This window comes from Vigna umbellata, chromosome 1 (assembly GCF_029865625.1).
Source record: "Vigna umbellata cultivar VRB3 chromosome 1, Vumbellata_1.0, whole genome shotgun sequence".
Lineage (NCBI taxonomy): Eukaryota > Viridiplantae > Streptophyta > Magnoliopsida > Fabales > Fabaceae > Vigna > Vigna umbellata.
Window position 1 is genome coordinate 26,668,640 of NC_142165.1, and position 72,089 is coordinate 26,740,728.

General features: G+C 34.8%; 2 protein-coding genes across 9 annotated transcripts; both read left to right on the forward strand.

Annotated features, from left to right (window-relative positions):
- Positions 1-19,171: 19,171 nt before the first annotated feature.
- Positions 19,172-55,309, forward strand: LOC124821496 (ARM repeat superfamily protein). 8 transcript variants are annotated; one of them, XM_047293381.2, is made up of 28 exons: positions 19,176-19,352; positions 19,737-19,970; positions 20,096-20,277; positions 20,627-20,747; positions 21,176-21,403; positions 21,561-21,777; positions 21,872-22,017; positions 22,102-22,259; positions 22,344-22,493; positions 22,565-22,613; positions 28,064-28,255; positions 28,807-28,980; positions 32,142-32,281; positions 38,307-38,427; positions 41,382-41,519; positions 41,645-41,722; positions 43,528-43,670; positions 44,308-44,425; positions 49,116-49,250; positions 50,351-50,544; positions 50,646-50,793; positions 50,875-51,009; positions 51,135-51,236; positions 51,360-51,812; positions 53,908-53,951; positions 54,327-54,424; positions 54,804-54,874; positions 54,959-55,309. In XM_047293381.2, the coding sequence occupies exons 1-28, from the start codon at positions 19,257-19,259 to the stop codon at positions 54,983-54,985; spliced, it is 4,092 nt and encodes a 1,363-aa protein (XP_047149337.1). In that variant the 5' UTR covers positions 19,176-19,256; the 3' UTR covers positions 54,986-55,309. The 8 variants fall into 8 exon arrangements, 5 of the variants coding, with proteins under 5 accessions (XP_047149340.1, XP_087958283.1, XP_087958272.1 ...); XM_047293382.2 differs by having other exon boundaries at positions 50,875-50,988; XM_088102146.1 differs by lacking the exon at positions 54,804-54,874 and having other exon boundaries at positions 19,175-19,352.
- Positions 55,310-62,778: 7,469 nt separating this feature from the next.
- On the forward strand, positions 62,779-71,733 carry TPR8 (Tetratricopeptide repeat (TPR)-like superfamily protein). The gene is made up of 10 exons (XM_047293389.2): positions 62,779-63,021; positions 63,314-63,585; positions 64,930-64,963; positions 66,165-66,298; positions 68,892-68,958; positions 69,524-69,623; positions 69,806-69,969; positions 70,412-70,458; positions 70,535-70,585; positions 71,229-71,733. The coding sequence occupies exons 1-10, from the start codon at positions 62,943-62,945 to the stop codon at positions 71,562-71,564; spliced, it is 1,284 nt and encodes a 427-aa protein (XP_047149345.1). The 5' UTR covers positions 62,779-62,942; the 3' UTR covers positions 71,565-71,733.
- Positions 71,734-72,089: the final 356 nt, after the last annotated feature.

A 72,089-nucleotide genomic window follows, 5' to 3' on the forward strand; every position in this document is an offset into this window, starting at 1 on the left:
ACCAAATTTCCTTCAGAAGAACAACTTAGTACTTTTTTTTTAGAGTATAACAGGCTTGTTTTGTAAAAGAATTTACATTATTTATAAGCAGTTTGGAATTCTATAATTGAATGTTGAAGAAAAATAACCAACATTTTATTTATTACAAGTTATGACCTTTATTTAAAATACCCAACCTATTGCCAATGAAGTTGTTGGGGTTTAATTAATGAAAGATACTGCGATTAAGTGGTTAGTGATGTTGAAATTTAATATTCATTGTTACCTTTATACCAACATAATTCAATGCTAGTATATGTGTTTTTTTTTTCTTATTTTATGTTCTGTGAACCGTATGTATCAAACACATAAACGCATTATTAGTGTTTAACCAAGTAACTCTATATTATAATGAAACAGTAGTATTGTTAGTTTTGTTTTGGTTTAATACATTATTTGGTTCTTATTTCTGGGAGTTTGGTTCAAATTGATCATACCTTTTGAAAAAGTTCAGTAAGACTCCATATTTCGTTTAAAAATGTTCATTAAGGTCCTTTGCGTTGACGCCGTTAAAAACATAATGGTGCAGATGCCACCGTGGCCAAACTTGAGTGAGTTGTTTTGTTTGATGATTAGGTGGCACTGTGAAGTGAAGTGAGTTGGTTGAAATGTTTAAAGTTGAAGTTATTGTCTCTAATAAAAGGGGTTTCTGTTTGCATGTGAACTCACTAACACTCTCTACTTTCACTGTCGGCGCTTTCATCGCACACATACTCTTCCTCTTCCCTCCAAATCGCTCTTTTTCTCTCTTACTATGTTCCTTTCTCCAAACTTTGCTTTCAAGTTTTCACCCCGTGACTCCCTCTCTACCACCTCTACATATAAATAACACCCACTTCTCACCGTTAACCAACCACGGCAACCTACAATGGCACCTCCCAACCTTTTTGCGTTTCTTCTTCTCCTTCTTCTCTCTGTCACTGCTCACAATTACCAGCATGCATTGTCCAAGGCAATCCTCTTCTTCGAGGGCCAACGCTCTGGATTCCTGCAGCAGGACTAGAGAATGCAGTGACGCGCTAATTCGGTCTCGGCGACGGCTAGACCTATAACATCGACCTCACCGGCGGCTATTAATTTAACCAACAAATTTATACCCCCAAAATCATCGTCAATCGAAAAAAATATAATTAAACCCTAACCCCCAAATACAATAACAACAACATCAAGTAATTAGGCTTAGATTAGGACCACTTACCTCACGTGCGTACGCTGTTCCAATTTCACCTTCAAGGAATCAGCAGCCAACCGTCATTACAACACCACTTGAAGCACAATGTTGAACCCAGAAATGGGAAAATCAGTCTTAGATAAGGGTAATTTTCTTTGACCCAGACTTAAACCTACCACCTACCTTATGTCATTTTATTTATTTTTTAAATATTTCCACCAGCTCACTTCACTTCACATTGCCACGTAATCATTAAACAAAACAGGTCATTCAGGTTTTGCCACGGTGACATCTCCGTTATGTTTTTAACGGAGTAAGCGAAAAGGATCGTATTGAACATTTTTAAATGAAATATGGGACCTTACTGAACCTTTTCAAAAGTAGGATCAATTTGAACGAAACTCCTAAAAATAGGGACCAAATGATGTATTAAATCTTTTTTTTTTCTTTCATTTCTACCCTTCCTCTCTTCTCATTCAATTCATTAGAACTTGCAAAAATAATCAAAATTATGTTAACCACTAATAAAATTTTATCAAGGATCTATCTATATTATAAAAGAATATTGAGTAAGGAATTAAAAAATATTTTTAACTATTTGAATTAAAAAGTATCAAATTACAGTTATATTCTAACACAATAAATAGTTGACATAATTCAGTTTTACTCCCCTTATTGACTTCATTTGGCAAATTTGTTCCTCTATTTTTTATTTTGTTTAGCTTCATTAATTTCGTGGTGTGATTGTAGGCTTTTCATTAATTTGACATTTGAATATTTAGTCATGACACAGAATCATATTCAAAATTATTTGTTACTGGACTGCGCTCAACAACAATTCTGATAGATATTGAAAGGTCGAGTTAATAAATTAAGGTTTATTGTAACTTTAGTCCTGAAATTTAGAATAATTCCAATTTTGATCTCTCAAATCCAAAAATGTTTAAGTTAGCCTCTCAGTATTAAAAGAAAATTATTCTAATTTTTAAACATTCAATTTGAAAATATAAAATAAACTCTCTTTTAATTTGAAGTACTTAAAAAATTTATTTCACATTTTAGAAACTAAAAATATAATTAAATCATAAATTAATCAAAATTGCAAGGATCAAATTCTTCCCATCAAAAATAAATTATCAAAAATATAATTAAACCAAAATAATTTGCATTTTAACGAATCAAAGTAATTTCAACCAACTATTAATTATCATCAAAGGTATACTACAATCACATCATATCTCAAGCGGAAAAATATAAAACTGGTTACAAAAATTACATTGAAATGGAGCCATCAAAAGCCAGAAATGGCTTCAAAAAGAACTAACTTATGGATCACCCATTCTTCAGTTCATTGGGCCTTCAGTCAGAAGTTAACATGTTTAGAAAGAGTGATGATAAGGGTAGAATGAAATGGATGGAAAAGATGGGAGGGTTAAGGAATTTGTTAAAATAAATAGTTGGTGGAGTTGAATGAAGAAGTTGGTTTATCCTCAAAATAGAAAAAGTTCTATAAACTGTGATTTGTTTTTTCATCGTTGATAATGTAAGAGAGGTTTATACCTTCTTATATCTTTGTAATAGTTTCAATGTTATTTTAGTTTTACCTTCTTAATTATGGTTCTAGTCTAAGAATAAATAACTGAAGTCACTTGAATATTATAACCATCACTTATGAGTATACCTTTCCGCCTCAACCAAAATAATTATACCTTAAAGTAAGAATATCATGACATATATTAACATTAATTTGACATATCTAACAAAAATAAAATTATCTTAAAAAAAAGTGAATTTACGTAGCTTTTTGAAAAAAAAAAGTAAAAATAAAAAATAAGAAAAGGTAATATTAAATTAATGTAAAAAAATTAAGTATAGCAAGTATATTTTTCTATATCTTATCTTGTAATTTGTCATTTACAAGTGGAAGCAACTCCATCTTACTCCTAGGTGTTCGAGGTGTCCGAGGAGTATATGCCTAAAGTGGTTCCTGGAAGTGGTTGCTGTTGGGAGAGCATATGCCTGACATAACCGTAGAGTGTACATCCGGTAAGAGTCACGGCGCATCCAACACTATTTAAGTATGATATTGGGTTCCTAAAAATTAGCCATGAAACAAGAACAGCAACAGCAACCTGCACAAAAACGATAATTGTTGTCTATTGTTAATGCAGATGAATAGGGGTTAAGACATGGTGGTCTGGTTTAACCAGTCACACAGCACAGCCTCATCACTTATAATTCCCATGTGAAATTTAGATGGAGGGAAGCATAAAGAACAAAGAGAAAAGGGAAGGAAAATAAAAGACCCCCCAAAAGGTACTTCGTTCTATTTTCACCACCTATCAATTGGTATGGACAGAAGAAAAAAACCTCCAAATTTATGCACTATAGGCTAACAAAATTTTGAATGGTTAGAAATTAATTCCTAAGTATTTATTGAAGTGAATTAGATATTATATTAATGTTTATACTAATTATGTACATTTTGATAAATTTAATGTAAGTGAATAAATTTAGTGAGCTTTTTAGACTGTTAAATGGATTGTGATTTGATTTTAATAGTATAATTTAGTTTGGTTCATTAAAGAAAAATGGAAACCTAAATAAGTTAAAATTTGAAGTATGATTGTATTATCGATTGTAATTGTATTTTCACATTGCACTCATTGAAATATTAACTAAACGTTATTGTATTGGAATCAAATGATACTGTAAGTTCTATATACTTCTTGATCTATATATGTAATTATATTGTGTTTTTCATTTTGATTTGGTTTTGTGCTTAATGCTTGATAGAAGAGGAATCACTACCTTGATTATAGAATCTGAATGATATTGAAATATACTTTCTTTTCTTGAATCAAACTAAATCAACCAAAAAGAACAGCGGCCGGAAATAGAATTATATCTTTGGCTATCATAGTTCTAATCTTAATGTAAGGATTAATTTTTTTGACGAAAGAATTGAATAAGAGAGTTATAGAATATTAGATAATTAAGATTAAGGATTTAACTTGGTTTGGCCAAATAAAACAGGAAAAACTATGATATGAATGTGTGTATGAATAAGAAGTGCATATTAGTTTGCAAACGCCATTTAGTTCCAACACTTAGATAACTATTCAATCAATACTCATGCAATCATAAGCTTATGTGAACATTTACTATTTTTATGTCTATACACTTATGTGAGAAGAGTGTTTATAACTAGTAATAGATTTCATAGTCCTAGAGAATTCAACAACCCTTTTTTCAGTTGTACAATAGGTGATTCAGTCAACTTGTCAAGAGACAAAAAGAAAAAGTCCGTTTTTAGAAACTAGCTTATAACATAATGTTTATACTCTCGTGTTAATGCTTATTAAACTAGCTTGGATTAACCATATGGTAATTTTGAGGATGTGATAATTTATGTTTTAAACGCATGTTTTGTAAGTCAAATTGTGTAGTTACGATGTTCTTTCCTTTGCTGATTGTTTTGTTCATAATATTTTTCAACAATTAATCAATTGAGCTAAAATTGTATTGTTGATTTAAAAAGCTTTAATTGAATCACATATGATTTTTGGACAACTGAGTTGCTTGAGTTAGACAAAATTAAATATTTTGTCCAATATGTTATTATTTATGATTTTTTATTTTGACGATTTACAATATTAATTTTCTTTTATGGTGTAATATTACAATAATTATTCTAACTATTCATCAACATCTTATTTAGGAAAGTATTTGTTTGTATTACCATAATTATAGGATCTTGATGACACATTACTACTTGTATTTAAACAATACATGATCAATGCAAATTATTATATTCAATATCATTTTCTATCTTGGTATCAAAGTTAGAAAGCAAAACAATTTTTGATCCATAACCACAGTCATCATGTCCTCTACTGCCAATCAGAAAAATGACCTATACCTTCTACAATCTTTGTCATGTTGGACAGAGACAATTATCCACAATAGAAATCTCTAGTCTTACCTGTGATTAGAGGATATAAACTTGATGACTATATACTAGGGACAATAGAATGTCTAGACCAATTCATTGTTGCGGAAAATAGGACAACAAAAGTCAATCCTAGCTATGAGGATTGACAAACCCAAGATCAAGGCATTCTAGGATGGCTGATGAATTCAATGTCAGTTGACATTGCAACTCAATTGCTTCATTATGAAACATCCAAACATCTTTAGGATGAAGCTCAAAGCCTTGATGGTTCACATACTAGATCCAGAATCATCTTATCTTAAATTTGAATTTCACAACACACGTAAAGGAGACCTGAAGATGGAGCAATATCTTGGCAAGATGAAAAATCTTGTTGACAAGTTAAAGCTGACAGGTTCACCAATCTCTAACTCTGATTTAGTGATTCAAACACTAAATGGTTGGGATTTTGAATACATTCTAGTGGTTGCCAAGGAGTCTGACTAGAATAATATTAGTTGGGTTGAATTGCAAACTCAATTGTTAACCTTTGCAAGCATGTTAGATCAACTCAATAATATAATTTCAGCAGCCTTAACCTGAATGTCTCTACAAACTTTGTTGCTAAGAAGGAATCTAGAGACAACAAATTTGGATCCCAAGGTGATTGGAGAGAGTCTAATTTCACAGGCACGAGAGGTGGCTGAGGAAGAGGTAGGATGTCAAAACCAATATGCCAAGTACGCAGAAGGATTGGCCACACTGTTATAAATGTTATTATCGATTTAATAAGTCCTATACAATGAAAACTCAATCTGTTGAAAGTGAAAAATAAGAAACACATAGTGCATTCATAACTTCACCTTATCAAAGTCAAGATTATGAATGGTATTTTGACAATGGAGTTAACAACCATATGACTCACCAAAGTCACAAAATTTAGGAACTTGGTGAAAATAATGGTACAAATTCTTTACTTGTTGGTAATGGTGAAAGACTCAAAGTAATGGCCTCAAGATCAACCAAATTGAATAATCTTCATTTGCATGATGTTCTTTATATTCCAAAAATCGCTAAATTTGCCGAGTATTTCAAAATTGACTGTTGACAACAATATTCTTGTTGAGTTTAATGAAAATTTTTGTTTTGTTAATGACAAAATGACAAGGAAGGCTCTTCTAAAGGGGAAACTTAAAAACGGCCTGTATCAACTAGTTCACAATAAAGACTCTTATATCTTCATGCCTCTTAAAAAAATGGCATAGAAAAGTTGTACATCCCAACAATAATGTTTTGGAAAAGGTCTTGAAAGAATGCAATGTGAAAATATCATCTAGTGACTCATTCACATTTTGTGAAGCTTGTCAAATTGGAAAATTCCATATGTTGCCTTTCAAAAGTTCTTTCTCACATGCTAATGAAATTTTAGATTTAATTCATACTGATGTTTGGGATTTTCCCCCAATTTTGTCTTTGTTAGATATATTATGTTTATCTTATCTTTATCTTTTATCTTTATTTAGTTTGTTATTATTTGGCTTAATAGTCTATTTTATCCCCAATTTTGCTTAATAATGTCAATTCAGTCCCTCGTTTTAAAAGTGCTTGAAATTGGTCCTCACTTGGTAAATTTTGCGTTAACGTCGTCCATTCCGTTAAATACACACAAACGGCGTTAACTTTTTTTTCTCTCTCCTCTGCTCTCTGTAACACAACAAACTTTTCTCTTTCTTTTGTTAGTGCATCAAACTGATTGCTAGCTTTTTAATGTCACATCACGATCCAGTCACTGTTCCTACTAAAGGTACTACCTAACCAAACATTTTTCTTCTTCTTCTTATATGCAAAGTGGGACCCACACTTTTAATTTCACCCGAATAAGAACCACTTTTCCGTAATAACCCTGTATGAACCTTCCTTCATGCAACCTTCATTCTTCTTTTCTTATTTACCAATCATTCTACTCTTCTTTTATTTTCTTCCCTTTATTTTCCTTTTATTCTTCTTAAATTCTCTCTCCCCTATCTACTAATTACGTAACAAAAGAACACTCCCATGGAGTAACAATTTTCACCCAATTCCAATTTAAAACCCAACCACATCTCACACCACCCTCCACTCCACTAATGTAACCATTTCAGTACTCTCAAAGTCTTTCTTTCTCCCACATACTAAACCACTCTCTTCTTATTCTCACACATTCTCTCTGCTCCAACTAAAACCCCGAGACGACTTCTTCCATGCAAACCTTACTCTTTCATTGCCACCAATCCTTTCTTTCACCTTCCCTCTCGCACTTACATATACACATCCCAAGCCAAACCGAGGAGAACTTACATCTTTATGCATGCAAGGATTCATCACGCCACACTAATGAAAGTCACTACTCCCCCTAACCATTCCCATAGTAACTTACCAAGCCTTCTTTCTTTCCACTTGAACATCAAACCTCTCCACCTATCCACGTGATCACATAGAAAGGACACCCCCAACGTCTACATACTCCCTACATATTACTCACTAAGTTTCAACCCTAACACTCCATATTCCAACTCAACCCTCATGCATTCATGCATATAAGTTCCCAGAAAAGAGAAAACTCGAGCAAGATACCAAGTACCCATTTTAACGTATAACAACAACCTTCCAGACCATTTACACCAAAAATTGATTTCAAGTTACTCTTTTACTACTCTTTCCTCCATGCTTCTCTTTCTTCTGATACATAATCCAATGTCTAAGCCACCCCCATGACCACCTATGTTAGGTCTCACCCACTGCTTTCCATCCTTACCATGCATACTCCCATGTAAACACTAACTCATACTTATTCTCTTCCGCCCTCTTAATTCATTTTACCCAATAACTTGGATTAAATCCCCTCCCTCCTACCTCTGATATACTCCAAAATCCTCTTCTCCTGCAAAAATCAAAACCCTCAACACTCATACTACTACCCCAACTCTCACATTCTACACTTTCTTCTTTTATCTTCCAACTAAAAACTCAACTACTCATCCGACACAGTGAAACCTACCCCTTCCAACTCATGTACTCACACTTCAAACCCTATTGCCCACGGTACACTACTCTCACCTCACAAGACCACCGAAACTCTCACGTGTAACATACTTATTCTTCAACTTCCCAACGTGCCCAACCTCCAATATTTATTCTCATATCCTGGACGTGAACCCAAACATTCGAAATCCTCCTCCCTTTCCTCTTTCACTCATGGTTTCCAACCCCCAACCTTAACTTTCTTATTCTCACACAAAAACTTTTATGTATTGTTGACTACACTATTTTCAATTAATGAGAAAGAAAAAGAAAGTTTATTTGTTTTGACTTAGTCCAACACTTTATTTTTCTTTTTATTCACAATTTCTCTACCTCTACCACAGTATATAAAAAAGATCTAATGGCTAGATCTTAATTTAATGCAAATTGGGCTCTAGAACAAGGTGTCAATTGAAATTAAAAAGATGTTGAATTGGTAACAGTTAACACACCTAAAAGATTCCATGGATTTGGTGAGTGGAATAGTTGTAAAGGAAAAGGGGCACCCTAGAGTAATGGCCTGAACAAAATCTCTGTGTCGTGGTGGCAGACCTAAAAGCACAAAGTATTTCATTTTGGGTATTCCAAAAGACGAAAAGGTTTTTAAAAGTAGAAAAAAAATATCGATGTAGCTGTGAAAAAGGTTTTCTCCCATTTTGGTTATTGCAAAAGATGAAAAGATAGTACTGACAAAAAGAAGAAAAAGGTTTGTTGAGTTGTAGAGGAGAAGAAAAAGGTTTGTTGAGTTGTAGAGGAGTAGAAGAGGGAGAAAAAAAAGTTAACGTGGTTTATGTGTATTTAACGAAAGGGACAACATTGACGCAAAATGTACTAAGTGAGGACTAATTTAACGTACTTTTAAAAGGAGGGACCTAATTGACATAATTCAGCAAAACTAGTGACAAAATAAGTTATTAAGCCTTATTATTTCTTATTTGTATTTTCTACTGAATCCATATTTCTTCTATTATAAATAGAGGACCCTATGTGTATATTTCACACAAGGGAGATTAATCCCAAAAATAGCTTTCACTATATTCAACATAGTATCAGAGTCAGGTTCTTTTGAAGAAAAAGTTTGTGTTGCCTCTACCACTACATTCGTAGCAGTCGACGGTAGAGCCAACTACCGTTGTTGGCGGCACCGTCATCTATTGCTCTTGTCTACGACTACCACTACCAGAGTTCTAGTTTTGACTAACTATCACACGATTTTGATTGTATCGGTCAGATGATCACCATGTCGTCAACGACGCCTTCATCGGAGCTCCTATGTGCTCTTAGCGCCTTTTGAAGTTGTGGATATGCTTCCTTTTTTCGTCATGCGTGTGGCATGTCTCGTTTCCTCTTAGATAATGATTTGAAGCGTCAATGTCACTCTTTTTCCTCTTTCAGGTTCGTTGTGTGTGATCACACATCCTATCTCCTCTCCAGGAGCTATTGAGAACATCGAGGTTGATTTTTTTTTCCTTTTTCAAGTGCCTTGATTGGACAATCATGAATTTTTAAGGTTTCTCTCTCGTTTATCAATGGCTTCTTCCACTGCTATCACTTTTGACTTCCCTTTTGTCACCACTGCGTTTGATCCATCCATATATGTTTTTTCTTCCGTGGCAAAGATGACTTTTGTTAGTTTATTTATAGTCGTGGTGACTCTTCAACAATGACCTCTTTATCCACTAGATGTCAACAATGCATTCTTTAACGACAATTTGCAAGAAGAGATTTACATGGAGCAACCTTTCATATTCGCAAATCATTAACAATTTAGTGTCACTCAAGTGCATAAGTAGATATTTTCACTAAGTCTAGTGGTTATATTAGTAGCAAGCTTGAACCATACGATTTTTATGCACAAGCTTGAGAGAAAGTGTTAGATATATTATGTTTATCTTATCTTTATCTTTTTTCTTTAGTTAGTTTGTTATTATTTCTTATTTGTATTTTGGGCTTAACACATATTTCTTCTATTATAAATAGAGGACCCTATGTGTATATTCAACATAAGAGAGATTAATATCATACATAGTTTTCCCTATATTCAACAATCTTCATTTGGGTTCAAATATTATGTTCATTTTCTTGATGATTTTAATAGGTTCACATTAACTTTCCCTTTAAATAAAAAATTAGAAACTATATGTGCCTTTACTCTTTTCAAAACTATGGTTGAAAATCAGTTTAATAGAAAAATTAAAGCCATTCAATGTGATGGAGATGGTGAATTTAAACGTGTCCAAAGGATTGCCTTATAATTAGGAACTATTTTTAGAATGTCTTGTCCTTACACCTCTCAACAAAATGGAAAGGTTGAGAGAAAACACAAACATGTTATTTAACTTGGCCTAACCTTGTTAGCACAAGCCAAAATACCCATACACTATTAGTGGGAAGCCTTCTCAACTGCTCTTTTTCTAATCAATACCATCATCAATAAATCCAAACAAAAGTCCGTACTCCTTGATTCACAAGAAACAACCTGACTATGGAAACTTGAAACCTTTTGGTTGTGTCTGTTATCCTTGTCTCAAACCATACAATCAAAATAAACTTTAGTTTCATACAACTAAGTGTGTGTTTCTTGGTTACAGTAACACACATAAGGATGCAAATGCATTAACTCTCAAGAAGAAGGTTCAACATTAGTGGAATTAGTAAAGAACAATAGTCAAATTGAAACTGAAAGCAATCAACCTAACACCAACACTCATTGGATGGTGTCCAGAACCAAAGCTAGAATTTACAAGCCTAAGAAACCATACATAGGATTGACAAATGTTCGTGAAGATGACAAAGAATCAAGAAATGTCAAGGAAGCTCTAATAAGCCAGAATGGAAAGAAGCCATGGGTGCAAAATTCAAGGCTTTAGTGTTTGATCAAACTTGGACATTTATACCATTCAAGGGTCAAGAAAACATCATAGGCTCAAAATAAGTCTTCAAAACCAAGTATAAAGAAGATGGTTCAATCGAAAGAAGAAAAGCAAGACTTGTTGCAAGAGGTTTTCAACAAACAACAGACATAAACTTTGATGAATCTTTTAGTCTATGGTCAAGTCCAGCTCTGTCAAAATTATATTAGCCATTGTAGTACATTTCAATTGGTATGATACTTAACTTGACATAAACAATGCCTTCCTAAATGGAAATTTAAAGGAAATAGTTTTTATGCATCAACTTGGAGGCTACGTAGACTTAACCAAGCCAAATTATATATGTAGATTGTCTAAGGCCATATATGGTTTGAAGGAGGCACCAAGGGCTTAGTTTGATAAACTAAGAGACACACTTTTGAATTAGGGTTTTCGAAACACCAAAAGTGATTCTTCTTTATACATTCTTAGAGGTACAAATCATACCACATTCCTTTTCATTTATGTTGATGACATTATTATAACAGGAAGTAACCGCTAGTATTCAAAAGCATTCATCAATCAATTGGATGTTGTTTGCTCACTAAAAGACTTAGGACATATACACTAATTTTTTGGCATTGAAGTACAAAGGAATGATAGTGGAATGTACCTAAGGTAAACTAAGTACATAAAAGATATTATGAAGAAGTTCAACATGGAGACAATTTTTGCTTGTCCACCACCAACGGTGGCAGGTAGATAATTCATTACAGAAGGGGAATCAATGACCAATGATACTTTGTACAGACAAGCCATAGGTGCATTGTAATATTTGACCAATACAAGGCCAGACATTGCTTTTGTTGTCAACAAACTCAATCAATACATGAGCACACCTACCATGGATCACTACAAGGAATAAAAAGAATACTAAGATATCCTCACGACACCATGAACCTATATTTGCATATAAAACCTTTAAATGATTTGGACATAATGAGGTATTTTGACACAGATTGGGCAACTAATACTGATGACAGGAAATCCATGGCAGGACAATGTGTGTTTCTTGGAGAAACTTTCATGGTCTTCCAAAAAACAATAGGTAGTGTCACGATCAAGCATAGAATCAAAATATAGAGCGCTGGTTGATCTTACCGTTGAAGTAGCTTAAGTTATATCTCTAGTGTCAAAACTAAAACTACAAATGCTCAAAAAAGCAATTTTGTGGTGTGATAACCTAAGTGTCAAATCAATTCCTTATAATTTGGTCACACACACACGGTCTAAATACATTGAGATAAGTGTGCACTATATACGTGATTAAGTTCTACAAAATGAAATTGTGACCTATGTACCTATTGTTGATCAAATTACAGACTGTTTGACTAAACTTGTCATTCATACAAGATTCAACTTGCTAAGAGACAAACTTGACATGACCATGTCACCACTAGTTTGAGGGGGGAGTTAGACAAAATCAAATATTTTGTCAAATATCTTATCATTTGACTCTTGATTTTGGCGATTCACAATATTAATTTTCTTTTATGGTGTAATAATATAGTAATTACTGTAATTATTCATCAGCATTTTACTTATGAAAGTATTTGTCTATATTACAATAATTATAGGATCTTGATTGTACACTACTACTTGTATTAAAAACAATACATGATCAATGAAAATTACCACATTCAATACCATTTTCTATCTGCTTGCAATTGACATTTAAAGTCAAAGACAGATTACAAGGTAGAGAAGACTTATTTTAAAACCATTTCTTTGAATTTGGGTGTAATTAGCAAATCCTAGGATTGACTTTATTTCACTCTAACTTGTAAAATGAGCCTAGCTTAAGAGTGACCCGAAAAGAGAAAAGAAAAAATTAGGGCAACAAATCTCACTATGCCAAGTCAGTAGACAAAGAAACAATCAAATAAGTAAGGACAATCTCACACTTAAAAAGCAACTTTTAGCAATTTGGACTAGCTTTTTCAACAGCTTTTTAGTACATTTTCAAAAATTTTGTTAGGAATGTATTTTTTTTCTTTGTTTATACCTCAGTAGAGGAGGGTAATAGACAATTACACTTAACTAATATATTAGATTGTGGCATCCCCCTAATTTGGTTCTTATCAAAGATGAAAATCTTTATGGCGAATCTTTATTGACTCATCAATTTTCTAGCTTATGACATCTCCATCTTTGTCTTAATTATGTGTTTTTCTTTTATTTATCTTTTGTGTGCCTCTTGAGGATTCAAATTCAAAAGCAGTCGTACTCTTTCCTGGATAGGATCGTATCATTTGGCACCAGAGCATCTCGTATGGTATCCGAATTGTATCATTTTGGTATTCAGAGCAATGTTCTAGTTTGGTTTTCTTCTTAGATACTACATATCATACGAAATCTAGAGCAATGTTATGGTTTGAATTTCCTATTCTATCTTAATTTTTCTACCATATAAAGAAAAAAAAAAACTTTTTTTTAATATTTGTGTTGTGTGATTTTTTTTGAAATTTTGTTTGATTCATTGTTATGAGAATTTTGGAAAGAGCTAAATTCCTTAGGTTTTATCAAATTTTGTTGAATTTTTAATTTTTTGTTTATAATTATGAATTTTTTGCATTTGATCCATGTAAATTATCTATTTTTTTCAATTAATTATAGATCCAATTAATTATTTACTTTAACCTTGCGAAATTTTGGTGTTTGAAGGACAATTTGTTTAGCTTTCTTTGTTTGTGTGTTGAACTGCAAAATGAAAAAGAATAATGATCCAAATAAAGAAAACAAATATATATTCAAAGAAAAAAAAAGAAAAAAGTAAGGATGCAAAGCAAAAGAAAATTGAAGGAGTCTATCTCATAATTTGGTAATCAAAGCTTAGGTTATTATTGTTTACCTTTGTGTTTTTCTAACCTTGTCTTGTTGTAGCTATCTTGGAATGGTCCAAATCAACCTCTCTTACATACAAAATAGTTTTGGCAATAAACATCGACGATTTCCAAAAGTAAACTGCTTTTAACTTAGAGGTCCAAAAATTATGTACGTGTAGTCAAATAAAAGACCTAAGTCTATTTTCCAACAAAAATATAATCAAATTATTCAAATTTTTGTGGAGAATGTTATGACTAAAATAGCCAACAAAGGTCAGAGTCGACAAATTGTTGCCATCATTGTTCTTCAGGCTTTGTTTTTGTTGTTTTGGCAATTGTTTTATGCCTTCTAAATACTCCTAAATGTGTTGGATAACATGTTTACATGTGATTAGGTTTTGTTGAGTTTTTTCTTAATTTTTTCTTTTTAGTCATATCATATGTTTGAGCCATTTTTATTTTCAAACCATTCCTTGTTACTAGAGTCATGTCTAGTCCTTTTTATGTCTCTACTTCTTAGTTTAACTGTGAAAAATGAAAAAAAGATTATGTTCATTTTCAAAACTACACCATATTTGTTTTTTTGAGTTATTATTTTACATCTTTGAGTTCATACTTGTTATTAGTTCATTAACAAGTTCATAAAGTTAAATTTCCATTATGTTTTGTTGAGTTTCATAATCTATTTTTTGATTCTAGTAGGTTTCTTTCCATTTTGAGTTGGTTCTTGTTCAAGTGCAATATATATGTTGAAAATATGTTGCAGTAGTTCTATTGTGGTTTTGCAAAATTATAGAGAAAAATAGAAAAGAAGTTCATAAAAAGAATAAAAGAAAAATCACGAAAAATGTAATAAAAACAATTGCACTAGAATCACTACCACTACCTTATTTGAATGTTTATTTTGCTTGCATTTGAAACTGTTTTGGGGCTTTCAAATAGACTTTCCAACAACTATTGGTCTTCGACTTGAGCTAAAAGAATATCTATATGCACCACTAGTTATCAACCAAAAAAAAAAAGAAGCATACACATCTCTATTCTATAGTTGTTTTTGGTTTTGTTCATCCATTCTAGTATCTTTCTTTAGCTGATTCTCTTTGTATGCTTAACCTTGTTTTTTAACTTTTAATTTCTTGCTGATCTTTCTTGGTTGTTCTTGGATTTTTCACATGCAACTTCTCTTGAGTTTAGCTTTTGTTCATTTAAGCCTTTTCTTACTTTCTTTTTTGGACTCATTTCAATTTTTGGTGTATAATTTGGTGTAGGCTCTCTTTAGAAGTGAACTAATCCCTTGAGGTAGCATCTTCGGGGTGGAAACCTAAAGTGTACTTGAAGCCTTGGTGTAAGGGACAATAAAAAGAAGAGAGAAACACTTGAAAAGGAATAACATCTTTGAAGTTGTATTCACAATTTAGCTTCTTTGAGTTGTAATTTCATTTGTTTCTTGTAATCTTAGCCTAATTAGGTGTCTCGGGAGAGCCTTTGGTGTTCAATCTCATCTTCTAATTAGAACCTTATACTTTATAATGAATCATTTTTAGTTTGTGAGAGTTTTGAAGGTTCTAAGTGCCTTCTAACCTTACCATTAGGCCATATATCTTAGCTTTAATTGTTTTCTTTAATTGTTTTTACTTGATTATAGTTTAGTGTGTGTATAACTTTCTTTTCAACATAAATTCTCACTAAGAAGTTTGGTGCAAGATGCTTGAGGTAAAATTTGGTTAAGGAAAGACTTGGTTATTAAGTAATCCAAGTGATTCACCACTTTTTCATGGAAGTGAACTTGAGCATTCTTGCAACCTTAAGTCTCCTTAAGATTTTCTTTATGAAATAAAACGTTTCTTAATCTAAAATCCAAAAATAGGATGCACAAACATGTCTAGGGATTCTTCTTACCAAATTATTAGTGACTCTAGTGAAGAAGCTCTATAAAGTTTAAACCAAATTGCTTAAGAGCTAAAGTCACTAAAAATTTAGGGAAGGCAAGTGGTCATACAAAAAAGAAAATAAGAAAACTAAAAGAGAGACCTAACTTATCGTTTAGAGGAGGAACTTAAAATTTTAAAACAAAAAGATGAAAGGAAAGGATATAGGAGAAGATAAAGAGAAAAAGAGAGGGAGACAAGAAAAGGAAGAAGGAACAAAAAGCGAAAGAGGAGCAAGAAAGAAATGATAAAGATGAGGAGGAAATAAGAGATTATGAAAAGAAAAATATAAGAGAGAGGGATGAGAAAGAAATGAGAGAAAAATAAGAGATTGAGAGAATAGAAAAAAAGAAAGTGTTACTAAAGACACCTATCATTCCTTCAATCATAATTAAAACCAATATGATAAAGGGAGTTTCCAATCTTTGAGTTTCACAATTTATCATTAAACCAGATTTCATATCTCCACTCTTTACTTTTAAAAAGTTTTCAACTTCATTTCCACTTCTCATTATTTTAAACTTTTTGAATTTTTCAAAATCACACTTTAAGTTAACGTTATCTCTTAGGTTATATTTAACTCAAAATGGACAAAAACATTCTTAGAAGTAGCTTTTGAAAACTCTCAAGGAAAATCTTTCAAATTTAATATAAGGCATTTTTCTAGTCTTTCATTAATGAGATATATTTTTTTGTGAAACAAAAATTGATTGAAATTTTGTTTAATGATTATTATGTAGAAATATTTGATCTTGAAAGAATGATATTGAAATTGACTAAAATAAAAAAGTATTGTTATTTTTAATGAATGATAAGTGTGAAAAAGAGTTGTTTTTATACTTATAAATGAACTCAATCTTGTAATTATTCATGTTGTTCCTCATTGAAAAGTTGTAATAGGTAGTAGATTGTTATGTAAAATATTGTACAGGGAATGGTGTATTATTTAGATTCTGTCAGCCAATTTTCGCAAAGCGAAAGCCAAAATTCGCACTGCTAGGAAATGAAAATTCGCATAGCGCACCATTGCTTGTGCGCTGTGCGAATAACATCAGTTGAGAGGCAGCGGTTACACAAAATTCGCATAGCGCACCAATACATGTGCGCTAAGCGAATTAATGAATTTAAGTGGCTTTAAAAGACGTGACAGAGCGACAGAAACATTCTCTTCAAAAAAAGAAGTTCCAGACAAAAGCAAGAAAGGAAAACATCTCAGGATCTTCCGGAGACTACTTCAAGGCATCAAGACACCATTTTTTGCAAGGGATTGCTTCAAATGTGTACGTTTAGATGACTAGGAGTAGTTTTTCTTTCATTGGAATTGGATGTAATGAACTTACTCTGATGTAATTTTCCTGTTCAATATATTGTTCTTCGTTCATATGCTCTTTCTTGAATTTACTATCATTGTATGGAAATATAATGTTATTTGAATGTTTCTGATTACTGGAAAGTAACTTTGAACATGGACGTAGATAGAGCACTTAAGTGATTTGGGATCTAGGAATAGACTCAATAACTTGATCATTCCTAACATCGGACTTAATGCAAATTGTATATTAAATTGACTAAGGGATTAGCATTTTAATATATTAATTTAGAACTAGTTGCTAAGGGATTAGGACTAGTATGCCTCGATGTGAATGTTTGAATGAAGTAATGAAATATTGAACAGAGTTTTATATTCATATGATTCATGAAACCCAATTCCAACGAAGTTTCATTTAAATATAATTCCTTGCACACCAACTGTTTGATAAAAATACCAAAAAGAGTTTCTTGTGTTTTTCTGTACACTTTGATGTCTAATTGAGTTATAAAAGGAAGAATTGTCATGTGTTGCACAAGTCCCTTGGGAGAACGATACTTTTACTTATTCACTGTATTACTTGGAACGATTTGGTATACTTGCCAAAAAGTTATCAAGTTTTAAAAACTTGATAACTTTTTCTTGATAACTTTTTGGCAAGTATACCAAATCGTTCCAAGTAATACAGTGAATAAGTAAAAGTATCGTTCTCCCAAGGGACTTGTGCAACACATGACAATTCTTCCTTTTATAACTCAATTAGACATCAAAGTGTACAGAAAAACACAAGAAACTCTTTTTGGTATTTTTATCAAACAGTTGGTGTGCAAGGAATTATATTTAAATGAAACTTCGTTGGAATTGGGTTTCATGAATCATATGAATATAAAACTCTGTTCAATATTTCATTACTTCATTCAAACATTCACATCAAGGCATACTAGTCCTAATCCCTTAGCAACTAGTTCTAAATTAATATATTAAAATGCTAATCCCTTAGTCAATTTAATATACAATTTGCATTAAGTCCGATGTTAGGAATGATCAAGTTATTGAGTCTATTCCTAGATCCCAAATCACTTAAGTGCTCTATCTACGTCCATGTTCAAAGTTACTTTCCAGTAATCAGAAACATTCAAATAACATTATATTTCCATACAATGATAGTAAATTCAAGAAAGAGCATATGAACAGGAAAATTACATCAGAGTAAGTTCATTACATCCAATTCCAATGAAAGAAAAACTACTCCTAGTCATCTAAACGTACACATTTGAAGCAATCCCTTGCAAAAAATGGTGTCTTGATGCCTTGAAGTAGTCTCCGGAAGTTCCTGAGATGTTTTCCTTTCTTGCTTTTGTCTGGAACCTCTTTTTCTGAAGAGAATGTTTCTGTCGCTCTGTCACGTCTTTTAAAGCCACTTAAATTCATTAATTCGCTTAGCGCACATGTATTGGTGCGCTATGCGAATTTTGTGTAACCGCTGCCTCTCAACTGATGTTATTCGCACAGCGCACAAGTAATGGTGCGCTATGCGAATTTTCATTTCCTAGCAGTGCGAATTTTGGCTTTCACTTTGCGAAAATTGGCTGACAGAATCTAAATAATACACCATTCCCTGTAAAATATTTTACATAACAATCTACTACCTATTACAACTTTTCAATGAGGAACAACATGAATAATTACAAGATTGAGTTCATTTATAAGTATAAAAACAACTCTTTTTCACACTTATCAATGAATTGATAATTTATTTTCACCTTTTATTTATTGTTGGACAATTTTTTTTTTAAAATTTAAAATATAATTAAAGAGCATCCCCTTATATTTTTTAATAGGTTAACATTCAAATCATAAATTAATCAATAATAATACAAAAGTATTTTAAAATGAAAAGTTTTGTTCCACATTATCACATATTTTTATTTTCTATTAGTCGTGTAAGGGTGGGACCCCCCCCGCTCAAAAACGAAAGAGAAACGCCTACCTCATTGAACTTCACACACTCCCCGCTCAAACTTCACTCTTCTTCCCCAACTACTCTCCGCCTTGTTCGTTCGTTCCTCAATTCCTCTATGGACGAATCGTCGTTGCAATCCGTCTCCGAAATAGGAAGACACCTTGCTAAACGAACTCGTCCCAGCAAGGACTTCATCGTCAAATCCCTCAGAGTAAGGCGTTTCAACTTTTTCGTTACTTACCAATTATATAGATGTCTGTGATTTTTGGCGTTTGCAGATGAATTTTGAGTGCGTTGAACTAGGTTGTAATTGAATTTTTAATAGGTTTCTGAATGCGCGTGAATTGGATTCCGTACTTTAAATTATCAGTCTCTAGAACTACTGTAACATTTTGAACTCAGTTTCTATGCGATTTGTTAGATGGTTGCTAGTAGTTGGGATAATTAGTTACTTTTCTGAGTATACAAGTCGCTTTGTGGTTCCATTGTTATCGATTTCAGTTTCGTCTCTAAAATGTTTTCCAGTGAGTGTTGGTTACCTTACACGCTGGTAAGCTAAACAAATTATTATTATTATTATTTTGCTGCTGTGCAGAAAGCTGCAAATACTCTGTCTCAGATAAAACAGTCTCCTCAACCGCGGACGGCCAAGGAATTACAAGCTGCAAAGAAACAAGAACATGCTTTGAAGCCCCTGTCAAATGCTGTGGTTTGTGGTGGTCTGCTTCAACATGCTGATAAGGAAGTTAGACTTCTGGTTGCTATGTGTGTCACCGAGCTCTTTAGACTTATGGCACCTGAACCGCCTTTTGAAGACAAGCATTTGAGGGTATCCATTATGCGTGTTGCATAGTTGAAATATGTGTAGTTGTTATTTTATCCTTTTGTGCTTATTGAGTGCTTGAATTATATAGTTTAATAGTTACGCTGACTGCAGATGTATTTTTATTTCAGGATGTATTTACACTTATCATTAATTTGTTTGAGGATCTAGCTGATACTGCAAGTCCATTCTTTTCAAAAAGGGTTAAAGTATTGGAGATAATGGCTCAACTGAAGTGTTGTGTGATAATGCTGGAGATTAACTGCCTGGACCTAGTTCTTGAGATGTTCAATATTTTCTTCTCAGTTGTGAGGTTGAACTTGAGATCAATCTCCTCCCTCTTTGTGCTTGGCCGCTTTACTGTATTTCTGGGCTTATTATCTAATTGGGGAAAAATTGTATTAGCTTATTTTAGATTCACCAAAGGTCTATGTATACGTACACTGTTAGGTTTTTAGCTTATAAAGGATTATTTATATCATCCATTTGTCCTAAATGTTTAAGTTATGTAATACAACAGTCGGTGGGACTTGGGAGGTTGTAGTTTATAATTTCTTGTGCAGCAGCCATTCCTTAATAATTGCAGAAATATGCAATTCGATTTTGATTGTTGATTTATTGGTAGAATTAATGACACCTAACCCACTTCACCCTTTTTGCAGAGATGAACAGCTTCTCATTAGTGCCATGACTTCTATAATGATAAACATTTTGTATGAGAGTGAGGAGGCTTTTCAGCAACTATTAGGAGTGGTTTTACTAAATCTTGTTAAGCAAAAAGGGGTATGATTTTTTTTTTTTGAATTCTTCTAATCTTAGTTAATGTATGTATTTTCTATTTTTTTTTTCATGGAAATACACAAATGAGCTTTGTAATTAAAAATCAAATACCGAGTGTGATGCAATTTCATTTATTCCCTTTTTTGTGCACTAGAACATGACTATTTCCAGAAAACACTGTGCTTCATTGTTTTGTTTAGTCTTGCTTAGTGTATATTATGTTTAAAGCTTCTAATTTGGTTTGCTTTTGTTTGTAAGGTCTGATGCAAATAATTTGAGCAATTTGATTTCCACTTTAATTGCTGGGAGTATTATTATTCATAATTATGTAGTAATAGTCACGCTTAGATATTGAGTTTTTGTTTTGTCTATTCAGATGTTTTGGGTTTGAAGCCAAACTTTTTCAAAATCTAACTCCAGTTGAATGGCAGGATGGAAATTTTGCTGCTGAAAACCTTGCTGCATCAGTCATCAAAACTTGTGCACAAGAGGATGAGCTAAACCTCGTAGCTTGTGGGTTTTTAGCTTCTTGTATACACGACAGAGATGCTATGGGCAGTGGGCTTAAACAATATTACTATGAAATTTTCTCAAAAGTTTTTGAGTGTGCGCCTCAGATGCTTCTGTCTGTCATCCCAAGTTTAATTAAAGAATTATCGGTACACACCTTTAATTAATATTTTGAATTTTGCATAAGATGAAACTAGTTGTTTGATGAAATCCTTTATTTTCTAAATGCCCATTCTGTTTTTTTCTTTTTTTTAACTGTATTGATATTCTTACTTGCTTTGACTGTATTTGCATTTTACTTTATAGGCTGATGAGGTTGATGCTAGGATAAAAGCTGTGAATTTGGTGGGTAAGCTTTTTGCGGTTCAACATCGTGTTGCTCAGAAGTATCCCGAACTTTTTGTGGAGTTTTTGAAAAGATTTTCGGATAAATCTGTGGATGTTAGGATTAGTGCTCTACAATGTGCTAAAGTTTTTTATTTAGCAAATCCCTATGATGGCACAGAATCACGTGAAATTATGAGTAAGCTCTTTGATAAATATTGGTCATTGATATTACCTTGTTGGGTTTCATATTCAATATTCAAATGTCCTAATAATTTTGTCCAACTGAGCAGCTTCTATTGAAGATAGATTATTAGACTCTGATGAACAAGTGAGAAAGCAGGCAGTGTTTGTTGCCTGTGATATTTTTAGTTCAAACCTGAAACTTGTTTCATCCAAATTACTATCTCAAGTTTCTGAAAGACTCCGGGATATAAAGGCATGTGCTGTTGAGTTTTGTTTGCTTGCTGAAGGAAAAATAGTGACAATGCAGAATTCCTAACATTTTATAATTCTTTTACAGATAACTGTTAGAAAGAGTGCCTTGCAAAAGTTGATAAGGGTATATCAAGATTACTGCAAGAAATGTTACGAAGGTAGCATGAAAATTAGTAATCACTTTGAAGAGATTCCCTGTAAAATTATGTTGCTGTGCTATGATAAAGATTGTAAGGAGTTCAGGTCAGTTTAGGAATTCAAGATTGCTAGTTGATTCAAAATTAGAGTTTTCTTGTTAGAAGTAAAGGTTATTTTCCATTAAATTAGGTTCCAGAACATGGAATTTGTTCTTGCCGATGATCTATTCCCAGAAGAGCTTCCTATTGAAGAAAGGACAAACCATTGGATACACATGTTTTCTCTTTTCAGTTTTCCTCATGAAAAGGCACTGGATACTATTTTGGCTCAAAAGAGAAGGTACCAATACCAACACGTTGTGAACAGGATCAAAACAGAGTATTGTTTACAAATTGTTCCTTTCTTTTCAGGTTCCAAAATGAAATGAAAAACTATTTGGCTATGAAGAAGAAAATGAAGGTAAAATTAAAAGTCGGTTCATTTATTCATAACAAGGTCACCTTTTAGTTGTTTTTTGTTGGATAGAAATAGGTGAAATTCTTGATTAAGTTAATATATTGCTGATAATATGGAATACATAAAATTAAACTAATTATTAATGAGGGGTGGGTAGAGACCAAGGCTTGCTTTTTGTAATCTAAGAGTGACATATTAGGGACTAGAAAACAGAGGGTTTGTGTTGGAATTCCCACATCGACTAGAGATAAGGTCAATTCATAGTTTATAAGTGGGTGCAAACCTCACCCGACAAGCCGGTTTTGTAGGGTTGAGTTAGGCTTAAAACCCACTTTCTAATATGGCGCGGCCGTGGCTCACCTTTCACTGTCATCGCCAAACCTGACGAAACCATAGCCCTTTGAACGGCCAGTATTGGCATCAAAAACAACTTTTGCAGCTTTAACAGAAGGAAACACACTAGCAAAAGTTTCATTCAACAAACTATCTGTAACATCTGCAGCTAAATCTCCTACAAAAATAGAAAGGTCAGGAACATTATCTGAACCCTTGTCGTAGCATGTGAATAGAACTCCACAAATCCGTAACCCTCTGATAGGCCAGTTTGCTTATTGCGAATAACCTTGATAGAGAAAATCTTGCCGGTGGAGGCGAAACAGCGATGGAGATAGTTTTCGTCCATCCAGTGATGCAAATCGCCGATCCAGACAGTTTTGTTCTCGCCGCTGGATCCGTTCTGATGCTGCTGGTGCAGGACGTGTGGCGGCGCGTACTGTGGTGATGGAAAGGCATGTACGGCAGCGGCACGTAGTGCTGCGGAGGAAACATGTGGTGCGGCATTACCATGGCCACTAGATACTGCATCGGGAGCCACTGCTGCAGTCAGCCGCCACCGCTGCAGTCAGCCGCCGTCGCTGCCGTACATGCCTTTCCATCACCACCAGTACGCGTCGCCGCACGTCCTGCACCAGTAGCATCAGAACCGATCCAGATGTGGGATTTCCAACAGTTTGTTACTATAATATTTTATGAAATGGAGTAGAGGCTTGCCACTTGTAGTTTTAGAGTGATTGTCTTGGAAGTAACTCTCAAATTTAGAAAGAATAATATATTGCTTTTATATTTCAATAATGAGACCGTTGGACCTATAAATATATGAGCCTGCTAGTTATTTTAGGAAATATAGAGAGCTAATTCTGAGAAAATAAATCCTTGTAATTATGGGATGGTTTTTAAGTACATAATCCTAGTATTAATAACAAGATAGACATGTAATAAAGAATAAATTTATAGCCATGATAAAATAGGAAACTTACTAAAATACATAATGAGCAACATGGTTTTGACACTTCCCTTCTAGCTGGTGAATAAGTGTTATCCATTCCCAGTTTGGATATAATTCTTTCCAAGTTAATGCATTTTAACACTTTGGTGAGTATGTGTGCAAGTTGATTTTGAGTGGACATATATGGGGTGCAAATCAAGCACTGTCTAGCTTTTCCTTTATAAAATGTTAGTCCACCTCAATATGTTCTCTTTTTTTCATGCTGCATTATATTATGGGCTATACCAATCGCAAATTTGTTATTACAATAAAACTTCATAAGTTCATCCCATTTTATCTTCAGGTCTTCCAATATAATCTTCAGCCACAAAAGTTTACATATTCCTTAGACCATTGTTTGAAATTCTACTTTAGCACTTGATTTGGCTACTACATTTGTATTTTGCTTCTCTAAGTCACTAGGTTTCCACCAAGAAGGTGCAATATCCAATAGTTGATCTCCTATCCACCACTGACCTTGCATACTTTGCATCTATATATGCTTCAAGACTTACACTCTTGTTTGTTTAAATAAAATTCCTCTTTCTTGAGCTCCTTTTAAATACTAAACATTTTAAGAGCTGCTTGTAAAGGAGCCTCCTTTGGTTGGTGCATATATTGGCTTACTAGATTCATAACAAAAGCAATGTCTAGCCTAGTTTTAGATAAGTGAATAAGTCTTCCAACAAGTCTTTTATACATTTCTTTGTCTACTACAATATCGTCCTCTACACTTCCCAACTTTATGTTTGGACCTATTGTAGTACTTGCTTGTTTGCCAGTCGTCTTCCTTGTTTAGAATATTATCGGAAACAAGTTATCTAACAGTAACTGTAGGATTACCTCTCGTAAAGACTTTATAATGATATTACGAACAAATAGAACCATATTTACTTTTTGCAACTAGCCTAAGGAAGATGGATTTCCCTAACCATATAAAGAATATTCTGATCATATTTTTAGCCAGCGTGGAACTTGTTTGCAATGGTTCTCTTTATAGTGCGAGAGTCACAACTCTCGAGGTATAATAAAGGTTCAACTTGTGCATTTCATTGAATTTCAACCATGAAAAACTGCTAGTGGAAAATAAGAGTGATTTATTATTCTCAATCATCAAAAAATACATTATGATACCCTCTATTTGTAATAATCTAATTCTCCTAAAAAGGGAAATAGGGAAACTAGGAAAGTAAAATAAAATAAAAGATTATATATCCATTTCCTCTAATTAGGAAGATTCTAAAGATATTATCTCAAATTACAACACTCCCCCTCAAGCTGGATCATACAAGATTATATGAACCAAGCTTGGAATAGACAAACCCAATAAGAGATAATGTCAATAAACCAAATTGCACACACAAACAAATGTAGTCCAAGAGACTCCTCAACATCATATGGAGAATAATGGACAACAATGGACAACCGTGAACTTGCACCATGAAACTTCAACTTGGACAACAATGGACAAGAGCGAACTAGCACAATGAAACTTCAACTTGGACAGCAATGGACGAGGGCGAACTAGCACCATAGAACATCAACTTGGACAACAATGGACGAGAGAGATTTCCATAAAAAATGGATGATGACTTGCAGCAGCAAACAACAACAAACTACAAGAACAAATGAAGGGCCTCCAGTGGCCAACAACAACAAAGCTCCAGGAACTAGATTACCATCAGTAGTGAACTTCAAGAACTTGATTTCCATGAGTAACAGATTGGAGGCCTGCAAAGGCTAACAGCCACAAACCTGTAGGGACTTAACCACCCTGAACAACAATGAACCTTTAGGGACTTAATTGCCCTAACAACAACGAATCTTTAGGGACTTAACTGCCCTAACAAAAACGAATCTTCAAGGACTTCACTGTCCTAACCTTTAGGGACCTAACTGCCCTAACAACAACGAACCTTCAAGGACTTCACTATCCTAACCTTTAGGGACTTAATTGCCCTAACAACAATGACCCTTCAAGGAATTTAGTATCCTGAACAACAACAAACCTTCAGGGACTTAACTGTCCTGAATAGCAACAAACCTACAGGAACTGAACTGCCCTGCAGCGGCTAACAACAACAAACCTATAGGGACTTAACCACCCTACAGCGGCTGAAACTTTTCTTCCCCTCACGACTGAACGGCATATGCACGTCAATGACAGAACGTGAAGGTGGAAGAACTGGTGAGAACCGATCCGTACTTGGGGACAAATCTGAAACCCCTAACATCGAATGAGCCAAATCAGCGGAAAGTCTCAGAACAACTCTCAGTGAGCTGTTACAACAAGGCATTAGAACAACTCTCAGTGAGCTATTACAATAAGGCATTAGAACAACTCTCAGTGAGCTGTTACAACAAGGCATTGGCAAAAACCAAAAACACCAAAGATTGGGACTTATGATGGCATCAAAAGGCCAAAGACAGGTTGGAGGTCCAAAGTTCTCTGCTGGACTACTCTAAATGGTGATACTTAACACTGTATCACAAGAAGTACGGGCTAAACTCTAGCCCAAGAAGGAAGTTCTCTACAGGGGCTGAAAAATATTTCCCCTCACGGCAAACAGCCGGTAGCGAAAAATTACAGAGGTTACAACAACTGACTGCCACGATGGCGATTGACTGCGTCGGCGCCGACTGTGGTAGCAGTGGAACGAAGCACTGTTGCTCGAGAAACAAAAACGAATGGAGAGGTAGAGAACCCTTCGTAATGGAGAGGAAAGAACTGACGCGATGGCGTCAAAAGAGGTCTCCCTGTCGAGAGAGCGGGTCATGAAGTATATCCAGCGATTCAGTACAGTGCCGAGATGATGACGTTAAAGTGACATATCAGAAGGAGCATATTATAGAGATGGAGGTCCGGCGACACGACCGGCAGCGACGCGGTGTGATTCCCGGGAGGGTGGCGCGTGACAAACACGCACCTGAGACCAGCTGAAGAAAGGCGGCGCGTGTGGAGGCTTCTGGGAGGTGGATTACGAGGGTTGAGTCGCGCTCCTTGAGGCGCACCCAACCCTTATTTTCACCGGAGAAAATGACGGCGGCGGTGGCGGCGACTATCGGACTGATTTGGCGCTCGTGGCGACGCGCGAATGAGAAGTAGCCATCAGAACCAGTGCGATTGGCCGTCGCTCGAAGAGACGATCCAGATCTGCTGGTCACCGGTCGAAACTGCGATGGTGGACGGCGGCAGACGGGGGTAGATGGCGGAGAGCAACATTGCACAGTGGAATTAACAGTGAAGTCAATTGCCTTTCATGGTTCCCAGAAGAAGAGACTTTCGGTCTTTGATTGGCAACCAATGAGAATGCCAAAGAAAGGATTGGGCATCACTTAAAATACCCATTCTGTGATAAATTCTGAGATAAATTCTGGAAGTATAGCATATAGCTAGGTCAGATTAAAATCTCTGGAAGTATAGCTTATAGCTAGGTCAGATTGAACTCTGGAAGTATAGCTTATAGCTAGGTCAGATTTTAACTGGAAGTATAGCTTATAGCTAGGCTAGATTATGGAAGCACAACACAACTGTGTGTAGCTGTTATAAAAAAAAAACAAATGTATTTGGTAATATTGGAGAAAGGCCAGAATTCTAAGCAGAACTTGACTAGGGCAATTGGAGTCCATTAAAAACACATGTTAAAGAAGAGACTTTTAGGGACAGTTGGCAGCCATGGCGGCCGGTCGCTGGCCGCCGGCAGACAGCAAAGACAGCGGAAGCGAATCAGACAAGCTCTAATACCAAGTGGAAAATAAGAGTGATTTATTATTCTCAATCATCAAAAAATACATTCTAATACCTTCTATTTGTAATAATCTAATTCTCCTAAAAAGGGAAATAGGGAAACTAGGAAAGTAAAATAAAGTAAAAGATTATATATCTATTTCTTCTAATTAGGAAGATTCTAAAGATATTATCTCAAATTACAACACTGCTCATCTTATGTATTAAATTTATTCACTCAATTTTAAACTAATTTTTTTACTGAAAGAGTATCTTTTCCCCAATTGGTAATTAATAGATAAGAAATTGTATGATGGAATCAGCATAACATATGGTCATTTTTATGTGTTCTACCTGTGATTTGCTAGCTCGATAATAATGGATCTCGGTAACTTTTTTCAGGAAATTTGTCCTGAAGAAATGCAGAAGAAGATTGATAGCATGTTTACAAAAATGGCAGCATTCTTCCCGGATTCTCACAAAGCTGAAGAGTGTCTGCATAAGTTAAACCAAATTAAAGATAATAGTGTGTTTAAGTTACTTGAAAAATTGTTGGAGGAACAAGCCTTCCCTATGATTGAACAAACTATGAAAGTATGCTGTTTAGTTCCACTTATGCACACAATATTCTGTATCAGTAGTTTGAATGAATTATTTTAATTCAATGTCATGACTTTTATGTGTGTGGCCTTGTGAATAGGGAAGTGTTAACACTTCTGTACAAGTAGTCATACCCTACACAGTTCTCTTGTGATTGAAAGTGAATTTGTTTTGTTGGATTAAGAGTTGAGATTCCCATATTTTCTTTTTATTTGCTCTTCCCTCAGTAACCTCATTTTTCTCTCTAATAGTAAGTGACTTGTGTGATGATTAAGCTTTTGGAGTGTTGCATGACAATGATTTGTGAGTGCTCTTGTTGAATTGCATTTTGAGACATTATAATATATGTTGAATCACTCTGTATTTTGAGAATATGTAAGGATTGTTTTCATGTGTCAAGTTTCTTGAACTTTTCTATACATCTTGTGCCATGTTCTTTATGTATATTTTTGTTCTTACTATTCTGTATGTAGTTATTTTTTTTTTTGTATAACCATCCATATTCCCTATTTTATGTCTCCATTTGGTTTATATTTTGCTTGCAGGATAAACATCTGGCAATGATTGGAGGCAGCAATCCAACTTATGAGTTTTTACGTCCACTATTCTCAAAATGTTCATCCAACATTTTCAGCTCAGAGCATGTCAGATGCATCTTAGATTATCTTACCAATAATGAAAATAGGACTTTAGAGGATTCTTCTGCAAATTTTCTGCTGGTAACAAAACGCTTCTTTGTGGATTTTCATACACTTTCTTCTATATAGTTAGTTCTCTTTTTTCTTTTTCTGCTGGTGAAGAGGAAAGGGATAAATCATTCGATCCTCCTGCATGAAAATGGAATTAGGCACTAGACTGTGCAAATCAAAGGATTGTGATAATTATTAGTGAGGCATTCTAGAAGAAGTTTTTATTGTAAACACTGGTACAAAATAGACCCTGCTACAGAATAGTTGACACGATGTTCATGACATGGTATTTACAGTTAAGTCATAATTCTAACAGGCAAAGTTTTAAATAGCACAAGGTAGCTTCTACATTTGACTTCTGAACTTTTATTTATTTTGAGTGATGACAATAATAGAAGAGAATAAATGGTCAATTGGTGCAAGAATGAACGTCAAAGCATGAATCATTTAACATGAATGGCTTATATTCCCAGGGTCACAGGAATTTTTTCGTGGTTATTTGAGGTTCAAATGGTTTTGTTTGTGTTAGGGTTCTTGGTGACAAGAAACCCAGATTATCCTCTAGATTGGACAAAACAGAACGCACACACCACAACTCATGTAAATGACTTTATTGTTGGAACACAAACAGAAAACAACCAAGGAAGCAATCCCTTCCTTCACAAGATGTAATGATCTTGTCCACACTCTCTACAATACAAAACGTGTCTCTCACTGACACTTATTTCCCCTTATACCCTGTACCAAAACATACTAACAACAAACCAATGGGGCCTAAACAAACTAACAACAACCTTGCTGATAGCTTAGGGTGTAGTTTGGTAGGCATGGATGCTTGCCTATGGGGCCTAATCTTCAAATACCCAATCCCCCTCTTTAATCTTCGATGGTCTACGTTTTTGGTTGGCAAATTTTGCCATTTGTCCTTGAGCTCTTCCCAAGTGATACCTTAATTGCTTTAGAGCTTCATCCCTTTGCTGTAACTCCTGTGCCACTACTACCACTATCGTTTCTCCTGCCACAAATCGAACTAGGGACGGGGCATAAACCACTTCAAATGGAGTGCATTTGGCAGACCCCTGATAATTGGTGTTTTGAACTGAAACACCTCAAATATATTTCAAGGGTCCTGTTCACAACTTCGATCTAACCATCTGTTTCAGGGTGATAGGCTGTACTCATAAGCAATTTTGTTCCCTAAATTCTGAATAGTTCCTTCCAGAACAAACTAAGGAATGTAGGGTCTTTGTCGCTAATTATGGAGGAAGGTACTCCGTGTAACTTTACAATATCCCTTACAAACACTTCGGCTATACTCTTTCCGGAATATGTGTGTTTATGGGTATAAAGTGGTCATACTTACTCGACCTATCCACCACCACTAACATCGCATCGTACTCATTGGACTTGGGTAGTCTAACAATGAAATCCATGCTTATCTCCTCCCATATAGCCTGTGGTATAGGCAATAGTTGGAGTAATCCTTGAGGTAAGGATGCCACATACTTATGCTTATGGTAGACTAGGCATGCAACCAAGAATTCTGTTATGGATTTCTTCATTCCTACCCATTATAATGACTGGGCCACCTTTCCATATGTTCAATAAAGCCTTGAATGACCACTTGTGGACGTCATATGGAACTCAACTATTAACTTCAAAATCCACTCTGTTTGTGTAGATAAGACTAGTCTTCCCTTGTAGTGGAGGCGGTCATGTTCTAAAGTGAAGGTTGGGTGTGAATCTAGGCTAGTCTCCAGGTCCTTTCTTATTTTTAGTATAGACTGGAAAGAACACAAAAATAAGAGAGCACTCTCTCCTCCAAGGGTTTTCTCCAATACTTGAAGTCAAGTCCAAGAAAGGGGCTATTATTCAAAAGAGAAGACACATTGAGTATGAAGATATATACTGATGCTGACTATGCAGGTTCTATTACTGACAGAAAATCTACTTCTGGGTATTCTTGGAGATAGTCTGGTAACATGGAGAAGCAAAAAGCAAGATAGAGTATCCCGTTCTAGTGTAGAAGCTGAATTTTGAGCCCTTGCTCAAGGAATGTGTGAAGGACTCTGGATGAAAATCATTTTGGATGATCTTAAAGTCAAAGTGGAGAACCCAGTGCAACTACACTGTGACAATAAGTGTTCTATGAGCATAACCCATAATCCAGTACAACATGACAGAACCATACACATTGAAATTGACAGACATTTCATCAAAGATAATCTTGACAGAGGCTTTGTGATTACAACTCATGTTCTTACAGAACTTCAAATAGCAGATATTTTTACAAAAGGGCTTCCTCCGGGTAGATTTCAAGATCTTGTAGGCAAGTTGAGAATGATTGATATTCATTTACCAACTTGAGGGGGAGTGTTGTAATTTAAGATAATATCTTTAGAATCTTCCTAATTAGAGGAAATAGATACATAATCTTTTATTTTATTTTATTTTTTCTAGTTTCCCTATTTCCCTTTTTAGGAGAACTAGATTATTACAAATAGAAGGTATGAGAATGTACTTTTCATGATTGAGAATAATAAAATAAGTCTTATTTTATACTTGATGAATGAAAATGTGATCAAAGAAATTTAGATACCTCATGAATCAATGTATATTGTGTGATGGACTTCTTTAATCAAGAAGTCAATAAAGTGTTTGATTCACACAGAACAAACCCAAACTCAATGAATTTCCTCGTCTTATTCAATGAATTGAAGAATACAATGTACCGAAAACAATCAAGGAAGCCTAACTTCCCTCCACTGGACTAAGTTCTAGTAAACTCAACAAAACAAAGAATACAGAATAGTTCCCCCCCTTTACAACTAACTCTTTATTTATACTCTCCTATTCCTCTAACTAACTGCTAACTGAAACTCTCTGCTTTCCGCCTTTATTTTAACTCATATATACTTTTAATCCTCTATCATAGTGCAAAAGCTTAAGCCATTAGGTTTCAGGAATGGTTTGCGTGTGTTTTCTTTATCAATGTTGTCTCTATGTCAAAGTTATTAATTCAAAAGTACAGCAGATTTTGAATACGAAGTGATTTATGGATACCCTAGGAATTTTAGAATATTTTTACTATTAAAGCCAAATTGAAGCAAACCTATTTGTTTGTAGCAGTCAGCCAGTAGTCTTTAATTTGAATTACTTTATAAATCTTGCCACTATTTTATTTGAATCAGGCTATTGTTCGATATTTCCCTTCTATGCTGAAAGGCTCGGAAAAGCAGTTCTTATTGTTGTTGGAACATAAAAGTTCTGTTAAGGACAAGCTGATTGAAGTTATGGCAAAGGCAGGCTGTCATATGTCTTTCAATCATAGGTAAACTATGTATGCTGAATGTTTTTCTCTGGAAATTAGGTTAAATGGAAATTGATATGTTTATTACAAAGAGATCATACAAGATATATACGGGAGACCTAAGCTATTTTAGGAAATATAATAACTATATTCTATTCTAGAATCCCTTGATTTATGGGATTGTCCCTATTTATTCAAATCTGTACTGATTACAATAAAATATATACTTGTTATGAAATACACAAATTTCCTAATTTATTCTTTCCTAAAATACTATTTGATTTCCCACACTCCCCCTCAAGCTGGTGAATAGATGTTTTCCATTCCCAGCTTGGATACAATCTTCTCAAAATTGTGGCAGCCCAGCCCCTTGGTAAGAATGTCTGCAATTTGATCTTGAGAGGACACATATGGAGTGCATATCAAGCCACTATCAAGCTTTTCTTTGATGAAGTGTCTGTCCACTTCAATATGCTTTGTTCTATCATGCTGCACTGGATTGTGGGCTATGCTGATTGCTGACTTATTATCACAATAGAGCTTCATAGGTTCTTCCCATTTTATCCTCAAGTCTTCTAAGATGATTTTAAGCCATAGCAACTCACATATACCTTGTGCCATGGCTCGGAATTCCGCTTCAGCACTGGACCGAGCCACTACACCCTGCTTTTTACTTCTCCAAGTCACAAGATTTCCTCCAAGAAAGGTGCAATAACCTGTAGTTGACCTCCTATCCACAATTGACCCTGCATAATCAGCATCAGTATAGGCTTCAAGCTTCACATTACCATTCCTTTTGAATAGAATCCCTCTTCCTGGAGTTCCTTTAAGGTACTGTAAAATTCTGTGGGCAGCTTGTAAATGGGTCTCCTTTGGGCTATGCATAAATTGGCTAATTAAACTCACTGCATAGGCAATATCTGGCCTGGTATGAGACAAATATATAAGTCTGCCCACTAATCGCTGGTACATCTCTTTTTCAACAGCAACGTCTTCTTCTGCATTTCCAAGCTTTATGTTTGGTTCTAATGGGGTACTAGCAGGTTTGCACGCTGCCTTGCCAGTTTCCTTGAGCAAATCAGTGATATACTTCTGCTGGGATATAAATATCCCATTCTTGGAGTGGGCAACTTCAATTCCCAAAAAATATTTTAGTTTTCCCAAGGTCTTGATCTCAAATTCCTTGCCCAAGCATTGGCTCAACAATCGCTGCTCTTCTTTATCATCTCCAGTTAATATTATGTCATCCACATACACCAATAATATTGTTACTCCCCCTGACTTGGAATGTTTAAAGAACAAAGTATGGTCCCCTTGACTTTGTTTGTAACCTAGACCTGTCATAACTTTAGTAAACCTGCCAAACCATGCACGGGGGGACTGTTTTAGCCCATATAATGCCTTTTTCAGCTTGCAAACAGTGTTGGTTACAACGTCTCTACCGTATCCCGGAGGTATCTCCATATAAATTTCTTCTTCAAGGTCTCCATGTAGGAAAGCATTCTTAACATCAAATTGTTCCAAGTTCCAGCCATAATTGGCAGCAAGAGACAATATCACCCTAACTGTGTTCATTTTGGCAACCGGAGCAAAGGTCTCCAAATAATCAACTCCATAGGTTTGGGTGAACCCTTTGGCAACTAGTCTTGCCTTATATCTCTCAATTGATCCATCAGCCTTGTATTTCACTGTATAAACCCACTTACATCCAACTGGCCTCTTTCCTATTGGTAAGGTGACTAACTCCCAGGTGTTGTTCTTCTCTAACGCCTCCATCTCTACATCCATGGCTTGCCTCCATTTTCTGTCAGACAATGCCTCAGATAGGGTATTAGGTAGGAGTGTAGTGTTTAGGTTTACTAGGAAGGCTTTATGGGTAGGAGAGAAATTTTCAAAGGACAGGTAATTTGAGAGAGGGTAGATTGGCTGTTTGGTGCATTTTCTTGGCCCTTTTCTAATGGCAATTGGGAGGTCAAGATCATTTTGGGTTTCAATTTCAAGATCATTTTGGGTTTCAATTTCAGCCTGCACAGCTGGAGAAAAAATTGTTACCTCTTTTTGTGGATTTGAGTTGGATTCTTGAACATTGCTTGATCCTGGAATGGCCTTAGTCTTTCTTGAGTATACCAGCTTCTTACCAAATTTTCCAGCTTCAACATCTCCTTGATCAGCTTCACAATTAATTTCACTTGGTACAGCTTCAATTTGATCTAGTTTAGGTTCAAATATCAGGTCTGGAAGAATGGGAAAACCAGAATTACTACTTTCCTTATCTTCCCTGAAACTCTCCCCCGGAAGATAAGGTTGATGGAAATAGCCCTCTTGTTCATTGAAGGTAACATCCCTAGACACAAAGAATTTTTTGGATGGGGGGTGGTAGCATTTATACCCTTTCTGAGTGAGTGAGTAACCAACAAAGACACACTTTAAGGCTCTAGGATCAAGTTTCCCCCTGTCTGTATTATGAATATGGACATATGAGATGCACCCAAAAACTCTTGGTTTAAGATTATTTGTAGTGGATAGGTTTGGATAGAAAGACGACAAAGCTTCCATAGGGCTTTTTGATCCTAAGACTCTAGAGGGTAGTCTATTGATAAGGTGTGTTGCTGTAAGAACAGCTTCCCCCCAGAGATTTTTTGGAACACTATGTTGGAACAACAATGCCCGAGTCTGATTTAATAGATGCCCATTTTTTCTTTCTGCGACCCCATTCTGCTGTGGTGTTTTGACACAAGAGGACTCATGAATTATACCTTCTTTTTGACAAAAAGAATTAAGGACATGATTGAAGTAATCTTTGGCATTATCTGACCTAAGCCTCTTAATATTAACACCAAACTGACCTTTTATCAGGGAGTGGAAGTTTAGGAAGACAGAACTGACTTCTGATTTTTGTTTAAGTAGGAAAACCCAAGTGACCCTTGTACAATCATCTATAAAGGTGACAAACCATCGAGCACCAGACACATTTGAAACATTAGAAGGTCCCCATACATCAGTATGAACAAGATAAAAGGGGAAATTGCTAATTTTATTACTTATTGGAAAAGATACACGCTTGTGCTTAGCAAGTTCACACACCTCACAATGAAGACTCTCAACATCTAACTTTGTAAACAGAGAGGGAAACATAATTTTGATCACTCCAAAGGAGGGATGTCCCAACCGACAATGATAAAGCATGATTTTTTCTCTGTTGGTCATCAAAGATTCAGATATGAAGGAATGAGAGATTCTGTTTTTGTTGGACAGATTTGGATCTTCAAGATAATAAAGGCCATTCCATTCTCTAGCATGTCCAATCATCCTCCCCGAATCCTTGTCCTGAAATACACAATGATCGTTGTAAAAAACAACCTTACATGACAAATCCTTTATAAGTTTTCGTATAGAGACTAGGTTGGTGGACAGCTTTGGGACATGGAGAACATCTTTTAAGGTTATTAAAGAATTGATTTGGATATTTCCTTGACCAGCTGCAGTTATAAGGGTTCCATCTGCTGTGGCAATTTTCTTGTTGCTGGGACATGGGGAATATGTGGAGAAGTATTTGGCTAATGGTGTCATGTGGTCTGTGGCTCCAGAGTCCAATATCCAGTAATTGTTAAAGGGTGTATCTGAGACATTTAATCCAAAAGAAAGTGGAAACTTACCTGAATATGCCAAAGAACACACACCTGTAGGTTTTTCCAGCTTACTAAGAAAGGTTCTCACCCTTTCTATCTCCTCTTGATTAAGATGGGCAGCAGCTTCTGGATTATTTCCTTCATTTGTTCCAGCAGCAACATAAACTTGTCCTCCTTTCCTTGAGGGGCCTCCTCTGTGTCCCCCTTCTCGATCTCGATTTAAAGGCTTCCCATGCAACTTCCAGCACTTCTCTCGGGTATGACGAGGCTTATTGCAGTAGGTACACCAGAGACCATCACCTTTTTTCTCCACATTTGCTGATCCTCCTTTCTTCTGTTCGGCTACCATGGCCAACGTCTGTTCTCCTTTATGGTCAGCCACCATTGCTGAGTTCTCTACTACTGCTGGACTCTCCAACATGAGACCCCTTCTGCTTTCTTCACTTCTCACAATAGCCACCACTTCATTGAAGCATGGTACCTTTTGCTTCCCCAATATTTGAATCCTAACTTGATCAAATTCAGGATTCAAACCAACAAGGAAATCATAAACTCTGTCTTGTTCGATATATTCCTTGAGAAGTGCTGAATCTTCAGTACATTTGGCTTTTATGACTCTATAATGGTCTAGCTCCATCCATAATGATTTCAACTGATTGGCATATTCTGTAACAGTCTTGTTCCCTTGTTTTGCTGCCAAAGTTTTCACCTTTACGTCATATACTTGAGCAGCATCTTTGGCTTTAGAGTAGGTTTGCTCTACAGCATCCCAAATCTCTTTTGCCGAATTAAGGAACATGCATGTGTCGCTGATTTCTGGAATCATTGAATTCCACAGCCACGCCATGATCATTGAATCTTCCTCATCCCATGTAGTAAACTTGGGATCCTCCTGTTTGGGTCCAGACTCCATCAGGTGACTCAACTTCCCCTTTCCCTTCAGCACTGTACGAACAAGTTGGGCCCACTTCAAATAATTTCTTCCATTGAGTCGATATGCAGAATGGATATTCTGCAGTTCTCCAGGAAGCTGGGAATGGGAATTCCCTGTTTCTGGGGTTGGGTTCACAACTTCCGCTTCCCTTGACATCATAGCAAGAAGATGGCTGAGCGGAAAAAAGGAAAGGCTGTGCAATTAAGGCACAGAGAAGACAGCAGCAACAGAAGATTGAGCGATAGAGAAGGTTGCAATAGCAAGGGAAAAAAAATGTAATGAATATAGGAAAAGATGCAGCAGCAATGCAGGCTGCCGTCTTAGGGTTATGAGAGATGCAGCAGCAATGCAGGCTGCCGTCTTAGGGTTAAGAAAAATGCAGCAGCAATGCAGGCTGCCGTCTTAGGGTTTACAATGCGCAGACAGAGCTTCCTAGATCGGAAGCTCTGATACCATCTGGAAATTAGGTTAAATGGAAATTGATATGTTTATTACAAAGAGATCATACAAGATATATACGGGAGACCTAAGCTATTTTAGGAAATATAATAACTATATTCTATTCTAGAATCCCTTGATTTATGGGATTGTCCCTATTTATTCAAATCTGTACTGATTACAATAAAATATATACTTGTTATGAAATACACAAATTTCCTAATTTATTCTTTCCTAAAATACTATTTGATTTCCCACAGTTTTCCAACAGAATTACACACCAGAAAGTTCGCTTTAGCAAAAACTACCACTGTTGCTACTATTTTGATGAATACTTGTATAGCATCTAAATGTGTTTTGTTTTAATTTGAAAGAATTTTTATGAAAGTCCTGTTTTGGACTTTTAAAAGTTTTATCTGTAATTCCTTTTCATGAGAAAAACAATGGCCGTTTTCCTGGACTTCTGATGCAAGTGGCATGTGGGTTTGCCAATTTAGAAAGAATAATATTATTGTTCTGTATTTCAATAATAAGGCCATTGGACCTATGAATACACGAGTCTGCTGTTTATTTTAGGAAATATAGAAAGCTAAATCTAGGAAAACAAATTCTTGTAATTATGGGATTGTTTTAAATACATATTTGTAGTTTTAATAGCAAGATACACCTATAATAAAGAATAAAAGTATAGCAAGGATAAAATTAAAAACTTCCTAAAATACGTAATGAGCAAGACAGTTTTGACACTTTTAGACATTAATTAATTTGTAGATACTTCCATTCATGTTGTCGACTCGTTAATTTTCAAATATTGGTCTCTCCTTTTGTCAGGGTGGTACTGATTTTGGGGTTTTTCCAATTATGTAAAGTTGACTAAATGTTCTATGAATTAATTTTGGGATTTAAGGTAGTAAAGTTTTAGAGTTAAGTTGGAATTTTGCTTTTAGTTGGAGAAATTTCAGCTTTGAATTAACACTTCCGAGTAAAAGTAGACGAATATTTTACTGCCTTCCTAATTTTGTTTCCCCTTGTTGTCTATATGCAGTGATATTTATCCATTTTTAAGGAGAATTTGCTTGGATGGAACACGTAGACAGGCTAAATTTGCGGGGTCAGCAATTGTTGCTTTAAGTTCTGATCAGTCACTTTTTAGAAAGTTGTATCAGGTATAAATTTTATTGTGAATGCAACTTCCAACTATATGTTTGTTATTTAAATTTTTTAGTGAAGTAAAACAACTATTAAGCACATATTTGCTTTGGTATCATCATTTGGAGATTTTGAGAAAAGAAAGATAAACTTGTAAAGGAAGAAACTGAAATATGTTATAATTATTGGATGTGAGTGTTGAAATAGCTCGAAAATCCATGTAATCATTAAGTCTAAAGTAGGAGGTTGAGGGTTAGATAACCTCTGCCCTAGTTCTCTCTCTGTCCAAGTAGCCTAGGACAATTTTTTTGCTTTTAATCTTCCTATTGTATCAACCTTCATATATATAAATACAGAACTGAGAGGGGTTGTGTGAGCCCTCTAGAAATGTATTTCTCTATTTTAATCTCAAGTGTGACATTGTAAGATTATAAGTTTCACCGTAACTGGACACTAACTAATTGAATAGGGTGACTAACTAGAGAGAGAAATACAGTACAACGATGCTCATGATAGGATCCCATGAACTCATCTTAACCATATACTTTAACATATGCCTCTGAAGGTGTAGGTGGTTGGACTTGAGGTGGAAGGATAGACATCTTCAGCTTATTCCTCAAGTTGAAACCAAGTGATACAAAGGGCGTGGTGAGAATATCAACACATTGCTCAATAATGGGATTGGTAGTCTCCTAGAGGAAGTATGGTCTTGACATCCTGTTTTAGAGGTAAGAGAGAGAAAAGAGAAACTGAAAAGTAGCTTTTGTATTGATAAATTGCACAAATGAAATCATGGATTCTCTTTATATAGGGAATGAAAAGAAACAGGGGTTGTAGAGAACATCTGATAAAAATACACCTATAATGAAACTGCATCAAACTAATACAACACTAACACCCCTGTGAACTCAAGGTGGGTGATGATTAATAGGTAGAGCAACCATTTTGAATTTATCACAGTAAATAGAAAAAACATAAGAAAGAGAGGTTTGGTAAGAACGTCAACCTACTGTACTTTTGTTGACATATGTTAAACATATTGATATTTGGACAACTTTTTCAATAACAAAGAAAAGATCAATTTCCACTAGCATGAAGAACAGGATTATAAGTTAAGGTGACTGCACTTTCATTATCACAATAGTTAGTAGGAGAGCAATGTGATATGCCTTGTTCTTAAAGAAGAGTTAGAGTCTATAGAATTTCGGCAGTTGTTTGAAAAATGGTGTTGAAAAAGAATATCTGACTAACTTTAGTAACTTGTGAACTTGTGACTTAAATTCTTAAAGAGCACAAGTTTGACGGGGTTGCATCGATAATGTTGATTTGTAATAATCAAGCATGTGTACATGTCTCATCCAATATTTCATGAGAGGACCAAATATATTGAGGTTGATTGTCATTTCATTAATGACAAGACTAAATAAGATATTGCAGCAACTTTGTCAACTCTAGTGACAAATTGTAAATGTCTTAACTAAACCGCAGGGCAATGGAGTGTAGAGAACGAAAATAATATATTTTACTTTTTATCATAGTCATGTAACTTTTATTCTAGAGAAAACAAAATATCCTCTATTTGTGCATGGTAAATTATCGAATTTATACAAACTCATCCATGGTATTTTCAAACACAATACTCAGTCCAATGTCTGTTTTCTCTATTTTAACAAGAACCCTAAAGCTTTTATTGATGACCTTCTTTCCAAGGAAGAAAGCTTCCAACTCTGTGTGCTTGGTGCAGGCATGGAAGGTTGGTTATGAGGGATAGCTAATGTGCTCATGTTTTTTCAATAGACAGTAGGTAGTGTAATTGTCAGTTTAAGTTATGTTTTAATCTACAAGGCTTTAGCTGTGGTGGCAATAAGACTTCGAAACTCAATTTTAGTGCTTTGTTGTGTTATTGACATTGAGTTTTTGGACCACGAAGACATGAAGCTAGTGCCAAAAAAGATGCTGGACTTTGAGCTGGATCTTTTGTTGTCTGATTTAAAGCCCAATTTGCAATACTAAACGCAGTAAACTACAAGGGAATTGCTAGTGAGGTTGATTGCTATATGTTGAAATAAAACAGAGAAAGGCATAGGCTGAATCTCGAATGTTTATTGAGCTTATAGCGTTATACATTTATAAATAAGAAGATATAAAAAGACGGGCCTAAGCCCATTCCATCTAACACTCTTGTTACAAATATAATTAATTCTAGGGCCCATAATAATTTAGTATTTCGTTAATTTTGCATTACAATTATATTTCTGTAAAAAAAATTAAATTATTGATGTGCATTATCTTATATTATAACCCATTATGTTTTCTGTTATAACTTTAGAAAGGATTTTTGGGATCTTTGATATTTTCGATAACACTCTTGATAGCTGCTTTTGAGGGTTGGTTCCCCAAGTGCTTGGGTGCTTATCAAATAGTAGCTAAGCTGGTTGTTGATGTCTCGGAAAGGGATACCTAGGGAGGGTTATGAGCAGTGAGAAAGATGAGTGAGGTGTCATTGAGTGAAGTGTTGTAGAGTAAAAGCTGCCATGATGTTGACATTTAAGAGCAGTGCTATGTTAGGAAGTGAAATGTCCTTGAGTGAAGTGTCTTTAACATTATAACAGCTCTTCACCCCTTTTAAAATGAGCAAAATTGTCCTAGTGTTTGTCTAAAAGCCCTTGTCTATAGTCACCCATGCTTGAACTTTGATTTGATTGTTGTAAAAGCTTTAGGTTCGGAGTTGAGTAATACTTTGTTTCCATCTTATGGCTACTGGCTACTAGCGAACTGAAGCTACCCCTGTTACCATACAAACCTATTTGCTTGTTGGTTGATTTGTTTAAGCTCAGACCGCTCCATGAGCATATTTCAATCTGTCTATTGACAGTAATAACTTAAAGCTATTTGTTACTAGTAGGTGATTTGCTTCTTAGCACCGACAATTAACATTATCCCTTTTCTGTTTTTTTGTGTATGTGCCCAGGAGCTAATTGATTCCTTATATAGGGAGCGGAATGTCCCTACTATTTTGCAATCTCTGGGATGCATTACACAATATGTTTCCAATTTTGAAACTCAAGTTGAAGAGATCACGTCATATATATTCCAGAAGATCATTCAAGTACTTGAATTTAATAATAAATTGTCTCACTTGTTTAATTTATTCTGCCAGAGCACTGTTGATATTCTGGAAAAATATATTATCTGTTTGAATTGTTCATGGATTAAGTTGCATATTTTTATTAGATGGAGCATTTGGATGATGGTCATTATGCGACATCCTTTTATGATACTGCTCAATGTAGCGAATTTTGTCAGTTAAAGGTTAGTACGAGGAATCAGATACTGCTTTTGATTATAAAGTTCTCATCTGACAATACATAAATATTTTTTCCAATCTATTGTATGCCATGTTTCTTTTATAAATATATATATATATATATATATATATATATATATATATATACATAATATGAAAAAAATACAATTTATACTTATAATATAAAAAATACAACATATACATATAGATATTTAAAGAAATCCAAAAATATAATTGTAAGGAAAAGTTAATGAAAGACAAAAGTAATTAATAATGTAATCATTTCTATAAATTCAAATAACAATAAAGTCAAATTAGAAAACAGAAATTTCAAGTTCAAAACTTGAAAACAACAAAACATAACGAAGGAGGCTGTTGGTTCAATGGTAGGGTGGATGGACTTGCAGTCAGCAGAATTGCATAATAACAGAGGAAGTTGTTGGTTCATTTTGGGTTGGGTGATCTAGGTCAATATTTTGGTGTAATGTTTGGTTGTATGGGCCTACTCATTTTCTTTAAAAAAATATAACATTTCGGCTGCCTTCTGCTGGGAAAATTAGAGAGAAGATTAGGGTTTCACTGCCTTGGGTCATGTGGACCTGAGGCTTCTTCTCTTTTGTTTTCCATGAGTGCCTGCTGCAACTCCTTCATTTCAAATGGGTGTCGTGCTGCCACTTTGCAACTTTTTCCATGTCTGTTTTGTGATGCCATTCGGAGATCAAAAGTCACTTCAATGGGCCATCATGAAAAACTCGCATTGCCACTGTCATGTTGTGGTGGCAAGGTAAAACTCCCGCAATTTTCACCATCTTTGATTTTTGTTGACATTGTATGTGGGTTAGTAAGTCGATAATAGATGATACTATAGATCCAACAAATCTTGTTAGGATAGATTTGGTTACCATCTTATTACATGTAGGTTTAGACTTAACTTAACCTTACGAAATTGGTTTATAAGGTGAAATTTGCACTTAGCATAATTTGTCCACAACTCTAGTCTATGTATGATCTCTAATACACCTCCTTATGTTGATGACTCAACATCCCCAGCAAGAGACTATATATTTGCAGGTGGTGAGGTGGCTGGTAACATGATAAGTCTAATACCATCTTAGAAATTAAACTTTAAGCCCAGATCAATCTTAAAAAACTAGATGAAGTTTGCATTTACCTATATACAATAATTTGATAGTATCTTTAGTCGTTGTAGAATCTCTTACCGTACTTGGAAAGTTGCTGTCTTGATGTGGTTCCACAACCAAAGCTTGTCGATCACCTTATCACCCTTGTTTCAAATATTGACACCAAGGATTGAGTTTGTTTGCAACACTTTGACACATCTTATTCTTTGGTTTTCTATGTCCCTTGGCCTTCAATTTTAATATCATGTTTTTCTCATATGTCCATCATCTTTATAGTTTGGTTACTGTTGTGATGTTTACAAATCTAATATGGGTTTGTATACCTTGGTGGATAACTTTCCATTGCTGAAAACTCAATCAATACTATTGACTCTTTTTGTTTGTACTTGTAACATGAATAGTTGTTGCCTCTTTTCTCTCAATCAACACTTTATGGTTCTCTTGGATCTTGGATACTTAGTTCTAATATCATAAAGAGTTTACTCAATTGTGGACATAATCTCATATCCATAGTTATTTATGATGAGAGAATAATTAAAGTACTCTGAATTCCAAAAAAAATAGTTATACAATGTTTCAAAGAATCACTATTTACATAAAAATATGATTTTTAACACATTCCATGATGGCAGGGTAATTTGTTTAGTTTCATGACCTTGATTTTGCAGATTTATTGGCTGAAAACTCTGGTGAAGATTTCTTTGCATTATGAAGGAAGTCATGTTGAGCTTAATATTAATGGATTGTTGGAGATTTTGTCAAAAATGCTACGAGAAAGTGATTATTTTGTAAATACAACTGCTAGCTCCTGGTATAGCTTCTATATTTCTGTAGGCCAATCTTTTGTATGCACTACCTTTGGGTACAATGCTTTCTTCTTCATTTTTTGAAGGCCAATGTTTTTTTGGTTTCAATTACCTTTTTATAAAACATATGCTAGCATCACTGAGACTTTCTTGTTTTCAATTTGCTTACTTACAAATATAGAAAGTCATAACGGCCAGAGCTTTGTGTAGCTTGAGAAAGTCGTATGCTTGAACTTTTATGCTGTTGTACCAAATAAATTTTAGTATTATTCTTGGCTTGCTTTTTGTGTTTATCCAACCTCATATTATGTTCCCCTCTTGTTTAATAATATCGATATTATGTATTTTAGAATCCTAAAATCTAGTACAGTTAAGCTGGTTCATGTAGAATAAGATTCACATACTAAGGATTTCATAATAATCAACTTCGAAATTGTATGTTAGATCAATTAGTAGTTGATTATTGTTGTTTTGCAAAATCTAGAAGACCTTTTGAAGTCTTGTAGTGAATAGTGACTAATTAAGTTATGTTCTTGATTATTTTTGTCATTTCTCTCTCTCTCTCTCTCTCTCTCTACATTGAAGTGTTAAATTTATGTGTTAAGCTTGCTTATAAATTTTTGTTGTTTTTACTACATGTAGTGAGAATGATACGGCTCATATTAGATTAGCTGCCGCAAAAGCAATCCTTCGTCTTGCTAGGAAGTGGGATTTACATATTACTCCTCAGACTTTTCAGTGTTGTATATCGATTGCAAAGGTATGTATATTGAACTGTCTACATGTGAAATAATTCAGTTGGTGGAGAAAGTATATGAAATTTTAAAGTTTATGATAACATTATTAAAAAATTGTTTAGTTTCTAAAATACCAAAATAAGATATAGTGTTGCAGACCAGCACACACAATCCAGAGATATAGGCAATAATAGAGAATCAGAAAAATTATAATATGAAACTGTATAAAATTGTATTGATACTATATAGGTGAAATGCAGAAAGACAGTATGTCTTCTACCCCAGAGCAATGCTCCTATAGAGGGTGAATCTCTGCTCACAAACAACCTGATATTCTCCTCCCTTTTTTCCACTCCTTAACGGCCCCCTATAACAGAAATGCACACCCCCACTCACATTTCCTTCTCTCTCTTGCCACGTCAACATTCTTTCCTCCCTGCCTATATTTCCACACACAGACCCTCCATATTTTGGGCCTATTCTCTTGACTTTTATTCTGCTCTCCTAAGCCTGAAATATTCTCCATGGGCCTATCATATGGTAACATTAAATTATTACAAAGCACACAATACCTTTCAAGATGTTAATAACATTGACCTAAATTATATTGGTATTCTATTAATCTATTGCTATAATAATAGCTTCTTTGTCTTAAGAGTTGGAAATTATAGTTTGTTTTATTCTTTCATGAAATTGGGCTTGCTCCAATGAGTACTGAATAGTTTAAAGTCAAACGTGTATAGGTGGACTTGTCTAAGTTGAATCATATTTTTGAGGTGGGAAGAATAATTGTTTCTTGTGCTGATAGGTTCTTTTAATCAAGAACCTAAGAATAACACTAGAAACACCACACAGAACAAGTTCTCTGAATTATACAGCCTCCTTTTATTGCCAAAAGAATCAAGAAGAATGGTGAATACAAGATACTCAGAGAGCTTAACCTCTCCCCAAAGAACTACAAGAGTTCTTGCACAATCAATAAGACTCCAAAACTCCTGACCTACACTCGTTCCCCCCTTTTATACCAACTACTAACAGAATTAACAGAAACCCATTTCCCCATTTCCTAACTGCCTTGGCAGTTAGGCTCATTGCCTTTACCTCTTCTCCTATATACAATTAACTCCCTAACATGTGCATTATTGAATGGTTAGAACACTTGTACATATACACGAGGGCTAAATTACTTGCTAAGTTTGTGCATTAATGAGGAAAACAAGAAAACCAAATGTAAACAAGAAAATAAGGACAGGAAAAGTACTATCTTCTCAAGCCTCTATGTAATCTCAACACTCTCATTCAAGCTAAAAAAGATATCTTATGCTCCTTGCCCTTTACTAACATATCCAATTTGGGGACCTTGTCAAGATTTATACTGAAAATGCTGGGGAGTTGATCCCTTGAGCAAATTTGAATACGAGGTGAGATACAAGAGTAACTCTAATATAAGATGTAATCCCAAAATGTGTATTATAGAAAATTTCCTTATTTACACAATCACATTGTTAACAAGTATAAATATGTAACTCCTTTCTTATACTTGTTTCCATGCTTGAACTCAACCGAAGTATGACACATTTCTGATGTAAGTTTCAAGACTTATGCCCACATTGATAGAGGATTAAAATTATATGTGAGAAAGAATAAAGGCGGGAAGCAGAGAGTTCAGTTAGGAGTTAGTTAGAGGAATAGGGGAGTATAAATAAAGAGTTAGTTGTAAAGGGCAGGAGGCATTCTGTATTTTCTTTGTTTGTGGAGTTACTAGAACTTAGTCCAGTGGAGGGAGATTTGGGCTTCCTTGGGTGTTTTCGATACAATTGTATTCTTGAATTCATTGAATAAGACGAGGTTATTCGTTGTGTGTGGGTCTGATCTGTGTGAGTCATACGTGTTATTGACTTCTTGATTAAAGAAGCCTAACATTTGGTCCGACCTGTCGGAACGCAATCGAAGAAGAGACGAGATGGAGAGCAAGGTGAGTGCCTTGGAGGGAAGGTTCGATGCCATGGAAGCAACAATGGAGGAATTCCGAGCCGAGATGCAAGGGATGGATCGAGACGTGGGTCGCGTCCTTGGGAGACGAGGAGGGAACCAGGGGAGGAGTTCTTAGGGCAATCGCAGTTCCGCTAATGGAGGTCGAGAAGGAGATGAGGATGAATCGGAAGATGAACCGGAGGAATAGCGCGATGACGTTCAGAGAAGCTGGATGAAAAGAGTGGAATTGCCCACTTTTGAAGGCACCGATCCCATGGGGTGGATCGCTAGGGCGGAGAAGTTTTTCGAATTGCAGAACATGACGGAGAAGCAAAAGATGAAATTAGTTTATATATGCTTGGAAGGGGGAGCGAATTACTAGTTCCGCTTCTGGCGGAAGAAACTCAAGAACCCAACCTGGGCGATGTTGATGGAAGCAATGGTCAGAAGGTTTGGAGGGAGGCATCGGGGAACAATCTTTGAAAAGTTGGCGGCGGTGCGGCAGAAAGGGATGGTGGAGGAATATGTGCAGGAATTTGAAATTTTAGTGGCTCAGGCAACGAGAGTGATTGAAGAACAACTTGGTTATTTTTTTGCGGGATTACACGAAGGACTCAGGGATCTCATCAAGCCTCACGATCCGCGCGATTTGTTAACCGCGATGGAGAGAGCTCGAGACGTGGAGCAAGCAGGGCTTGTGCCGAGGATGATTGGCGATGGAGTGGCGTCTAAGGGAGGATCGGCGTGGGGCGATATACGACCAGTACGGGCACTGTGGTGAGGACAAAAACCTATCGCAAGCCATCAGATGCACATGGGAGTGTAGGCGGAGGTCTCGAACAGAAGAAAGAAGTGACGTCAAGGACCGCCAGTTCCAAAGTCGAAAGCATGTCAGGGGACGGAGGGCAGAATCATGGAGTGCGAACGCTGCCATATCAGGAATACTTCAAGAGGATAGAAGAGGGTTGTTGTTTCCACTGTGGGGGGCCTTACAACCCAGGGCACCGACTGAGAGAAATTTAAAAGTGATGATCATGGGAGAGGACGATGAAGAAGAGGAGGTTGAGGCGAAAGAGGAGGCTGAGCAAAGGTGCATGGAACTGTCAGTATACTCAACTGGGGAATAACGCAATCCAACACCATGAAGCTGCCTGGTTGGATTCGGGACCGACTGATAGTCGTGTTGATAGATAGTGGGGCGAGCCACAACTTCATCTCGACGTGTCTAGTTGAGGAGTTGGGTTTAGAGAGGGAGGAGACGTCGTCATATCGTGTATGCTTGGGGGACGGCCAGAGAAAGGAAACGCGGGGTTGTTGCATGGGGCTGTCCTTAACATTGGAGGGAGTTGAGATTAAAGAGAATTTTTATCTCTTCAATTTGAGATTCCTAACACACTCCAAAATGTTCCTTCACAAAATTTTAGAATAGGAAACAAATTAAAACCTGGTAGTATTCTAACTATTAAGTGGAACATACCAATTGATATTGAAAATAGAAACATGTAAATATGGAATTATTAGGATTAATAATATCCTAATGTCTCCGTAGTAATTGGGAAAAACATAGCTAAAATCTACACACTCATTTGAACAAAGTTTATTTTATTTTTTAAAAGAATGTGATTGAGATAGAACTAAGAGGAAGTTAACAGGGGTTAGACAGTTAACTGTGGGTTGGAGGCAGCTACAATGCCTAATAAAGGTTATCTTTTAAGGGGGAAAACGGATATCAGGTGGGGTGTGGATTAGTTTGTTCGGGATCAGGTTCTAACCTCTGTAGAAGGGATTTTCTTCCCTTGGAAGTAGTTCGACGTTTTCTGTATTTGCCTTTTCTAATTAAATTATCATCTTTTGAAGTTGAAGTAAGATTTGTGTGCATTTTTCTTAATCTGAAATAATAATTTGGTTTCTTGTCACCAAGAAACCTAACAGATTGCTAAAAGTAGGGGACTTGAGAATGTAATTGTATGATTGTAATTAATGAGGTATTTCTTTATTCCCTCTCATTATTCATCAATATCAAATTCCCAACCTTGGGTATTCTGTTTCTACTGCCACGAAGGCTTGTGTGAAGCATTAGATGAAGATCATATTAGATGACCTTAAAATTAAGGTAGAAATCCTTATACAATTGTACTCTGACATCCATTAGCATTGCTCATAATCCATTACATGATGGGACCAAACGCGGATGATAATCTTCGCCAAATGTGTTGTGGTTACTACCCATGTCCCTATAGGACTTTAGTTAGCTAACATCTTCACAAAGGGACTTCTACTAGGCAGATTCTAAGACTTTGTAGGCAAGTTGGGAATGGTCAATATTTATTTGTAAACATGAGAATGATTGTTGTAAATAGGGGATTACGTTGATTAAAAGATACTATTATCTTCACAGTAATTTTGAAAAATATCTCTAGTGTCTTCATATTCATTCTGGAAGATTTTATTTCTGTTTTTAAGTGAATGTGATTGGTATGATTGTTATTAATAAACTATTTCTTTGTTCCCTTTCAAGTAAAACAAGCCAAACATTGGATAATGTTTACTATCATCTTAAAAGTGAGTGGAATTTTAAATTGATGTAGCTCTTATATATGCCAATTGATCTGAAATTTGGCACAAGAACAAACATACTAAATTCATGTTTTGCCTAAATTGCTTTTACTATTGATTCTCAACTGATTCATTATTATATTTTTCATTTTAACTTTTGTTGTGTCTCTTTCCGTATTTCAGGACGACTCTTTGTTTGTTAGGAGCACATTTCTTCGTAAGATCCAAAAGTTGCTGAAGGAGCATAAACTACCAATGAGATTTGCATGTGCTTTTGCTTTGGCAGCAACAAATGGCACCGGCGAACAGCAATATCAGGTGTGTTTAAGGCTCCTAAATTGTGATTTTTACTCTTTTAATTTTGGTTGATCAAATTGCATTACTTGTTGGATATTTAATTGTAATCTATGCGATTGAAATGTTGTAATCATGACCCCTCAGTATTCTTTTCTTCTTTCTCGCTTTTTCTCTGTTTGTTTTTTCTAATGGGAGTTATACAAGTCTCTTTAGCGGGAAAGAGGGTCAGTGTGAGTATAATCGTGGTAGAGAATGACAAAAAAGTGGTATGGGAATTGACAACATGAATAGGAAGAGGTTATCGTTGGTGAAGTGTTGGGGAAGAAGGGAAGCGAGAAGAAGATAAAAGAAAAAGAAGGAAAAAAAAAAGAAAGATCCCTGCTATCATTCAAAAAGTAAATAAATGTATTAGTTCATAAACCTTTTCAATTTAAACATTCTAATTTAAGAATTATAACATTCAAAATTTATTTCTTTGGTTTGTTAGAAATGGTAAGTTAAATTGTTTTAATTGGTTTGCTATGTCTACAAATAATAAAATATTTCGTCACCACAAAACTTCCGGATGGTGATTGGAGAATTTCTCTTATCACATGCATGATTAATGCAACCAATTGTAGGGAAAATTAGTGATTGACATAACTTTTGCATATTTTTTGCTCATCAGTGGGAGGGTAATAAAACCACCCTCCCCTCCTTTCCATCTATGCAAATCAACACTAATAAATAGAAACGAAGCAAACAGCTTCAATCCCCGGCCTCAATTCTTCATGACTAGTATAACGGTGGGAACAAACTCAGTGTAGTAGTTGTAAGGTGAGATGTTCATGTGGACTCTTCAAGACACTCCCTCACATCAAGGACTGGACATATCAAACATGGGACTAGGGAGAACCTGATAGTAGGTGACTTGACGCCCAACACCTTGTTAGGATAGGATTTCAATGACTTTGATACTTGAGATAATGTAGTGTTTTATTTCCCATTACAGCCCTAGAAGAAAGCCTGCAGTATTATCATTATTGTTTTGTTCTTGATATTACATATATTATATGCTAGAACCTGTCCTGTTATGGTTTATGCTTATTCTGATTAATGGTTACCGATGCTGCTTCTTTTAGAACTACAAGTATATGGCAGAGTTTATAAAGGATTACAGTATATTAGCCCGTAAACGAGAAAGTTCTTCTGTTCAAGGAGTCATCATTGATTACCCAGCATATATTTTGGTCTTCTTGATTCATGTGCTTTCTCGGAATAATGACTTTCCATTTGAAGTCTGTCCAGACGAAAAAATTTATGCTGACGTTTGCAGGTAATATATTGCAATTATTATTTTTCATGTTTTAGTTTTAATAATTATGCAGACGAATATACACCCTTAGATGGTGACACATCTTGGTTGCTTTTTTGTAGTCCACTTTTCTTTATCCTGCAGGCATTAGTTGATATCAATATTGTTGATGGTGACCTGGACATTGTTGATGATGCTATCCTACATATAGTTAGTATTTTTCGAGCAATCAGAAAGGTTGAGGATGCTATTGATGCACAGATGACAACTGTATATTTTTTTGACCCTATTCTTCATTAATTACTCGTGTTTATTGTATGTAAGTTTTATTTGAGTTTTTGTGGAATGCAGAAGCTGCATATGCTGGCTGAAATTGGGATATTTACATTAAATGAATTAAGTCATGGTGGAATATCCAAATTGCAAACACCTGGACAAATTTTATTGCCTTCATCATTATATAGAGTGAGTCTCATTAAGAATGATGTAAGCTTTCTTGAGGATGCCGTGGACAGAACATTTAATTAGTTTCTAATTTATTTATTTTTAGCTTATACAGTTGTTTTCTTATCCAATTTTTATTTTGCTTTGGATGAAACATTTCACTGCAGACTAGTTCAAAATGTCTGAAGTCATGTTTTGAGGAAAATTTTCTATGTAGAGTTTTTCAAGCACTTAAGGAATTTACTGTGGCTCATGGACATGCTGAAAAGGTACTTTTTTGTAAATACAGTTCAATAATTGTCTCATTTGTTTTTAATGATGATGCCAATGATTTTTACTTTATCTCCTGTTTTTTGGTTTTTTTTTGGGCGAGGGGGTGGTCATATTAACAGACTGCAAAAAAATTTCCTAAGCATGGTCATAAGGTTCAACAAGATGTTAAAAAGTCTAATATTAATATTGGTGGTGTACTGGACTTGGCATCTACCGAACCAAATGATTTGTCAAGGAGAGCAATAACAAATGCTAAAAATGCGAAGCCAGACATCCGTTCGGTGAAAAGAAGAAAATGTGTGTCTGGATCTGTTGGTTTGCATGAATGCTCTACAATCGAGAAGCAACAAAAAATACCATCAAAACATTTTGGGAAGGCTTTAGAGAGCAATGTGCTTTTGTCGAGTGATTCTGTGTGCTCTAAGGATTCTCTGTATGTATCACATGTGCAAACCCGGAAATCAAAAAGAGCTGCTGCTTGCTCATTGGAGAATGCTGTGACAAATAGCAAACATATTGTTGAACCTTTCAAATGTCCTAGAACCAAACGGAAAGATACATGTGGCTCAAAGGTTGGTGGGAATTTCTTTGAAATATCATAAGTTTAGTATTGTTTGTTGTACTTGCATGTTCATTTAAGTATATTTCATAAAATTGGATGGAAAAAATGAATTTAATTAGAATGCAACAACAATGTAAAGGTTTTTTAAACTCCTTTCAAAGGAGAAGGAAAAATATGAAGAATTATTGCTCATTCTCATCAACATTTTAGAGCCGAGAGTATATGGAACGAAAGGGGAAATAAATGTCCCTAATAAACTCAACAAGAAATGAAATAATCTCCCCAAGGAAGGCAGTAATAAAAAACAGATTCCTGCCTATAATATATAGCATTAAATCCAAAAAAATATTAAAATCATAATTATATAAATTTTAGGAGTTTCTATAGAATCTAGGTGATTCCGGGGGTATCTTCCAGCACATTTTACAGGTTGACATGTTTAAGTTAACTTATATAGTAAATATTAGGAAGTCATGCTTAGGATGATTTTTGATTGGTTGACAGTCAAAAAAATTTTACGTTAACATTGAATGAAATGTGAAAGCTAAACTCATGAAAATAGTATATGATGTCGCAAAAACTGTAAAATGTTAGCTTTCTGTAAGTTCTTGCTTATTCAACCCTTAAGAATTGTTATTGTTAGATATGAACCATTATTAGTCTATTGCATTCTCAATTTGCATTTAGGATGAGTTGGTTGTTCACGCACACGCACACGTTTTTCAAATTGTCATTAGTGTTTTCCAATTTCCCTATTGCTGTTATTGTTTACAGTTTTCTAGCCTGAAATGTTTTAGTTAGCATTTATTTTGTGTCTACATCAACTATATACCTAATGCTGTAATGAACAGAAAATAATTAATCTTAATTTTCTTTTCAAGTGATAAATTTCCAGTAGGCATTTGAATAATATATTAAAAAGAATTAAACATCTCATAAGTCTAAATTAACTTCTATAAAAAGTAGACTTTAAAACTAACTCACTCAACCTCACAAAAGTTAGTTGTAAGGCTTTAACTATACTTTGAGAATATTTCCAATTAGATGTGAGATTTCTAACATACCTCCTCAAAGGATGAACATTTTGAATGTGAAAAGAGATATTTATGGGTGGTCCAACTTCTAGTGGCTCGATAGCCCTATCAAACCTAGCTAAGATAAGTTTTGGTACAATCTTATAAAGTGGACTCGTAGCTTAGCTCTTGTTCACAAAATTGGCCAAGGTAAGAAGGTGTACACCCACCTATGTCTTATAATTTGATCTCCAGTGGTTGTCTTATTCCCAACACTATGCACCTCAATTTATGGAGAAGTTGGACAAGGGAGCTTATAGAAAAGTTAAAGTTCTCAAATTGATTTTCATTTATGAAAGAAATTTGATTTATTTTATCTCTTTGATTCATTTTATTTTATGACTGCAAGTGTTTACTAGAGATTTTATCCATACATTTCTCTGTACAGGCTTTTTGAGCCTAATGCAACTAGGTTATATAAAAAATTATAAACCTTGTATTAGTCTACTATCAGCAGCATATGCTTTATGAATATCCTGCAGCTTTAATTTTGTTGAATCAGTAAGTAATTAATCATTACGAGGTCAATATGCGATTGGCCAGCAAACAAGTCTTAACTTCATCTGAAGGATTTTGTCTTCAGAAGCCTTGGTTTTCAAAGATAGATATAGTTTGGATTAGCTTTTAGCTCATGGGGAGTTCAGTTATAAAATTCAACCGTTGACTTTTCTTTGGCAAGTGCAAACCTTTGTTAAGTTTGTAAATGCTTAATTGCTTATAGAGAAGTTATATGATAAAGTTTATGAAAAGTTGATATGCTTGAGTTGAATTTAAGTTTTAATATATGGGATATGTTTGACTCATTTTACCTCCATTTCTTTCTTTTCTTTTCCTTTAGTACTAATTGAGACTATAGCGGTATGCTTTTCTTGTTAATGCCATCTGAGAAATAAGTATAATAAATCCCTTGCTTTGAACTTTATTTTGTATTTACTCGTCTTTTGTCCTTTTATTGCGCTGCTTAAGAGTTTCTTGTGGAAACAATTCTTATGAATATCACCTGACTTTTTCTTCTTTTTTTTCTTGAAACAGGATGTACTAGAAGATGTTTCAAATAAAATTAATTTAAGCCTCCGGTGAGTTTTATGATAACTTTTTGCTTTTTATTGTTTTACCGCATTTCTATTGAAAACGTTCAATTTTCTTTAAATAGTTTCAAGTTTGGTAGAAGAATATGTGAATATTTGAAATCCATATTCGAAAAAACTGCAAATACCTTCTCCATCTTCTTTTAATAGCCAAGGCACAATTGTGATATCAGAAAAAAAGTCTTAATAAGTAAAGTAGAGGCACTCTCTAACCGAACACATCGCCTCCTGGAAATGCTCTAAGCTGCCATTACTTTTGCATATTCATCTATTCATCTTGTTTTCCATATGACTTATGTTTTACATGACTGCTTTTTTTTTGTCTTTTAAATAAATTACAAGGTTTCCTGTTTATTCTTGCAGTGAACCTGGTGAATATTCTTCTCTTGATGGTGGTAAAAAGGCTGCAGTTAAAAGACGCCAAGCTGCCAGAGAGGAAACACCACTGAATAAGGAAAATAGTAAGTAGTTTCAACAACCAGCAATGGATCTTGTGGCTGATATCTTATACATTGCAGGCTTACCTATTAAAAACAGACATAATATTTGAACATTCGTAAGCATGTAAAATTCCGTGGTATAGATAAACACAGAAAAATAACATGTGAACATGATGTGTTCCATGATCCGTGGGTGGAAATACAATTAGAAAATCAAGGCGTCATAAAAGCTTTTTAAGGAAATGTTGTACGGCCAACAATCACTGCCACTAAGATAACTTAACGATGTTTAGTTTTCTGCTACTTGTCGAGTAATGGTTCTCAAGATTCACTTGAATTCATTTCTGGGATTTTTCATGCCCTAGAGAAATTTCTCTCGATAATGTGAATTTTGTTTCAGCAAACGTAAATGCAAATGGAAAATGCATGGAAACATCAGCTTCAGAAGTTGTCAGAACAAATGCAAATGCTGTAAACTCTTGCCCAGATATATTTTTCTGGCCTGTTTAACAAATGTTTATTTGGCTTTTTAGATTTTTTGTTGCTTATTTTCAGGTTAGAAGAACAAGACGGAAAGTATAAATACGGTGCTGTATTCTCATGGACACGGAGCTTTGAAGACCGCGTATTCTAATCCAGAGTTGTGCACAAACTACAACACATCTCACTCTGCCGTTATTTTTCGCACTAACACAAGAACTCGGGCTTCTGTTTATACGTTTTCTTATCCTGTAGGCATGCTAAAACTTTGTACTCCTAAACAAATGCCCTTTCTTTGTATGTATTTTTACTGATATTTTCGTTTAGATATGATGATTGGGAATAGCACATTAACAACAGTGGTGGGAGGCAATATATCTTAAAATAGTATTACCATGCGAAAATAGAATGTGAGATATTATGAAATGTCTAGTTGAATAAAGCATAACAAGTATTTGTAAAAATAACCAAATGTAAAAGAATTCGGTCAATAAAATACATATAGTAACAATGATGGAAAAACTAAGGACAACGAATTTAAATTTCAAAGTCATGGAAAGTGCAAATGAACCCTATCAATCTTACGTAGATTTATATACGAAACATTTTCTGAGATGTCATATGGTGGTACATAAACTTGGCTTTCTTTTTCTGTTATTGCACTGACCACTAATGGCTTGGATGGTTGAAAGATACAAAAAGTAGAGAGGAAAAATAAAGAAATAACCCATGAGGGGGCAATTTCTTGTACTCCACCGAATTCCATGATTTCTTTTTGCACCTCTGTCAATTATGAAAAATATTAAAAATATCCTTTCATGCAGTTTCGTTTCATACTACGGATTTAATGATCTAGAAAGCTTTTAGGTTACATAACTTAAAAATTAGAATTTGGGTATTGTGTTTTGTATTATACAATTTAGGATTACTTTTTCTACCTTTTTTTTCAAATTGTCTTAATTGCACAATTTACATTACGTTTTGAATTATGAAATTTCAAAGTATAATTTAAATTAGGTTAAACTCCTTCGACAATTCCTATGTACGTGGGTTTTTTCCAGTTAGATCTTCGTATTATTGATTTTCCCAATTTAGTTCTAAAAAGTGAAAAATTGACTCAATTTGGTTCCTGTTGTTAAATTGACTTAAAGGGGTTAAGTTTTTATGACCTGGGTTGTTGGTGTGAACATTTTTTTAAATGTGGCATTGAGAGAGCTTTATACGTGGAATATATAATTAAAAAAAATGCTGAGAATTGAAACCCAAATTCAGGTTCATCATCTTCAACCTTACCTTTCATCATCTTCAACCCTAACAATTGATGCTCAAAGTTCATGACGAAATTTGGTTTTCATGAAACCCAAAAAATTTGTAAAATATGAAATTAAGCACCACCAAATTAGGTTCGAAAATGGAGTGGAGTCCAATCTAATGGCAGGCGCCGACAATGACCTCCTCTATCAGGGCCTCGACAACGTCGAAGGGGGTGAAGCCCGGTTTGGCTAGTGTGCTTGAAGTGATCAATCCCCCAAACCATCTTCCGATCCCATTCCCAATCCAACAACCCTAAATTCAACAAATGTAGAGGAGCACTCCACTCCAGAAACGATGTGGCAGCGCAGCAGACATCATCATCAATATATGCCTGTGTTGTCTCAAACAGCAGATCTGGAGTCATTTTCAACATTTTCCTCGCGCCCAATCTCTTTGTTAGCAATGCCAATGGAATATATCTCCCCTTACACCGCGACCCCAACGAAAGAAGATCCAATCCAATCTTCACCAAAAACTCCTTTATTCTCTCCCCATCCTCACATAGGAAAGACTGAATGTCGAGAAATGCACCTGCTTCACTGTTTGACTCAGAGGATCCTCCAAGTTATTCCAAATAATCCTAAGCAACCGCACCCTATTTCCTTCGGAATTGGCTCATACTCCTCGGACATATTAGTTAAACCCACCAACAATGACACCTTAATCTGCTGCAAACAAATCTGCATCACCGTCAGCGCATGAAAATTGAAGTGACTATCAAGAGGATTCTCACAGAATCTACACAGGGCAGGCTCATTCTCACAAATGTAGAAGATACAAAGTATGAGATTGGAAGAATAGGCGGCAGAGTATGGCTTGCGTCTAGGTTTCACGTCTAGGGTTCTTCAGGTTGTGAAATTTGGGATTTCTCAGCAAGTTTATGTGAGGCCTGATTCAAATGTAATTTGAAATTGATTTTTGAATTTCTTCTCACAGGTTTGATGCATAGGGAAGATGATTTTTGAGTGGTGCTTCATTGCAAGAGAAGATTATCCTTTTTTTAATGTTTTAATCAAACATTTTTCACGTTAAACTTAAGAAATATCACGTAACACCCTGCTTATTTAAGTCATCAAAAGCTTAATCGCGTTAAGCCAATTTAACAGCAGTGACCCAATTGAGTCAATTTTTCACTTTTAAGAACTAAATTGGGGAAACCGATAATACGAGATCTAACTGAGAAAAACTCACATAAATAAGAACTTCTGAAGGGCTTTAACCTTTAAATTATGTATTCTAAATTAATTTTCACTTATGGATTAACTAATTTAGAACTAATTTTTTACAATTTTGGATTTCGATTGATTATTTAATTCTTATTAATCCTCGTGCTTGTTCTTTTTAACTACGTAATCTATTAATAACGTAGAAAAATATGCAATATGAACCGCCAAGATCTTTGGTAGAAGACAATTTGCATTCTTGTTAATAAAAAGTTCTTGAGCTTTATCAAAGATTTTTTTATTTCTTTTTATGTTTAAACTTTTAGACTTATCTTCCATGCATAGTTAATATTGTGACTTCTATAAATTTCTACTCTATTTTATGTATTTCTGTTTTCTCCTAGATTCATGTCAAATACGAATCAGGATTCTCCATCCTTTAGAACTTGTCACCTAAGACTTATCTCAAGTTTCTACTAATAAACATGTTATCTACATCATCTAAATTATCATCAAATGATACATTAATTAAATGACGTTGACATATTCAAGAATGCTCTAAGCACATAATGTACTTTACAATTATCAACAGATAAAATATTTAATACTATATAAAAAATTAAAACCATAGGAAAACACTAGAAGGTTTGCGTACTCGTTGTAACCTAAAGAGATTTGTGTACTCATTATAATCATTTGTTAATTAGTAGAACCTTTTAATTTGTGTATCTTATAAAGCTTTTCACGTAATATCATATAAAGTTAGCTTTTATATGCTTTATCATTTAGACTTATACATAATGCTTAGTTCAAATGTAAGGATTTTTTAATACTCTATTAGAAATTTTCTATTGTTTAACGCTAGGCTGAGTTCACTTTATTGATTAGACACTTATATATGTTTTTCAATATCATTTAGTGGCTTTCGTTACATGATATGTTTTACATCTTGCTTGATAAAATGTTGTTTGAGTCTCAAAGAGACCTTTCTCCTAGTAAGATGTTATTTGTTACCCATATTGTCTATTAGATGATTTTTTAAAAAACAAAACTTTCTTTCATTAGACATTGTTTTCTATAGGCAATATTTCATTAAGTATTGTTTGATAAACTTCAAAACCTAGGTTGCTAAACATTATGATTTTGTCTCAACAAATTTTAATGAGGAATCATACTAAAGTGTGGTGATTTTAGGCTCTAGGTGTTAGGGATAGACCTAAAGTTACAGCTAAGTGAACTCCTAGGACTTGATCATTTGCAACACCATATTTGAATATAAATATGATACAAGAGAGGAAAAAGTGGTGGAGTCAAACTTCAACACGGTTAGATCAACTGAAAGTCACTCACTTGGTAATCCAAATTGTTTCCAACGTATTTCACAGTGATTTTATAAACCAAATCTAATTTCTACTTACCAAAATCATTACTACTTTATATTAAACGATCAAGATAGTTAAAACATAATGTTTTATGTCAAATCATTGTAACACTATTATACTATAATCTACCTAGTAGGCTTGCTGGTATACTTGAGAGAAAGAGATTGCTATTGAACCGAATGCTCAAATCGTACATATAATACTGAAGTCTACATATAAGAGTTTAACTATTTCTAAGTAATTAATATATAGGTTTAAACCATCGTTTGGTTCTCGTATTTGTGTGTCAATCTCAAGTGGGTCCTCATTTTTTTTTTCGGTCTCAATCGGATTCATAAACTTGTAAAATTGAGCCAATTAAGCTCTCTCCGTTAAGTTTTCACTGACGACGTCTAAACTTGTATATTAAATTGAATGGGTAATTTGTTGTACAATCAACAATTCCACGTGGATGTGTTAAATTTTTATACTTTTTCTACTGCCACAGAAAACCCGAAACCCTCCCAAAATCGCCCCATCGGCCGCGGCGGCCTTTGGATCTTTTGTGTTGGGGCTTTTCCTTGGATCTTTGGTGTTGTCTTGGTTGCAGGTTTGTGTTCTCCTCTCTCTCGTTCCTTTTTTTCTCTCTATCTCTCTCTCGCACTGCTTATTGATGCTCTCAATACTTTATCTATATATGCCTCTCTGATGCAACGGGTGCCTCCAATTTTCCGGCAACCTTCAAACTTTCCGTTGCCGGCTCCGATTCAGATTATTTTCCGGTATGAATCATTTGCGACATCCCCTTTGTTGATTTAGAAATGCTAGATCTACTCATCGTGTCACACGTTCGATCTAAAACCTGGTTCCACAAGAGGAAAACAAACCTCCCATCGTTTCCACAAGCACTAGTTATATTTCCCTTCCAATTTCACAAAACTATATTGTAATTTTCAAATTGTACAGCTAGAATATCTTTCATTTTTTAATTTATTTTTATACTTCCTTTATTGTTCAATTTTCGTTGTCGGGTTTGCAAAGGTTGTACAATTAGGGTTGGTGGTGTGTTTGAAGGAAAGAAAAGATTTTGAATCTGGGTTTTTGTTGGATGGTGGAGAATATGGATCGCGACTTAGGGTTTTGATTTGGGGCTTTTCCTGGATCTTTTGTGTTGTCTTGGTTGCAGGTTTGAATGGAGGCAGCGCGTAGAGATTGGAGAGGTTGGGGTTTTAGGGTTTTTCGTGATTCTAGGTTGGTGATGAAGGCGCGATGTGATGGTGAAGAAGATGATTTCGCTGCTACGATTTGGGTTGCAGGTGAACTACGCGAGGAGGTGATGGTTGCGCGAGGTGATGGCGACACTGTGCTAGGGTTTGGTGGCGGCGAGAGTGTGGTGATGACAGCGCTCGTGGTTCATGGTGGAGTGATGAGGTTGCTCGCGATAGGCAGTGGCGTGATTCATTGTGTGGGTGGTGGCGCATGATGGAGGATGGTTGTCCAACGAGATGAGCATGGTGGTTGGCCATGGCAGCGAGGATGGTGGGGAATGATACTGTTGCGGAGGCTAGCTTCACCTAAAAAAATTCCACGTAATATAACACTACTACATCAACATTTTAAGTGTGCACCACGTCATCACAGGCAGACGACGTCAGTGATAACTTAACAAAGAGAGCTTAATTGGCTCATTTTTACAAGTTTATGGACCTGATTGAGACCGAAAAAAAACGAGAACCCACTTAAGATTGACACACAAATACGAGGACAAAACGAGGGTTTAAACCTAATATATATCTCAACATTATACCCAAATCAAAAGCACTTTTGGTTTTCGGCGGGTAACATTCCAATTCTAATTGATTTTTTTTATAATTAATAAAATAAAATGATTAAATTTAACAATTCGTTATAATTTATATTTTACATTTTATTATATTGATATTTGAATTTTAATAATCTATCTATTTTTGTAGCTAATATAACTATTTAAAGTTTTTGAAATCTCACTCGTTGAATCGATGATCATTAATATTTAATATTATATTAGGTTAATTTATTCTTAAAGTGTATTCTAAACTTCTCAAATTTCACCTTTTGAATTTTATTTACTTTTTTTCACTTGTCCCCACTCTATGCATAAACATATAAATAAAAGGCATAATACCCTTTTTGGTCCCCACTTTCGTTGGACAATGTCAATTCAGTCCTCATTTTTAAAAGTGTTTGAAATATGTCCACAGTTAATAAAATTTGGGTCTAATTTGTCCCTTCTGTTAAGTATAACTAAACGGAATTAGTGCATTGATAATCTAGCACAGTTATGGCAACGTATCAATATATTGTTTTGTACGGTGTTGACCTGTTAATAAAACACCATATTGAGGTTTTTTAAAGTTAGAGTTTTTATATTAGGGACAAAATTGATTCAGGGTTTCTACATCGCGACACGGACGTCAACCTCTCCCTCCTCGGCGACGCCGACATCAGCCTCTCCCTCCCCGGTGACGCCTTCGACCTCGTCGTCCGTGCCAAGACCGCCCTCGAACTGGCCTGCCCAAACACCGTCTCCTGCGCCGACATCCTCTCTGTCGCAACCCGCAACCTTCTGACCATGCTCGGCTGCCCTTTCTACCCCGTTTTCCTCAAGCGTCGTGACGACCGCTTCTCTTCCGCCACCTGCTTTCACCTCTCCTTCCTCTGCCCTTGCTCGCCGCCTTCCCTCCCACTGCCCCTCCCAATGCAACCTCATCAAAACTCCCTCCCACCTATTCCTTGACTGTAGATCCACCCACCATTCCCCTTAGTAGTCAGACTCCCCCTACCTAACCGACATCCTCGGCTTCCTCCAACAGTTCCTCAATAAAGGAATCCAACTCGATTGGGACCAAAGTCGTGACCCATACTTCACTAACTGCATTGTCTACCGCGCTAACAGCGACACCTACGGGTTCAACTCATCCTCCCAGAACAAACCATTCCTCTGCTTTCGCTACCACTCCCAATCCACACTTACCCCACCATGGATTCGCAAATACAAACTGAACAAAATGGCTTTTTTCGCTGTCGCTACCCACAACTTCGACCCCAAGTGGAAAATCAGGGACGCGCGGGTTTGGGTCCGTCTACCTTGCGCAGCTCCATGATGGTCGCCTTGTGGCGGTGAAATACCTCCATCGCAACCACTCCTCTGTCGTGTTCTCTACCAAGTCCTTCTGTAACGAGATCTTCATCCTCTCCTCGATCCACCACGCGAACCTGGTGAAGCTCCATGGTTACTGCAGCGACTTGAGGGGAAGGAGAGGAAGAAGACCCACCGTTGAGAAGAAGACAAATTTAAAGAAGACCCTGTCTATGCCCTAAATCACATTTTCCCCAAATTAAAAAACCCTAAAAAGCTATATCTTTTTTAAGTCAATTACACGTCAGCACGCACAAAACAATATATTGACACGTTGCCATAACTGGTACCAGATCATCAATGCACTAACTCCGTTTGGTTATACTTAACGGAAGGGACAAATTAAACCCAAATTTTACTAACTGTAGACCTATTTCAAACACTTTTAAAAATGAGGACTGAATTGACATTATCTAACGAAAGTGGGGACCAAAGAGGGTATTAAGCCTAAATAAAAATAACAAAAAGGGTTAACTTGCCATCTGAAAAAAATATACTTTATTAATACATTTATATTCTTTGTTCATAACATCTAAGGTGAGAGAGTTTGATATCTTTTTAATAATGTTTTAATATCATCTACGTGTATGTGATTGGTGCAAAATTATTTCATAATCAATAATAATAATCATAAACACTAACGTGGGCTAATCACATAATAACACATAAATAGTGTTAAAATGTTATAAAAGAAATTGTTATCAAATACGTAAATGGTATTAAAATGTTATAAAAAAAATTGTTATGAAAGTATAATTGTCCGTGTTTCTCAAAATTTTCAATAAAATGTAATCTAAAATAGAAAATGCATAAAGTTAAATAAAATAAAATAGAAAATGTGAGTGAAATTTGTCTAAAGTAATAAATCCGTGAAAGTGCAAAATCAAAACATCTTGGTTTAGTGCGTCTTCAACCCGTAAAGGCTAGATTCGCTGCTTGGTCTTCGAACTTTCCTGAACACATTCTTTTACTCCAAAGCATGACTATTTTCTTCATCTTCATTTAGTTTCGTTTTCAATCCATCATTCTTTCTGCGATATCATATGGCTCACAATCACAACTCCACCGATTCTCCTCTCTCTCGTCGTATAGTTCGTGCCTTCCTCCACTTCCTAAATTCTGGTATTATTCTTCTCATTCATTCCTCACCAAGAATCACTTTCCAATTTAACTGCAACTGCAAGGTTTTATCTTTATCGGCTATCTATGCATATTGACCAATTTTATCAACTGGGTAGATTTATTTGTCGTGATTAATTAGGTTCCAGTTGCCAATTGTCGTTTTAATTGTATTGAGTTTGATAGAGTGGAGAGAATTTGCTGTATGATTTGCATTTATGTTACCAATTTTGTTTCTTATTTTTCTTTTTATTGCGATCAATGCATGCTCTCTAATTTGGTTCGTCTGGAATAGTTGAACCGGGTCCCGGGGTTGATGCTGAGGGGATTCAGGTTGCTAGAGAGTGTTTGACAGAGGCTTTCAAACTTAATTCTTCTTCTGTGGATGGGGATGATGGGACATCTGAATCTTTGATTGACATATTCAAGTCTCTTGAAGCTAACAAGCAAAATGAAACTAGAAAGTCGGATGTTGATACTCAATGGAATTGTGCGAATGCTTCCAGTTCATTCTCTGGTGAGAATCCTGCTCGTGGGATGAATCATTCTGAGGCGTCAAAATCTACGGTTAATTGACTTCACACTTACCCTCATATGCCATTGCATTAGACTAGTTCGTTAACATTTTTGGTTGTTATATTTTACTTTTTTTTGGTGGGGCCTTCCTCTTTGATGGATTGAATTAATGTTTTCCATCATCTGTCAGTTGATTGGAACGTGCATGTCATTTTTCATGGTTCACACTTTTCATGAATTGTTCTCATTTAACTAGTGCATGGTGAGCATGTGATATGTGATTTACCCAACCATTCAAATAGACATAGTTTAACGTCTTGTTTTATCCCTGTACCTAACTATTGAAATTATCGGGATTTACCTCAAGAAGGAAGAATAAAACACAAATTTTGAATAATGGAAATATAACTTCAAACTTCAATATTCACACTAGCTAACAAGTTGAAGCCTTCCAGAAAACCTATCATAAGGAGCTCAAGTTTTACTGAACAAAACCAGAAATCAGTCACTTAAAATAAAATTCCTGTCAATAACCTAGTAACCTGTAAAAGGCCAGGGAAATTTGTCTTCTATTGGCAGTCTCTTGCAGTTGGAACCAAAATGCACAAACCTCATGTGCCACGTGTTTATGTGATGTAGGGACTTAACAGGCCACATAAGCTGATCTATTCTATTAAAGTAATATTCCTCACTTATCGCCTCAACTGACATGAGGAACCATGTTTATTTCCAGGGACTTCTTTTTTAATTTCAATAGTTCAAAGCACTAAGGTTACAACATATGACTAGTTTTTGGACTAACTAGGGAGCTTACTCCTTTATTTATTAAATTAGACTATAAATTCTAATTTAGTGAATAAGCATGTGATGAAATGTAATGAGATATAAAATCATCATGCATATTCACCTGGTAGCGTAAGCTTTTGGGATAGTTGGTTCATGACGTGATATAGCCTCTATGACCTATGGTTATGATTCATGCCTTCAATCCTTGTTGTACCTGTTCATCAATCCTTTCTAAGCCTGTGCATGGTGCACATTTCAAGTTCAAGAATCTCTTGCTTGTGGGTGTGTGATTTAGAACCATTGACGTGACTTTCCTAATAGCTTAACTTTTGGGATGGATGATTTGTGACTGTAATATAGATAGTTGGTTTGCAGCTAAGCAGCTGCAGAAATTAGAAGATTAATTTTGATCTTTTAACTTAATGGGTAATATTGGTTTTGCTAATAGTAGTTAATAATCAATTTTGTAATATTGATGCTGAGTTATTTCATGATATACATGTCTATGCATTAACTGTTTTTGTAGCACATAAAAAATCACATTAAAATAGTTTATTACTGAAATTTTGATTCAGTTCTATTTTATTTCGTTATATGTAACTTGATCAGGTTGAAGATTCAACACAGGAACCTTGTACTTTTGGTAGGATAACATGTCTCCTTTATTTTATTTAAATTTGAGTTATTGTATACTTTTAAACCTTCATTTAGAAAATATTTTTATATTATTTATTTATCATCTCAAGGTTATCAAAGACAGACATATCTAGGTTTATAGTTTTGAAATTGTAACATTTAAAATCTTTATTTGTTATACCTTGAGAAGCCTCTTGGACGTAGACCCCTTCATCATACATTGCTACATATATTAATAACTAAACGATTTTAGTTTTCTCTTACATGACAAGGTCTGACACAATACTTCTTTTCATAGTCAATTTCATGGAAGTAAAGGTTGCAGTTTTCTGATATAATTTTCGAATGGCAATTTCTTAATGTGGTTAACATATCTATATGTTTTTTCTGATGGTGAATGGGTAAAAGGGAAGGGAATAAAATTTTCATTGATAATCAAGATATTAAACAGCAACAAGGTGTTGCTTTTGTTAATTATTATAAAAAAAAGTTATTGTTAATCTAGATTCTAGATGAGTCTGTTTAGGTTTTCTTTAATGTGCTCCTTGATGATAGGGTAAGAAATAGACAATAGGAAATATTAAACGAAATGTAAAAGCATGCTATATTTTGAAAAATCTGAAAATCATATAGAACTTCCTTCTTATATATTACCATGAGTAATGAATGCTATTTTTTTTCTTATTTTTTGACATTTATCATTAAGGTGCACTTTTGCGAAAGCTTTTCTTTATAGGATAAAGGGAAATGGATTTTTAAGTCAAAGAAAAAAGATGATTCTGCATACTTAGAAAGACAAGATATCCTCTAAAAACTTGATAATAACTACCAAAGGTGATTGATAATTACAACCATCGGATAATGATTTCTAGATTTATTTTGGACTGAACTGGTGTACTTGAGAATTAAACTGTAAAATAATTCTAGAGGGCTTGACTGATCCCTCTCATGATCTTCTATTTATAAGAATAAATTGATACAAGAGTACATGATAAATAGGGTAACCCTAGACACAATACAATCATGATAAATAGGGTAACCCTAGACACAATACAATCATGATAAATAGGGTAACCCTTGACACAATATAATCATAATAAATAGGGTAACCCTTGACACAATATAATGATGATAAAATAGGATAAATACCCTAATAGGTGTCTTAAAATGTTCTAAGTTAAATTGATGTTCTTAAAATTTGAGTGCAGCATCTAAAGATGAACTGTGCGGACAATTCTTTGCTGCTTTGGAGAAAAATCACTATTTCAGGAGAAATACTGATGGGAGTGATGACATAGTGCAACTGGAGAAAGCATGTTCTTTTTTTGATGAAGGTTGTAAGGTATGACATATTATGTCATGTATAAACATATGTTGCTCTTACTACAGTTATTATTTTATTAAATTTGGTTTATTTCTATCCTGCCATAGACAATTAATTCTTACTGGAAAAAAAATCAAAATTAAATTAATACTATGCTACTGATTTGTAATCAGAACCCAATATGATGCATTTTCTAACGTCACACTTTAAAACTCAAAATAACTTAATACTATACTACTGATTTTTAATCAGAACCCAAAATAGTGCATTTTCTAACCTCACAATTGTTGTTCAAGAACCCAACATGTGGTTCTAGAACCATTTTGCTTGCTTTATTTAACTCATAAAAATGTTGCAAGTTCTATGCACTCTTAATTTGTCATGTCCTGAGCAACTTCATGGAGCAGGTTGGAACTCCAGAAATTAGGTATAGTTTTGCTGGTATTGGCCTTCCCCAATTCAAATTGTGAATCAAATAACGGTGATGCTGTACCACTTCTTGGAATTTATTGAAGGATGGAAAATGGTGGTGGAATTTCTTAGAGATAATAGAGAGACAAGGAAGACAAAGACCTATATAAAAACATGTACAGCCCAAAGAAAGAACATAGAGAAAACAAATTTTCTTTGATTTCTAGAGTTAGTGCATGTTTGTTCGAGTGGTTTCTTGAGAGAGCCTTTTGAAAAATAAGCAATTAGTTTTGAGAAACAGTTGCAAGTGCGATGGGAAAATGGAAGGGGATTGCCACAGGTTACTCGATAAGATCAAGTTTGGGTTCTCCATAACTCAGAACTGAAAACTGACTTTTCTTTTAAATTTATATGTCCCATTGCATTACAAGTACATCGTTTTATGTAGGCTAAATTTTATGTGTCACACTCTAGACAACCACCATAATAAGGCCCTCCAAATTCCACATTAATTCTCACTAAGTAATGTCCACTAGTGATTAGCTCCCTCCAGTGTTTCCTTTTCCCATGGCTAGTGTTACCTTTAATTACCACTATATGCCTCATTACTTCCTATTATAAGAACATGAATGATTCACCTCTTGTGTTGTTTTCACCTTCCCATGTGGCAATTTAGCTTATTAATTAAAAAAACATAATAAAAATTATAAAGAAAACCTAAAATTTTATTGACCTCCTCTAGATATTAAAATGTGTGTTTAGACAATACCTGAACATGATAGTTTTACCAATGTGGGTGCAGCCGGTCTTTGTGTTCGTATTCAATAATTAGGCTAGCTGGGCAATTTAAAACAGAGTATAAATACTTATTTAGTCACTAACTTTCAATCCCCACTCCTCAAGTTGGTTGGTAGATGTCATACTCAACTTGTTCTAATCAACCTTACTCCCATTAAGATATCAACTATCTATTGTTGAGTCCAGTGGATACAATTTCTCTCCCCTCCCTTCTCACCATCCCCCTCGCCCTACTCCAACTCTAAAGGAAAATACAATCAGTTTTTTTTTCTTTTGTTTTTTATTCATTCATGAAATATTGAGTTTGAGGTTGAGATTGAAACAGAAAAATATATTTCTAGAGGGCTTGATTGATCCCTCTTTATTTATAATAAAGAACTGATACAAGAGTACATGAAAGTTTAAGGGATTGCACTAGATACCTAGGTGCAAAACTAGGTACTACTATATATACAACTCATAAAAACTAGCACACTACATCCTAAGTAGGCTTAATGATGATACATAGATGTAATTATTCTAACAGTTAACAGGAAGTTGAATGTCCAACAAATCTTCATAGGTGGCTGGTGGCCCTTGCAACTCATTACAAGTTTCACTTTACACTTGATCTTACATTTAATTTCTTACTTTCCTAACAGATTAAATTTCCTTCTAGGAACACATGATAACTACAAGGGCTATTTCTAATCTTTAGGAAATCTAGTTGACTCTTACACAGGTGAACCTTGTACTTTTTGCTCCTTTTGTCTTAAAAATTATTTGACAACCCAGGGTTCTTGCCAAATACCTTGAGATGTACAATATTGTATCCTAGTGAGGACTTTGAGAAAATAAATGAATTGACTAACCATACTTTATGGCAAAGAAATGTCTCAATGTGTCATAGTATGATAATTAAGTTTATCAACCAGTTTCACGTAACTGTCTAGTTCAGATTGTAACCTCGAGTTTCACATTTAGAACTATGAAAGTGTCACTGGTAAGGATGACAGTGTGGTTCCTCTTCTATTGCATTCCATCAAGAGTTGATCATATTATATAAAAGGAGCAAGACTATGTCGAATGACACAAATGTTTACCCAATTGGAATGGGAATATCTAAAACTGGATATTGAGAGCTTGAAGCGGGTAGTAAGAGCTTGAGGATCATAAATATACAGTTGCTATCTCTACGTAGTTAAAATAATGCACTTTGCAATCTCTGCTATTATTCTTGTATTATTATGTAATTCATTTAATATCTTTCTTTTTGTCTTGTTAATACTACAACAGCAGTCAAGTCTTATACCACTTGATGGGGTTGCTATGCAGATCAATCGACATTGGACTGATGGGTTCTATCAGAACAAATTTTAGTAAAACTGTCTGTTTAATTCTGATGAAATCTGCTTCTATGTAGGAGATGGTAAGATCTGGTTGTCAGCAGTTCTGTTTGATGAGTTTGGCCGAATCACTAAAAACATTAGGTATGATAAGTGACTTTAACTTTAAGAGGTTTGCTTTTTCTTTGGATGAATAAAAGTTTTCTATCTTGAACACACTCAGCTGTGATTTACGTGGTGTGTAAACAAGAAAACCTGAATCAGTGGGTAGCATTCCTGACCTGATTTAGTAGGGACTTCCCACTGCATTCCTGTCCTCGCCTTGCTACGTTTGTTTTTTCATATATATATATATAGTATCACTATATAACTTTTGTGTGTTGTTTGAATTATAATATAGATACTAACTTTATTACTTATTTAAAGATGTATAAGTAAATTAAAATTGAAAAAATGATATGGTGGGTTTCCAAACAGGCCTAAATACATCCTTCATTACTAACAATTTAATCATCCAATGTTTTTCTTTTTAAATCAAAATGGAATGTAACACATTTCTAAAGTTGTTATAAGCCAACACATGTCTTTATATTTTACTGCAGATTGGTTTGATTAGATTGTTTTTCAATTTGAATCTATTAAAGTTTGATAAAGAATATTGGTATTTATCGCAACTTGATATAGTACTTGAAATTTGCTTTTCACTCAGGTAACAAGGCAATGCAGTCTAAGAAATACAATGATGCAATTGAGTTGTATAATTGTGCTGTTGCACTCAATGAAAAGAATGCTGTTTACTTCTGCAACAGGTATTCCTCTGGTCTACACCCTTTCTAAAATTAAAAAAAAAAAGCGTATTTAGGCTGGAAACAAGAACTTCAAAAGAAAAAGAAAGTTGTTTGTTAGTTTTTCCGATTCATAATTGCTTAGGCACCTGCATATTTAACTGATGAAACTACATTTCGTGCCTTCATTTTTTTACATATATCAGGGCAGCTGCTTACACTCAGATTAACAAATATTCGGAAGCAATTCAAGATTGTCTTAGATCTATCAAGATTGATCCAAACTACAGCAAGGCATACAGTCGTCTGGGTTTGGTTTATTATGCTCAAGGAAATTACAGAGATGCTATTGATAAAGGGTTTAGAAAAGGTTGGGAAAGAACTATATTCATTCCCAAAATTTATTCTTTGTAATCTGTTTTATTGTGTTTTTACTGGACATTATCGGATAATGTTGACTTTATTGTTGTTATCTACTATTACAAAGGTGGAGATCCATCACCTTAATTTTGTAATGTTAATCAGAACTAAACTTTTCTCAAAAGTTCATAAATGGTTAGCTTCTTTTATGCCATTGGGGTTTCCTACCCCTGATGGAACATATGATGAACACTATAATCTAAAGAATTGATTTGGGTGAAAATGAATTCTGTGTTTATTAGAACTATAGTTGGAAAATGATTCAGTGTGCAGACTTTTATAGGTGTTATTAATTTATATGTATAGGATCCAAGGTGTTTGGAATTTGGAAATCTTAAATCCTGTGAATCTCGATCTCAATGTATTTACCTTGGCATATTTTGTATATGCAGCGTTGCAGTTGGATCCAAATAATGGCTCTGTCAAAGAAAATATCCGGGTTTATTTTATTTTAACTTTTCCTTCTGCTTCTCTTGTTACTTTTTCTGTGATTATAATGCTGCCTTTAAACACAGGTGGCTGAGCAGAAATTGTTCGAAGAGCAAAACCGTGCACATCACAACCAGGTATTATTAGTATTACTATTATCATTTAAATAGATATGGTATAGTTTTAATTTGAATAGCATGATTTGATGCGTGTGATTCATCACTACATATATACTTCGTAGTTATCTTTTCTTTTTCTCTTCAGACATAATATTTATTGGTGTTTGTTTCACGGAATTATATTATATTTTCAGGAATCATATTCCTTGAAATATTATAAGCTAGAAATAAAACTTATAGCTACACTTAAAATGGTGTTTGGTTACATTTTACTATTTCTTGGAATATTTTAAATTCAAAACAATTTAAATAAAAGATTAGTAAAAATGAAAGAAAGAAGTTTAATAGTAAAGAAATTCCCATATTCCCACCTCATTATGGGAATAGAAGATAATCTCCATTATGGAAATAATATAGTTTTGTTCATTTATCTTTCAGTATTAGTTTACTCTGAATATATTGCAGTTGTTGCTTCATACTAAATTGTCAGCGAACATTTTTACTTTTCTCCTACATCGAGCAGTGACTTCAATTCCTTTTTTTCTTCTTGATAGTTTTTATTTCTGTTAAGAGATGTTTGTAATATTTCTGATGACTGTTTGCTACTTTACTATAACATATTGTCTTCAATTCAACAAATTTCTCTCTGCATTCTGTATAGAATCCAACAAGATCATCGCAAGAAGTTCCAAACCAATCAGGAAGCACACCCCTGCCACCCACATTTTCTTCTGTGCCATTTAACCCCAGCCAAATGGCAAACATGCTCAGGCATATGACCTCAAACGCTACAAATTCACAACAGAGGCCACCGACTGAGGAATGGGAACAAGAAACTACTAGTGAAATTAGATTTGGGGCAGATATTTTAAACATGGAGCAAATTCCGGAGAATCTAACAGGGGCCGTTCAATCTATGATGGAAATTTTATCTAGGACCGTAACCCCGGGGCAACCACCTGAGGATCAAACCAATCCAAGAACAGGACCAAACTAAGCCTTTTCAGCATTAAGAGAATGTAAAGACTATTTTTTGTTTTCCTTTTTTTTAATATATTGCAACAACAGAATTAACTAACCAAGCTCTTTGTGTGTTTACCTCATATACATACAGTGTTTGAGGGGCACTATTCTTTTGGGAAGAAAAATATACTATTTGTCATTCATATTTGTATTTTATTATACCTGTTTTATGAAGTAAAAGACAACTAAATGATCTTATAAGATGATCTTATAAGATGATCTTAAAATACCATTAAGGATATTGTAATATAATTTAGTTTTATTTTATTATTATAGCTTCCGAACATATTGAACTATTTATCTCCGTAAACTTATTATATACTTTTTTTCAGCTATTTTTGTGATATTCCAATAAAAATTAGTTTGCAATTCTTTTATAAGAATTAAAGGTGAGAAAAAAAAATGCAAACGGTAAAGTTTAATCAATAATTATTCAATTTTATATTACTCTAATTTAAATAAAATTATCTTAAATTTAAATTCATATTTTTGGTTTTAA

Bases quoted from the DNA above. Each gene is read 5' to 3' on its own strand.
- LOC124821496 (XM_047293381.2), top strand. From the start codon at position 19,257: ATGGACGAATCGTCGTTGCAATCCGTCTCCGAAATAGGAAGACACCTT. The intron at 21,778-21,871 runs GTAAGCTCTTTG...CCAACTGAGCAG, and splicing joins AGAATCACGTGAAATTATGA to CTTCTATTGAAGATAGATTA. The intron at 28,256-28,806 runs GTATGCTGTTTA...TTTTGCTTGCAG, and splicing joins TGATTGAACAAACTATGAAA to GATAAACATCTGGCAATGAT.
- TPR8 (XM_047293389.2), top strand. From the start codon at position 62,943: ATGGCTCACAATCACAACTCCACCGATTCTCCTCTCTCTCGTCGTATA. The intron at 66,299-68,891 runs GTATGACATATT...GCTTCTATGTAG, and splicing joins TTTTTGATGAAGGTTGTAAG to GAGATGGTAAGATCTGGTTG. The intron at 68,959-69,523 runs GTATGATAAGTG...CTTTTCACTCAG, and splicing joins CGAATCACTAAAAACATTAG to GTAACAAGGCAATGCAGTCT.